Raw genomic sequence first — 60,948 nt, forward strand, 5'->3', positions numbered from 1 at the left:
GATAGGTGATATCAGGGGGTGTGGCATCTGCAAATCAGTTATGCTAATGATGCACTCCTGGTGATGTCAAGGGGTGTGGCATATGCTAATGAGTTGTGCTAATGAGTTCCTCCAGCTCTTTTTCTACGAAACGACCCCTGATGGAGATAATTTTGTACTTACAGAGTCCGGAGGGGGAGAGGGGGATGTAGGCACAAATCCAGACATAGGGGCACACAGTGCACATTTCCATCTGCATCACAATGTTAACGGGAAAGCACCATCCCTTGCACACGTTCTCATTCAGAAGGAGGTTGCATCAGATCATATGCAGCCAACTGTGCATGGCAATTCAGATTCATTATACATTGTATATCATACCCTGCTGAGCTCCCTCCCCTCCACAAACCATGACCTCCCTAGGTTCTATCCCCCAAATTTCCATGAATTTCACAAGCCAGAGTTGGCAACCCTACTTCCAGGGTTGGTGTAAGGATTACAACTACATAACTTATGGGGAATGTTTTGAATTGTTGAAAGCACTGGATGAATGGATATTATTGAAGACCAAAGGACCCTAGGGCTAAGCAGCCAGCAGCCAGCAACTTACATACCTACATCCATGGATTTTAATTAAAACTGAGAGACAGTTATTCAATTTCATCTGCAATTTAACTAGAGAATCTAAAGTCAACAAAACTCATTTAAAACAAAAGAGATCCAGGGCTTTGGTTTTTTTTTTTTAAAAAAGGATGACTCATGGGCACTAATTGCTAGTCTAAAAGTGCTTATTTTGGCAGTGGTTCTTTTCTGTTATCTTGTGTTTGAAATTGTAATTACCTTTCTGTAGGATCTGCTGCCTCCAGGACAACAGTAAAGGACAAAAGAGCAAATATTCTAGAGAAGGAGGTGCTGATACAACCGGGCTCAGTTACTGGGAACTTTGTATCTCCCCAAACCCAGGAAAAGCTTACTCAGCCTTTCCTTCTAGGTGGAGGATCCAAGGAGAGTTTATTGAGGAGGGAAGTGTAAGAGCTGCCTTCCAGGGCTGCCAGCTCTGGGATGGTAAATTCCTAGAGATTTGTGGGCAGCGCCTGTGGAAAGTGGAGTCTGGGGAGGGGAGAGAATTCAGCAAGGGTGAGACTCCATGGAGTCCACTTTCTGAAGCAAACAACTTAATTCATGGGAACTGATCTCTGTAGGCTGGGAATCAGCGGTAATTCCAGGAGAATTCCAGCCCACAACTGGAGGTTGACAAGCCTATGTCACCACATCACTACTTCCCATGCCTTCTTTCTGGCTTCAGCCCTAAGGAGTATTATAACTGTGGGATGGCAATGGTGATGCTGGCGCCTACAGCACTATGCCATCTACTGTTCCCCTTCCCAGCACACAGAAAATGTTTTGCAATTTGGGCCGTTTCCAAAAAACGCAGAAGATAGCGTCTTCTCGTGCGAGTTTTGCACGGCATCATGCAAAACTCGCACAAGAAAACGCTTATCTTCTGAGGTTTTTTCGCAACATTCCGCAGCGTTCCGGATGAATGTAAGTAGTGTGAAAACGGCCTCAATCCCTACGAGCCACTCAATGCCAATGCTGTTGCCCAGGAATATCTGAAGAAAAAATGCACTCATGCGTGCTGCTCACATCCCTCTAATGGAGTTAATGTTAGAAGTTCAATCGCTTCCCTTTGGATCCAATTGGTTGCATCCTTGATGTATGCAGACAGACTTGCCTTTAAGGAAAACAAGATGTTGCCGGATGGCCCCGATTGCCTGGCCTGCTTGTGCGACCTCTACATGGTAAGAACCAAAACAAAACATACAAACTTTCCGGCAGAGTATGTGTGTGTTTTACAGCCTCGTTTCCCAAATTTGTTCTACCATTCTGGTAATCATCATATTGAGCCGAGCCAGCAATTTCTGTGTATATTTTCTGCACACTTTTTTCATTATGCTCACCCTTAATTGTCCCCATTGGTCATACTGGGATTTGGCAGGTGTAGTGTAGAGTTGAGATCTCACCCTCTCTTCAACCAGCAAAACACAATATTTGGATCCAGTAGTAGGGAAAAGAGAACTTGGCAGGAAGGTCCACAAGGCCATGCACAGTCAAGCAAAGCTCTGAGTGCCAGATCTGAGCACCCGTTCCTTAGAGCGTCCAGAAGCTTTTCCATGCAGGTGTGGAACTTACCTGTGGGCCTGCACAGATCAATGAAGAAATACCTTTCTTCAGGGGCTGGGATGATGCACCCTTTACATTCACAGGAAACATCTTTATTATAATAGATGAAAGCTCCTTTGTGGTTTTATAAATCTCATTTTGAAGGTTTCGGTCAATTGTTATATAATTTGTCAGAGAAGAACCGATGCACATATTCTTATTTATTTCATACTGTGGATAGCATTACTTAAGATGCAGTGTATTGCGGTAGTGAGCTATTATTAAAGCATTGTATACGTTTGTTATATAAATTAAATGGTTTTATGAGTGGGAGGTATTTTGGGCTGTTGCGTATGCACCATGGATCCCTGGATTAGACCTCGCCCTTTACATCACTGCTGACCAAACAGGATTTTGAAGCCCGACAGCAACTGGTGCATTGGCAGTAACTCCTTTCCTAGGCTTGATGCGTCATGCTGGCAAAAGCGCCCTTGCTTTTAAAAGTTTGCATCACCCACATAAGCTAATGCAACTATAGAAAACAATTGGCACTGAAGCGGCATCAAACAGAGATCGCTTATTCAACCGTCTCCAGCTGCTGATGAAAGCACCAAGCATCTTTATGGAGATATTTGGCTACATAAAAGAAGTGACAATCTGCAAAACGAGAGAATTCAAAGAACCTGAATTATTTTTTACCTGAAAACAAAAGCTTTAGATGCATTTTTTGTCTTTTACAGTCTGCCTTTCTCACTGAGACTCAAGGATTTTGAATGTATTTTTTTATATTTGACATAGATCATGCAAACTTTTCAACTGTCATGCTCTTAAGGGGATGCTGCCCCTGGGAACAGCTAATAGATATAAAATATACATCTAATAGATACGATTTTTAAATGGTAGGTTTTTACCTCCCAATAGTTTTAGGTCACCATCCTTACAGCTCTGCTCTGTTACAGAGGTCTCCCGTACGACCTGGTTCATGTATGACACCTTGCCTGCCTCCTTTGTTGATTTCTAAAACAAAGGTGCTTTTTCTGAGAGGGTTCATGGAAGCTCATACCTTGGAAATCTGGCTGGTCTTTAACGTGTATCCAGGGACCAGCCCAGACTTGGCGTGGCACCTGGCAGTGACAGTGGCACAGCCCCCAGCTTGCTCTCTCCTAGCGCCGAGGGAGGCCCTCCTTTCCTCCTGAGCCACACAGGGATGATGGGCCCAGCAAGCCAACGTGGACCGCCCAGCATGAACACTGGTTCCCAGAAAGGCAGGTAGCCTTTACTGGGTGACAAGCCTCCCCCTGCTCCATGGCAAGGCCAGAAGCATGTGGAAAGGCCAGGTGGCCGCCGCCACAGCCAACACAACAACCGGGTTGAAGCATTGAGCTGCCACCATGGTAAGCCTTGGGACAGCAGGGAGGGCAGGGCAGGACTGGCGCCAGCCCGAGATGCCACAGGAGAGGAGGAAGCAGGAGAGGCAGGAAATTGGCCAATCCCCAGTCGCTATGGTGCCGGGGAGGGGCTGGAGGATAGACTGGGCCCTACTCCAGTGTCTGGCACTGGCAACTGCCCATGCCCCAGAGTGCCAGAGAGGTGGGGCAGGGGTTAACGAAAAGATGGGAGGATAAAAAGGAACTCCAGAACCTAGCCAGGGAAGAAACAAGAGTATTAGGCCAGAATGCTGAGGAGCCTGGACTCTTAGAAGGTACCAGTTAGGGGGTTTGGGTGGCTTCTTGGTGGTCCTCTGGTCTGAGGCTTGGGATACCCTTTCCTGACAAAGCATGATGGAGGAGGCCAGCCTGGTAACCCTCATGAAGACAGTGCCTCCCAGGGGTCATTTCATAGAAAAAGAGCTGGAGGAACTCATTAGCATAACCTATTAGCATATGCCATGCCCCTTGCCATCACCGGCAGTGTGTCATTAGCATAACTGATTTGCATATGTCACACACCCCTGACATCACCTATCCTGGCTGTTTTTGACCCAATCCTGGCCATTCAGGGCCGAAATTGGGCCCAAAATGGCTGAGTCGGGTGGGCGGGGCCACCTGACATGTGACCTCTTTGGGGAACTGCCAGAACTGCATTCCTGCGCATTCCCCCTCAAAATGAGCCCTGGTGCCTCCCAAGTTCTACTGGACCCAAATCTTGCTTTTGTTCTGTACTTATGGCAATTTCCTTTAGCCTCACTAGACTGAAAGTACATTTGGAAATACAGAGAGCTAAACTATAAGAGATGAATTACACGAGGACGCTCATGTGAAGGGAGTCGCAATGTTAGCTGGGAAGCTGAGTTTTAAAAGACAGATCGGAAGACTCTGTCAATTTCCCCTCTCTACAGAGCTGCTAAGATCACTCCTCAGAGGGTTTGTTAATTTCCTCTTCATCTTCCCAAGACTGTCGTTTCATCTCCCCTTCTAAGAGGCGAAAAGGAAATAAACAAGCCCTCTGAGGAGCGATCTTTGTGGCTTTGTAGAGAGGGGAAACTGACAGAGCCTTCCGATCTGTCTTTTAAAATTCAGCTTCCCAGCTTCTTTAAGCACATTTGCCATGGTGGTGTGTGCCCTGGTAACATCAAGATCAGTCTACTTCAATGCACTCTACATGGGGCTGCCTTTGAAGAGTGTCTAGAAGCTATGACTGGTGCAGAATGCTACAGTCAGAATTCCAGCTGGAACGGGTCATAGGGACCATATCACTCCAGTCTTGTTCCACCTACAGTGGGTGCTAATTTGCTTCTGGCTGCAATTCGAGGTGCTGGTATTGACCTTTAAAGCCCTATACAGTTTGGGGCCAGCATGCCTTAAGGACTGTCCACTCCCACGAGGACCTTCCCATCTAGTAAAGTCACCGTCAGAAGCCTTGTCTTGGAAGCCCGTCCTCTTGAGACTAAATGGGTGGCAATCTCAGAAAGGGCCTTCTCTGTAGTAGCACCAAGGTTATGCCGTTTCCTCCCCAAGTGAGATTTGTCTAGCCCTTTCTATCGTCTTCCCCCAGCGGGTGAGGACTTTCAGTTTTGTTTGGCATCCCTTGACAATTCTCATGGTATATATTTTAATGTGTTCCTACAGTAAATCTTGTTCTGTTTTTATTTGTTGCTGCTTTGGAAATCCTAATTGGGTGGAAAGGAAGCTTAGGATTTTAAATAACCAAAAACATAAATAAGCATAACTCCTTTTAAGGTGCTAGCTCTGGTCTTATTGGGTCAAGCTTTTAATGGCTAGGAAAACTGAGCCTATGTTTGCTTTTCACACATTATTTTGTGGGTGGTGATTCAAAGAGAACAGGTTCATCAACGGCTAAGAGTTGATTTCCACAAATGGAGCTCACGGGGTGATTTGTCTACACGCTCAAAATGTATATCAGGTATTGAAGGGAATTGAGAGAGAACCAAAAAGATCTCCCACAAGATCAAGATCTCCTGCCTCAGCCTTCTTTCAGTACAAGGTAAGTAATAACTGTTTAAATGATCTGTGAATGATGCCGTTCACAGTTCCACAGCAGCAACAACAAAATCAATCTGAGAATGCCCTAAACAACTCACCAGAGGGAATGCTGGTGACTGAAACACACTGGAATTACTTGTTGCGTCTCAAAACGACAGTTCTCAAATGACAGCTTCTGAGTTTCCGGGAATCTCTGCTAGGCTTAATTTGAGGCTGCAGCACAGAAATCCCAAACCAATTTTGAATTCTCGGGCTTAACCATCAAACAATGCCATCCAAACATCCATGAATATCGTTTACTGATGCTCCCCTGCGTACTTCTGAATTCCTTTTGGGCTTGCCATCTAATGAGCCGATTTGCACTGCTCTGTCAACTGCTAAAGAATCACAGCCTTAAAAAAGGGAAGTTGATGATGACAACATATTAAACTTTATTATTATTCTGAAGGCCGCCATGCTGCGATTGTAATACAGTGCTTCTCAGCAACTTCTAAGATCTGTCTTTTGTCTAGTGTTTGGTACAGCCCAGTATTTTTATTACTTTGGAAAGTTTATCTTATTTATACATTGAATTAATCAGAGATGACATTTCACCGACTGGAACATTTCAGGATACTCAAAGCCAGCATATCTCAGCCTTTGAGCTACATTCTGGGAATGCTTACACCAATGGGGGCACAGAACTTGATCGGTTGAGACTTTCCTCTTAGCCTATTAGTTCCTTTGGCACATTTGGGTAGACTGCTCAGTGTGAAATCTGTTAATTTCCTTAGGTAAGTAATGTAAGATGCGGCTGTAATTCAGGTGTAGGCTGAAGATCTTCTGAGGTAAACAGAGTATGACTTCCTTCAAAACAAATGTGGAGGAAAAAACAGAGAATTAAGCCTTCCAGAATCCATCGCAACTACTAGCCTAGGTTCAGCCAGTAGAGAGAGCAAGCAATAACTTGGCTTGGAACTGCTCCAGATGTCTGTACTCTCGAACTGTAACAGAAGACGGTGTGAATTTCTATAACAGATAAAGGAAGGCAGACCTGTCTTCTGGCAATAAACCATGAAAACAAAATTAAACTTCCAGAGACCATATGCCTCTCAAACTAGCGGGGAGGGCTCTTCATCCCCTGCTTCTGGGTTTCCAGGAAGGATCTAGGCCAGTTGGAAAACTGATAGGTTTAATCCAGCAATGCAGCTCACTTTTTAGGAAAACATAGCGCTCCATCCACACCTCACCTTACTTTTCTAACTGGATCAAAAGCCAACGTTTCACAATGGCATTTCCCCCTCCTGGCTAGCTAGCAATTCACAATTATAGGCTTAAAGAGTTTCTTTGCCACAGTCCTTTAATGCTATTCTAGCACCAAGTTTCACCCCAAAGAGAAACACCAGCTGGAACACACCCGTAAATCTAGTTAAGTGGTTGTGAACGGATCAAAATGAGGTCATACACATTCCCAAGAATGCTGGATGGTTCCTCCCAACAGGTTTGCTGCTAAGCACCGATAAAGTAGTTTGGCTGCCTCAGAGACCGCAAACTCTCTTAAGCAAGAGCCCAGGAGCAGTTAACATCTTCACTGCAAGCGTCTAGGAAGATGGCGTGCTGTCTTCCTTGTTAGCACACTGCAAAAATTGTGTTCGATGTTAAGAAAAATAATTTTATATGGAAAACATCATCTGGGAATTCAGAATGTGTTACCTGCGTGCTGATGAGACCTAACTTCTCCTTTTTAGTGGCCAGTTGAGATAGTGAACATTATGCAGTAATTGCTAGGTAAAGGCCAATAAACTTCCCCCTTGAGGTGCTAAGTCAGGTGGAAAGGCAGCATTAAAATGTTCTAAATAAATAAAATTGAAACCCAGTCCAGGTAAGAGTGAGGTGATGTTGGCTCATAATGGTGTTAATTGGAGAAGAGTCAGCCTCTTTTGGATTAGGTTTGTAGCTTTGTATGTTTTGGGGGGGGGGAGGGGGATCTTTTAGAATTGCTGTGGTGTTAATCATGTTTTGGGCAGCTGCATTTGGTCTTTTAGTGACCACCAGCTTCCAAATACTTCGCTCCTTTCCTTCAAAGCCTAGCTGATCTAAAGAAGAAAAAGGCATCCAGGCATTCACAGCAAACAGATACACGTCTCCCCTTGACTGTGACTTGCTTTGCTACAGGGAAGTCCACTGTGAAGGAGTAAGAGGGGGGCGCAAGACAGATGCCTTCTCCCTTCCCATCATGACATGGCCTAGAATGATGGATCTTGCCCTCACCACCCCAGGGAAGAACAGCAGGCACTTCATTATCATGATTTATGATACACTGTGGAGAATGAACAAGATTCAAGTCCAGTAGCACCTTAAAAACTGACTCAATTTCCAGGGTATGAGCTTTTATAGAGTCAAAGCTCCCTTGTCAGATATGACTGGAAAAAGAAAGGAGTCCTTATAATCCAGGCAGAGGGTGGGAGGGGTATTGGTAAATTGTCAGGAAGCTAGCCATATTACGTTTGGTGTGGTGTAGAGACAGTTTGGTGTAGTAGTTAAGAGCGTGGGACTCTAATCTGGAGAACCAGGTTTGATTCCCCACTCCTCCACTTGAAGCTAGGTGGGTGACCTTGGCTTAGTCACAGCTTCTAGGAGCTCTCAGCCCCACCCACCTCACAGGGTGTTTGTTGTGAGGGTAACAACATAACTTTGTAAACCTCTCTGAGCAGGCATTGTCATCCTGAAGGGCAGTATACAAGTCAAATATTATTATGTTGTAATTAGGTAGTTAGAGCATGAGTGTGAAGTACAGAAAATTAGCATCTGTAATGCAAGTTGGTCTTTAAGGCGCTACTGGGCCAAAATCTTGTTCTTCTACTACTGACCAACACAGCTACCCACCTGAAACTGTGAAGAATGAGAAAATACCACCTTGCTAGTCACTAGCCACCTTAACTTGGCTAAGGCTGGTGTGATGGAATGCATTCTCAAAGGTTTCCTAAGTGCAGCAATCAGAGACCTGGAAGGCAGTTAACAATTACCTGGAATGAGAGCTTGATTAACAGACTGCTCCCTCCTCGGCCAATGAGAACCAGCCTTCAGGCTGACGGTTGCTGACAGGATTTTGTTTTCAGAGTGTATGTGAGTCTAACAAGGAAGGTCATACAGGTTCCCCTTTAGATTGAGGAAAAGGAATCTTCTGCCCTAACAGTAACATCATTGTCCTGAAGAATAATTCTAGTTAAGAATTCTTAATATAATTGTCAGCATAAACTGAAGCCCGCTTGACACAGACATCATAGACATCATAGAACTGGAGGCCGGGGGATGTTTTCGGTAAGAGTGATTGGGTAGCAAGGAAGGGTTATATCTTCTTAGGAGATATCTTCTTATATCTTCTTAGGAGAAAATTAATTCCTGCACAATTTCTAAAGGGAGTTTGGCTCTGAGGAGGATCCTGGTTCTGTTGTGAAGGAAAAATAGTTCTGAACTAACTCCAGGAAACCAGAGTTGTCCAAGGAAATGCTGAGAAGAAACATTGTTGCTGTAACTAAAAAATTAAACACCATTCAGTGTTAAGAACCATGAACATAAGAAACTAAACTTCAAGGAAAATATTTTGTCTATTACAGCGTAATCTGTACTACCGAATTCTACCTCGGCACTTTCATTCCCCGACTACACTTATTCCATCCCAGCCTGTTCAATAAAGTTATTTCTTTTGAACATTATATAGTCTCCAGTGCCCTTTCCAACACAAAGAGGGCTCCTGCTTTTCTCCCATCAAGTTTCTAAAAAGCAAAAACTATAACTGCTTATCAGGGTAGGACAAACAGACTTTCAAACCACAAATAGAGACATGCTACTCGGGGCTGCTCAGCCAAAGCAAGCAAACTTGAATGTCGGTGGGGAAATCTGCCTCATGGTGGGGGAGTGGAGGTACATCATAGCTGGTTTCCATTTTTTCATATGGTGACTTAGCCTAGAGCAAGTCTTCAACCACCAATGAGTGGTTACTTCAAGAAAAGTATTTAAGTGAGAAAAACACAGAGCAGGATACACGTTACAAATCCCACTCAAATGACCAGAACTTTAACAAGTGTTCCAGAGGGCTGCTACACACTAGTCTGTAACATTTTTGGTTAGCCATAATAAAAGACATTATCTGTTCTGATAAGACAGCAAACTAAAATCTGATCAAGGCAGTGCTTGCAACTGTATATTCCAAACACTCTCATTCCACAGGGTTCATATCTCTGGCAAAGGACACCTGCAGCTGTTACCACTGAAGTCCCCTTGACAATTCAAAGCTGTAAGCTAAATGCCAGCAGGACAGAAGAGAACCCTCAAAAAACCAACACATATATAACCTGCTTCTGTCACTATGGCCTCTCACAACTTGCCTAAATAAAGGTAATAAGCACTGTCATGTTTTCTGGAGCAGCTGTTTGTTGGGAAAATACATGTGTATTAAGCTTTTCAAAATTTAGGAACTAGTACCATTTTAGGCCACATTCCAGGTAAAACTGTTACTTTTCATTATGTTAAAAGCTGAATTCAGAAGGCATTTTGTATTAATACAGCTGTACATGAACATACTGGTAATAGCTCATTAAACAGTTTTGTGTGTGTCCTATTGCTTCTAAGCTATTATAGGAAGGTGTTGCTGATGCAGCCACAGGTAAATATAACATGCAATGATAAGCAGATCTAGGTAAGAAGCGGAGAAGCAAAAACTGGCCAGGCAGTCAGACAACTGTAGAGCAGCTGGATAATAAAGACGAGAATGATTATGCAGGGAGTGCCAGAAAGCGCTGGAGGTAAAACAGAAAAATTAACACATTCCAGGACTGAGTAATGAAAATGCTATGGGTAAGGGAACGTTTTGGCTCAAATCTAACTATTCCGGTTCTAATAAACATCTGTATTACATATTTGAGAGGCTGTGCGGTACAGTGGCTTGATTTTAATATCAGACTAGTTGGAGAGAGACCCATGTTCAAACTCTTACTGAGCTGGCTCATTCACTGGGTGATCCCAAGCCAATGCCTTTAATCTAACCTACTGCTCACGAGGTCATAGTAAGGGTAAAATATAAAATGGAGGAATTGCAAGTTCCTTGGAGGAAAGGCCGACTGAACATGTACTACGTAATTTTTTAAAATCAATACACAAATATTTTTGGAGAAATCTATTAAAGTAAAGCCCTCATTCAAGTGCTCTAGATCTTTCTCCAGAGACATGCTAACAGGCAATTAAAGGCCACTGTATCTATCTAATAAGAAAAGGCAATGAATTGTATAAGCTTTTAACTGGATTTTCTTTTTAAAGAATCAAAACCATTTATGTTAGCTTTTTAGTACGAAATGTTTTTCTGGACCAGCTTGATGCAGAAGGAGGGAAGCCCTCTTGAGGCTTTGACTTCTTAATTTTGAAGAGTATTAGAATTCAGTGTTCAGGGGAAAAGCATTTGGTGAGGCACAACTACAGTGATATATAACTACATGAACAGTCAAATTAGGGTTATCAATTTACATTTCGTAGCTTTGGTGTTTAATTTTGAATATCAATTCAGAGTAATAGTAAAAGTGAACATTGAGATGCTATTCTTTCATACATTTGTGAATTGTTACAGCAAAGAGATCAACCTAATTTGTTCTTGGCAGAACAAATGGCACTGCTCCAGTTAACCTCTTTCATGATTTCCCAATACAAAAAAAAATATTTCAATTTATTATACCACCATGTGCACCTTTCAACCTTTGAGGAGTCTCAAGCATCACACAGCCTAAGGAACGAGAGAGAGAAGTATTTTGCAATGTGTCACACAAAACATAACTATATCAGTTCATTTCTAAGCATGCCAAGGAATACAGGTAAGTAGTCATTATGAAGTACTTAGAACTACTATGATGCCAAAAAGAATATTAGATTGAGTATTCAGCTTAATGTTACTCAGAACGTTTTACCCACCACATGTGTGCTCTGATAAAAACTCCAGAGGAAGGTCAGGCTCCTACTACTATTAACAAAGATTTTCAGTTCATGCAGCTTCATTTCCTACAACACAGCTCTGCAATATGAGGAATACTCCAGATGTATTATTATACTGGATCCCTGCTTTCTGCTTCTTACACCTTAACCCAACTCCACAACGCATTTGCAAAGTCAAATAATTTTCGTTTTAGCCTCATCCTGTATTGGGTCAGTTTATGACCCCGGTCAGTGTGTGTCCATCAGCCATACTCTAAGAGGACACATTAAGAATTAGACATAACATTTTCCCCCTTCCAGTTCTTGATACTCAATTTGTAGTATATGCCATTGATTGCTACTGTGCCCGAATTATCTCGATGACAGTTAATGGCTAGTCACATCAACATTTGCCCTTTGAACTACTGAATTTCTACTTTCTCATTTAAAGATACTCCTTTGACACTGATGGCGCTATTTTAATATCATGCTGATACTCAAGGTAATTAGCATTATAATTATAATCAAGGTAATCAGTATTATACTTTATAGATTTATTCAATCCGGACATAAATATTAAATACAAAAAACAAGCTTATTGTCATAGTTTTGTATTTTCTTGTTAAAAACAGTGGTAGCAATACAATAGTTTAACATACATTAACAAAATTCACCAAATTTACATGCACAGGCCAATGAACATTACTAAATGGAACCTGATATGGTGTTCTGGAAATCAGAAGTGTTGCAGACAATGACATCGGGCTATATTTTTGCTCTGGTGCTGCATTCCACAAAATGTATGGTAAGTTTAGTGTTCTAGCCCCTCTGTCAAGACAAGTAAAGCTGTTGTCTATGTCCTAGATACTTCTTGTCCATACATCCAGGCAATATATAAATAGGGTGTCCTTGTATCAAATATACTATGTACTAAGGATGTTAAGGCAATTCTGAGAAAGGCATAAAGCAGATCTCTAGCTGAGAAAAGTCTGCAAAGTTTATTTGATACAAGTTGCAGTCAGAATTCTATACTCAGCACTTCTGAAATCAGAAAGCATCGATTCCTGGATGAAGCATGTATTTCTTTGCACTAACAGCAAAGCATACTCCTGGATTCCCTTTCCTTGGCTGAAAAAATATGGCTGGAGGAAGAAAATACAGAAAAGCTGTGTGAAGGCTACAGCACCCCTGCTTCTCTACCCTACACCTTACATTCATCACTTTAGATGTTCAGATTCTCATACCGAGGGCTGCCAAGTAAGAACATAAGCAAAGCCATGTTGGATCAGGCCAGTGGCCCATCCAGTCCAACATTCTGTCACACACAGTGGCTAGAAATCCAGTGCCATCTAAAGGACTGTCAGTGAGGCCAGGACACCAGAAGCCCTCCCACTGCCTTCCTTCCAGCACCAAGACAACAGAGCACCACCTCCCCACAAAGAGAATACCATCTATCTCCTGTGGCTAATAGCCACTGATGGACCTCTGCTCCATATATTTGTCCAGTCCCCTCTTGAAGCTGGCAATGCTTGTAGCTGCCACCACCTCCTGTGGCAACGAATTCCATGTGTTTATCACCCTTTGTGTAAAGTAGTATTTTCTTCTATCTGTTCTAACCCGACTGCTCAATAATTTCATAGAGTGCCCACGAGTTCTTGTATTGTGAGAAAGGGAGAAAAACACATCTTTCTCGACCTTCTCTAACCCGTGCATTATCTTGTAAACCTCTATCATGTCTCCCCTCAGTCGTCTTTTCTCCAGGCTAAAGAGCCCCAAGCGCCTCAATCTTTCCTCATAGGGAAAGTGTTCCAACCCTTTAATCATTTTAGTTGCCCTTCTCTGTACTTTTTCCAGTGCTATGATATCTTTTTTAAGGTGTGGCGACCAGAACTGTACACAGTACTCCAAATGAGGCCTCACCATCGATTTATACAGAGGCATTATGATACCGGCTGATTTGTTTTCAATCCCTTTCCTAATAACCCCTAGCATAGCATTAGCTTTTTTTATGGCAGTCGCACACTGTGCTGACGTTTTTAGTGAGTTATCTATCATGACTCCAAGATCTCTCTCTTGGTCAGTCTCCGCCAGTTCAGACCCCATCAACTTGTATTTATATTTTGTGTCTAGTTTGACCTGAAAAATAAGCCGTTCTCAAATATTGTTAGTTGAGTTATATTCAACTACAAGGCATTCTAATGAAGTGATAGAGGATGGGCATCTTCCAGTTCAAATTACATCTTGGGTAGAAAATGTGTGTAAATTGTTGGCATGAGCAGAAACTAACAAAGCCAGTCTTGGGCTATGAGTTGAGAAACCCAGGTTCAAATCTCTACTCTGCCATGAAACTCACTAGGTTACCTTAGCCCAGTCATTCCCTCAATCTAGCCTGTCTCACAAGATGGTTGTTAGGATAAAAAGGAGGGGAGAAAATCATGTGTGCTACCCTGAACTCCTTGAATGAAGGGTGCGATAAAATTGTATTGAAGTAATTAAAACGTATCATTTTGTCACCAAGATACTTTGCACTTTTGGAGCTGTAGGATTAATGTAACGGAGGTTCACCCGTTTATTATACTTATAATAAATATTGAGATTCTCAGTCCAAAAATTTTAAAATCCCACCCTGCGGAAAAACAGATACTGCTATTGCTAGGCGCTCAATAGGCTTTCAAGTTTTTGACCAGGTGGTGTAGATGTGTGCGTAACAGCAGCTTGACGCTTAGGTCCTAGCAAACACTTCCCATCTCTGTGCTATGAAAATACTCATGTGCTGATTTCTACAGATGAAGAGCAAGCTAGCCCAGCTCTTCTGCTGGTCAACTGGCAACCCTGGGTACCAACAGCAGCTGTACCACTTGCTGGAGTCACAGGGAAAGAACCAAAATTCTGAATCTTAGTTCAGTTACAGCAAAATCAGAATTAACAGTCTAATAGCGATTGTACCCATTCAGAGGTCCCATCAATTTAAGTATGATTTGCTTTGTACATATTGCACCTTAAGTGTGGCAATGCAACATGCTCATGACAGATGCGGAAGAGGATCTGCTGACCACACATTCATAGCTACAAGCAAGCCATGGTTAAATAGTGTAATGACTATTTACACAGTGAAAAACCCAGGATGCCAAACTAAAAGTGTCATACAATATATGAAAAGGGGACTTTGGCTTACTGAAAGAGCTTTGCATGATGGTGGTCTCAGGTTCAATCCCATGCATTTCCGGTTAAAAGAATCAAGTAGAAGGTGATGTGGAAGCCCATGACCCAAGATCCTGAAGAGCTGCTATCTATCTGAGAAGACAATGCGGACCTTTATAGGCCAATTGTCTGACTCAGTGCAAGGCAGCTTCATGCGTTCATATAGTGAAAATACCTACCTTTTTATCACAGCTAGTTATTCAGTCTTGATTATGCAATTTGTTGGTGGTATGTTCAAAAAAGTGATTATTTCAATGCCATATTTGGGTATTCATTAACCATAGCACAGCAGAGATTAAGGTCCTCCACAAAAGTTCCACATAAATGCTACATTGGATATTTATTGAACACTGAATATGACTGTAAACCAATAAGGCAAGAAACCCTTCTGTCCTAACAAATGAGAAGTAGACAAGTTTATTTGTGCGAATTACATTCTGCAAATGAGATCCACTCATCCCAGATGTAGACAGATTTAGACAAAGACATCCAAGACAAACCCAGATTAGCATTTCCCCCCCAGTTAGTAATCAGAAAGTAGGACACCAATGCCATTATTTTGAGTTCCTAAAGCAGGAAACATCCAGAAGCAGGGAACTGAAACTTACTTCACTCCATCAATTCAAGACTTATATTATTCTAATCTCCAACTCTTATACCACATCTAAATCCAAGTCCCTAGCACATTATGCTGGACATTTTCTGCCTTCGCCTTCTCAGTGCACATAATCTTTTACACAATCACAGAATCTCTTCAGCAAACCAGAGGATGTCAGATTCCAACTCTGACTTGAGTTTAGATATAGAAAAAAATCCAGGCAATGCAAATGACTCTTTTCTTTGGAAGGACAGGGAAAGACGGCAGGAAAAATTCTTCAATGGTCACTAAGCATGATTTTCAAAAACCTTATTGTAAAAATAAATTGGGTGAGAGCACTCAAAGGAAACGTAAGTGAGCAAATTTTGCCCATGAGTTGCCAAAGAAGCAAGATGTTTTGCATAGCTTCCCAAATCCAACCACTGGGCAAACTCCAATTTCCCAACTGCCTTGCTTGTACATTACTAAAGGAGATCAAGACTGACAAGTCCCTGATCACTGCTGCCATTTTATTAACATTAGCAATACATTCTGAGCGATGGAATTTTGAGAGAGGCAACGCCTGAAACAGGGACTTATCAGTAAGAAGCTGAATAGTCTCTAAAGCTAGCTAACTGCTTCAGTAAATCATCTAAGCAAAAAGCTATTTCAAGCGATACTTTGTTCACAGATCTCATTTCGGGCACATACTGCACAGCCAGTGGCCCAGGAAAACTCAAAGAAGCAGGAAAGCTAAACCATAACATCCTGGAGCCAGCTCTCACCCCACTTCACTGAAAGTTTGGAATGGAGTGTCTGACAAGTAGCAAGGGCAACCTGTGTCATGCGTTTAAGATTGCTAAGTAAATATGCAAACCCCAAAACCATACAGTACATGAATGGCAGGCAATTAGTGTAGTAGTATCTGTAAAGGATTGCAGCAAAGAGGGAAAACGGTAAATGTCATTTGCCAGTGTAAGCAGAACACACATCAATGGTTTACGTCATAAAGAAAAAAACCCTTATAAAAAGATGTACTAAGACAAAGCCACAATAAGTTAGTGTTTCCATGATACGGCATGCGGTTTTGTTCCCCATTCTATACAACATTACTGTCCACTAAACCCTAAATATTTCGACAGCATAACTGTATAATTGAGGTACATTATTTTACATTTTTATAAGCATTGTAAAAAGGTTAATTTTTCTCTTCCAGTTTTTTTTCTTCATCTCCAAAGAAGAACAATGGAAACATTCCTAAAAGGCAGCCAATGGCCACTCCAATAGCCTTACCCTGAAAAAGAAAGAAAAAAGTGGTCATAGTTGAGTTCTCAATTACAGGTCAATGCAGATGCTGAAGATCTAGTAATGCGTATGTGTGAGAGATGCCTAGTTTCCCAGGTCCTTCAACATACAAGTCAACATGGAAGTAATTTACATTCTTGATAGCCTCTCTTCTAAAAAAATAGACACCGAACATTTCTACAATCATGGAGGTAGATATTCTTGGGAAACTAGAGACAGTATCTGAGAAAGAGTGCTCAGAAATCATCAATATAACTTTCCTTGCCTCAATACCAACTATGTTTTCCTTTCTGCTTCCTTGGAGCTGCCAAAGCTCCTTCCCGCCAAAATGTTGCAAACTATACAAATGTTCAAAGTTCTGCATTTGCAAGCTTTATTTTCTCTACAATTTGATTTGGGTGCAGCGACTCAAGTTTGTAACTTGTGGACAGACCCCACTAAGGCTATTATATCTGCTGAGCAAGCCGGATGGTAAATGGAGAGGTAAGCATGTAAGAGAGAGAACTTGTATTACCTTTGTTTCTTCCAGCAGATTGACAGGCTGGAAGTTTGCTACACCACACTACACTTCACTACTTGGCAGTCTGATGTACCATAGCAACAAGCAGCAGAAAGGACCCACTCACCAAGTGTGCACTGACACGCGTTTGCCACATGTCGGCTTGTTTGGGTGTTAATTCAGGAATGGAGAGGCCCAATCTGGAGGCAAGGGCTTCGACATAGCCTGCAAGGCTGAGAGAGAAAACACACAACTATTTTGAACACAAAAATCTGAACACCAATAAGCGGCTGCAGGCTCAAGGTTTTTTTAGTTGAGAAACAACAGAAAATAAATATGCTGCCTCCTGAAGTCTGCATTGCCTAGCCAGCATTATAGTAAGAATGAATAAATTTATTTGCGGTCAGAGACCATAACAATGGCAATACATCCTTATCAATCAATAAAATAATTAAATCCAGCGTAAAAATGTAAAGGACAAAAAATACATTTAGCATTTAAAATCTTATCTTAAAATGTATATAGTTCTCTGGGAGCCGCAGGAATTCTAATATTTAAAACACTGATGTTAAAATAGTTAAAATCGTAAAAAGAGCAGGACAGACTATGTATGGCTATCCTTTTTATTATGGAATTTAACCAAATAGAGACAGAATTTGGCTATTTGCCTGGAGATGGTTGGATTTTCATCAATTAGGAGTTTCTCCAGGCAGGCCTTATTTGCTTCTGCAATTGGTGTGTCTAAGAGTGGGGAAATAAACTTGTCCCTATAGACTTGATGGAAAGGACAACGAAAGAACATATGAATAAGTGATTCCACTTCACCAATGGAGCAACGGCAGCGTCTGTCCTCATATGGGATCTTTCTATATTTCCCTTCAACGGTCATCCTGAGTGAGATATCTGGCCATACCCGTACCCACTATAGTAAGCATGGAGTCAAAAAGCTATCCTGAATCCTACTATATAAGGAGTTGCTTGGTACAGTTTGCAGGTTTGCAAACTTTGATACTATGTTAAGCAGCAGAACCCTTTTTTAAAAACAGTAATAATTTAAGGATTTTAGCTCTACAATACTGAAGGGTTTTTTTTGTAATTGAGAGGTTCACCTTGACAGATTAGCCAACAATTGTATGATCCTGGCCACTGATGAACAAAAATGTGTGGAACGTCAGCACAGTAGATACCATTCTTCTGCATAACCTGTTTACCAATCAAGGTGAATGTCTGAGCCAATACTGTAACCTTTGCTCTGGAACTTCCTAGAGTGACTCCTTGGGCTAGCTCGTTGGCAAGGGCTCCAGCAAATCCACATGAGAAAATGGTCAATTCTAGATAAGAAATGGAGCAGCAGTGGTTTTCTTCTTGTTTATAGCACAGCAACAACCCATACACAGCTCAGCACAGACCGTAACATGAAAACGTTTTTATTCAGTGGTCGGCAATATGTGAATATTTATTAGAGAATTTGTATGCTGCCTTGGCAAAACCTGCTTGAGGTGGCTCTCAATTAAGGTGCATGCACAGAGAAGCAAGGCACTGCAGACCCTGCCTCTCCACATACATGCTGACAGGAGCAGCAGGCTTGCAAGGTGAAGCTATTCAGCTGCAGAGATTACTCTGTTACCTCTGATATCACTTGCTTGTAGCTCAGTGGGACTCTGCTGCAGCATGGGTTAAAGAAGGGGCCTGGCTCTGGAAAGGCTGAAGATCACTATTCTGTACTACTCTCTTTGGGAGTTGCTTATCTTGATACTCTTAACTGCGTAACAATGGAGTAATGTACTCCAAGGATGTGGTTTCGTCGAGCGCAGATCCGTGCCAACTTTGTATTCAAAGTCCCAGATCTAACAAGTTATTCTAGGCATGCCCAATGGAAACGTTATTATTTTTTTTTTTTAACTTGGAGCAGCAGACCCCTGTACCACATTACAAACTTCTGAGTTTCAAAAGGAGTCTTAACATGGAGGGTGGGAGGAAAAGCAGCTGTTAAATACAAAGGCAAAAATCCCACCGGTCATGTGAAACTAGCGGCATGATTTCTTTAAGATCCAGCCACATTTTTAATTTCTGCACTGCTGCTAATAACTCATCATCTCCCATTATTCTGCGTCCTATCAATATTTAACTTCTACCTGCTCCCACTTTGGTCGGAGGAAGACTGCATTTCTATATTCAAAACAGCATTGAGTACATAAGATGTTAAGTTTTGAATATCAGGCATTATTGTGACAATCTGAGCCCGCATGCAGGGAGAACATAATATAAATTCAATAAAATAAATATTAAGTACCTGTAAGAATCAATGCTACTTACCCCAATCCAGCTAGGTCTGAAACAAGATTTCCCAAGGCAGCAGCTAATAGAGAATGACAATTATATGAAAGACATGTTATTAACAATATATGCTTTTAGAAGTCTAAGTGTATAATACCCCCAAAATGTGCAAAACAAATGTTCAAGAAGACATTTCTGTGAAGGGATTAAAACTAGTAGAATGGAATAGTTTACATATAATGGAACAAATCTGTAGTTTACTGCAACGATAATTGTAGATATCGTCTTAGTTTTATTGCATTGTCTTCTACCCTTTTACTTTCTGCACTGTTTCCAGTACACCTTGCCTTAGGCAGTTTGCTTTATTTTTGAATTCTGCAATTCTAGTCCTATTGCATTGCTCATTGATTGTCTTATGATGTTTGCATCATTTTATATTCTGTAATCTACCCTGCATCTTAGCAAGAAAGACAAGTTATAGAGTAAAAAAATTAAAACTACAATTCTCCCTAGGACTAAAGTCTAAGAGCTACTATGTTGGAGCCTGGGTCAAAATCATTATCTAGCTACCAGTGTTATATTTATATTTCTATGTGTGTATTAATTATGTCGAGGAAACAGTTTTGATCCTTACATTAGGTAAAAATTTATTACTAGTTTGCCTTCAACTTTACAGTCAGCTAGATGAGCTCAAATAAACTGAAGAGAACTACTTAAATGACAGAACTTTTAATTCACATAATTAAAGGCATTATCAGAAATAAACATTTCCTTTTACCATCCAAATCACGTAGATTAAGAGGGAAATTTCTCCTTGACGCTTCTCATATGTTAAACCAGTGAGAGAAATCCAGACTGTTCCACGCATTAATTCAATCATCTGTAAAACTATGCTTGTATAACTTGAATATGGATAGGGGTCCCAGATTAATCCAAGATCACTTGTGTGCACTTCACATACCTTTAACGATGCCTGAAAAGACTGCATTTATATATGTACACACATACATGCTACTTGCCTGCCATAGTAGAGATTCCAAGGACAATTCCTATTGATAATTCTATCTGTGTGCCCTGAAAATAAAAGGAGAGCGCTTCAACAGGAAAGTTTCATTGTGTGCCTATAAACTGACTAAGTTACATGAGTTCTGCTTACATGGGGACTGCAGGTTCCCCTTTCCTCCCCTTGGAAGCCCATGCAGAGTACAGACTTCCTTTTTATCCCAAACAATAGTGTGCTAAGGTAGAAGTGACAACAAAACCGGCTTCACATCTACTTATTGTTTTTAGCGAGTTAAAAATGGAAAGCGACTATAACCTCAGACACCCCCCAAGTCTGATACCAAGAGTAATGTGACTTACCGCAGCAATCATGATTGCGTTATCCAAAAATCCAAACCCTACAAATGGTATTGCATTATGGAAAAACACTAGAAGAGAGAGAAAAGTATGTTTGAGAAATGCCTTCAAAACAAATGCAAGTCATCCAGTCTCTCCTACATATAGAATTGTTTTGAGACATCTACATCCAAAACAGCCCTTGGGAACCTGATCCCAGAAACTAACGGGGCTCAGGCAGTACCTGGGTAGGAATTATTTGGAGAAACAGCCATATGGCTGCGAGTTATGACCATTCCATAGGCCAGATTTCAGGGAGTTATCTTCGTATGATGCCATTTTGAAAGAAATAGATGGCCTCCACTGGCTGCCTGTGCATTTCCTGCTCCAGTTCACGGAGTTCATTTTAACTAATAAAGCACTATAAGGCAACAAAATACCTGAAGGCCTGCTTTGCGCTAACACAGTCCTCTCCAGGCACTGTATTCTCCCACCTATTCTTGCCCGCAAAGACAGGACTTTATCAGTGGTCACACTATCAACATAAATGTATTATGCCTGCTACATTTTAACAGGCATTTGTGGTTGCAGTGCCAGCCCTCTCGAATAGCTTCCTGAAGAAGGTCAGGAGAGTTCCTGTATTGGCCTGGAATGAGGAATCGTAAAGTTTTTCTATTTAAAAAAGGAATCAGATGGACTGATGTATTTTTCTACTGATGGCAGTGTTTCAGGGAATTATATACTTGCAAGATTATTTGCCTGTATTTGATTTTTTTATGACTAGGTTTTGATTATTTTGGGCAATGCTTTGTTAGCAAAACTATCAATGCCTTGAGCCATTCTGAATTCTGGGGAAATAACAGTAATGAGATAATAAAGAAGTCTGCAAATAAGGACTAGTTTGACCTTATTATGGCCTCTAGTCGTGTTCTGTGCAATCTACTTCATTGCCTTCATCTGAATACTAAGCTTTTTAATAAAAATTACCTATATTACCTAAATAACTTCAAGGAAAGAGTTTGATCATCTTAGTTTATTCTGATCATAGCTTGGGGAGGGAAAGAAGCCATTAAGTGAAGTCTTATGTCATCTGATGAAAGTGAATTCATGTGTCCCACTTAAGCTTGCCATCCCTCCACCCCCACTTGCCACCCCCGGCACCACTCACCTGGCCGGTGGAGCGGGGGAGGGGGGGAGAAACACTGGTCACACTGAAGCCTCCAAATGGTTGGTTTTTGGCTTCAATGCATTCCTTAGCTCTTCCTTTGTGCTGGAAAAAGATGTCATTTTCCAACACAAGGGAGGAACCGCCTAGTGCTCTGAAACCAGTTCAGCAGAACGAGGGAGAGCAGGAGGTAAGCACCCTGCTGCCCCTCCCCACCCTCGTCCCCTAGCAACCCTAGTCCCACTGTAGACAATATACTCAACTGAAAGTCTTTTACTGGTCTCCAGCAAAATGCTTTCACAGCAAAGGGTTAGAAGAGATCTCTACACATTTACTATTTTTAAAGTATAGGAATTTACCATGTTTAAGCTGCCCAGTGGATGGTGGCGCAACCTCCAACTTCTCTAGAAAAGTAAAAAAGATAATTAAAAACAAGATAACAAACATATTTGGATTTTTATTCCACTCTACAACAGCATAATTTAAAAGTGAACGGGCTGGATCCCAAACCAAATCTCTCTCTCTCTCTGCCCCTTCCTCCAGTAATCTTGAAATATCCTAGCAGCTAATGCTGGAAGCTGCAAGTCCTATGTTGACAAAAAGCTACATGCTCCAAAGGGCTGCAGTGAAGAGGGGGGAATGGGTAAAGATTGCCTCCATCTTCCTTTTCTGCCAACAGTGCTTTCATTGGCACAAGAAGCTCCCTTGGGTAGAAAAGCAAGGTTAGGGTATTTCACCAAGCTCCCCCTCCTCACTACAGCTCTCCAGGTAATGTGGCTTTTTGTCCATGCAGGTGACAGGACTTCCAGGATCAGCTTTTCAGAGATCTCAGGGGCTGCTGGAAGAAGGTGGGGTGAGAAGGACCTGCTTGCCTTTCCTTGGATCCAACCTGAAATGTAGACGGGCTCATGAAAAGTTTGAAGATCCACTGTTTCCTGTACAATTTAGCCATTTTCATACTGTGGTTTTGACACTAAATTTTCAAGCTGCTGCAAAAACACAACGTTACAGGGTGTTACTGAGCTGCATTATGATGCTTAAATCTAAATCTAGCATTATGACCCTTAAATCTAAGCCTGTTTCGATTATTCAGCTAAAGTATGAAAGTAGAACAATTTAGTGTTGATATACTAACGAAACGCCCTTTTACAAAAAGATTCTTTAGCCATTAGATTATGCTTGATAATTTGTGGCATTGCTGGATGAAGTACTCCAACTATATTGTACTGTGTTTCCCTCTCCTAAATAGAGGTAATAGCCAAGGAAATCTGGCTTCCTCACAATTAATTAATCTTGATTAATCTATCCTTTAATAACGCAGTAAGAAGAGATCTTCAAGATCCCACCATTTAGAGTGTCCCATGCCCTTAAACTCACTTGATTGTAGGAGGGTGTTTAAGAATGACTAAAAGGTGAGTTTCTCGCCCACTTAAGCACAATTAAAATGCATAGGAGATCTTAATATAGCCCATCCTTGGCTAAAAAGGTACAGTTGAGTGCACTGAGGAGCAATTAGGAGCAAAGCTGGAACTCTGAGGACTACTTATCACTAATACCACCATAAGGAAGTTGCGCTGCTTGCAGGAAGAAATCTGTAGACCTCTTAAAAATGCAGCCCCATTCCCTGTTATGCCTTAAAAAATTGCACAAATTTTTACTTAGATTTCTACAGTAACTAAGATTATAGGTTAATTCTACTTACCGAGGAGTAAAATTATATTAAGGGGGTAACCAGTAATTTATTGCTGCAGTTTGAATAAATACAGTATTAAGCCACAGAAAGAAAACTGCAGCCTGAGAGCACATTCCAGCAATTATCCAAAAGCAAAAATTGGCTCCCAACACTAAGTTGGAAATGCAGCTTCAGCTCAACATGTTTATTAGCTCTTCAAGAACTGTTAGACTGGTAAACAATTTTAAGTATTTTTTATAAAGCGTGGTATTTTGTTGAGGTATATAAACACGTTAGGACATGATCTGTACACACAGTATACTTGGTGCAGTGAAATGCTGAGTGTTTGGCTTGACCATGAAGTCCTGGCTTCAGATCCACAGCAAACCATAAAGCTCACAGGATAAACTTGGGTCAGCTGGTGCTACGGTTATCGGCCTCCAGGTGGTGGTTGGAGCTCTCCTGGAACTGCAACTGATCTCCAGGCAACAGAGATTAGTTCCCCTGGAAAAAGTGGCTGCTTTTGGGGGGGGGGGTGATCTCTATAGCATTATGCCTTGGCTAAGGTCCGTCCCTCCCCAACCCTGCCCTCGCCAGGCACCCAACCTGCTTCAGAGTCACAGGGTTTGTTGGAAGGATCCCATGCATGCCAAGCTCTAAGGAAGGGGACAAGAGACACATGTGGCAAAACACACAGTTAAAAACAACAAGTTTCAGTTTTCTAATCTAAAACTACAAAGTAGAAATCATGATGGGGTTGTCTATTTTAAAATAACAGAAAGACAACCCACTAAAACAGTCTACATATACAGACTGAAAGATAAGCTTACCTCAGGTTAATTTCTGTGCCTCAGATCCATCAGTTCAGAACAGAGTATATAGAGTAGTAGTTTCTCTGCCACCTGCCTGTCAAGGCAAAGCCAGCAAATCATTTGCCAAGATACTATCAGGACAGCGAGTGCTTAGACACACTATATGACCAAACATATCCCTGGTTCTGTTAAAAAACAACCTTTATTCAAGAGCCCTTTAAAAATAGAACTACAGGGCCAAAGATGTCTCTGGAATGGTGGATAAGATGCACAGAAACACAACCAAGTTAATGTTCACCTTAATTAGGTAACGGTGATATTCCAAATAGATCAGAAAACTGTCCACGAAGTAAAACTTCAGCTTGTCTCACAAAAATATTCAAGTTTACTTGAAGCACAAATATGTCTGTAATTTAAGCAAAGACAGTCTGCATTTTGCATCTGTGTTGAGTAAATATTGGACTTAAGCAGTTCAGAGTGACAAACTCCAGAAAAAAAAATTGCTTTGTGTTGTACATCATGCAAGGGTATCCATTTCCACACTAGCTAAATCCTGGAAACATGCCTGAGGCACCATTACATAAATAATTTGGATGGAATGTACTGACAGCCGTGTTAGGATATTTCCCATGACATACTAACCCTACAGCAACTTTACTCACTTTTAAGCTCAGGAATTACTGAAATGTTGGAAACAAACTGAGTGAACCTAAAGTTTTATGCAAAAGTAGAACCCTATGGTAATTCATTTATAAACTCTGTAGGCCAATCAAAAGACCCAACGCCAGGATTCGGTTTCGTTTTCTCAGCCATGTCGGACGCTCCTCTCCGCGGGTCCGGGAGGAAGCGCCCGAGCCCCCTGACCGGGCGGCTGATCTGCAAGGATTAGCCCCCAGGACTCCCAGTTAGGGAGGCAGGGTCCGGGACGCTGCGGGAAGAACCCCCCGAAATCTATGCGGGGGTGGGGGGAATTGCCCGTTTGTCCCTATGGAGGCCGGCAGAGGTGCGCGGCGCCTTGAGTGCCGCCGGGCAACGAGAAACGGCAAATAAAAGAAACAGGCGGAAGCCTGCAAACAAGCGAATCCCTTCTGTTCTACAAGCGTTTGTGAAGGAGCGGTGGATCTGAAGAAGACTCGCTCTTCCCCTTCGGTGAGTTTCAGAATTTGGCTGGCGCCCCCCCCCTAAAATGGCTGCAAAGAAGCAAAGTCCCACTCTGGGTAAGTCAATCTCGGCTACCTTGCAGAAGGGAGAGTCGCTCGAAGAATTGGTGCGCAGGGCGGTGGTGGAAGCCATAAAACCCTTTGTTGACAAGCTGAACGAAACTGATCAAAGGGTGGGCTTAATTGAAAGCGAAGTGAAAACCATTAAGGAAGCAGCGGGGGGGGGGGCAGAGAAGTCTGCTCTGGAAAGTGTGTCACTTGTGAAGGCTACGAAAAAAGAGCTGAAGTTGGTGGAGAACCAGCTGATCGGGCTACAGGTGGAACGAACGCAGACAATTTTGCGCCTCCAAAACGTGAAAGAGGAGGAAAATGAGGATCTGTGGGGTTTGGTCTCGGAACTACTGGCGACACCCGCGAGGACAACTAAAGAAGAGGTCGGAAGCGCCATTTTGGAGGTCCGTCGGGCTTCTTCAAAATATGCAATAAAGCGACAGCTGCCTCGCGAGATCATCATTGACTTTTCATTTAAAAAGATTCGGGACACTATCCTATATAACTCATACAATGCGGATTTGGACTTTATGGGCAATAAAGTCAAGATTTTGAAGGACGTTCCATTTCTAGTCCGGAAAAGACGTTTTAAGTACAAAAAGTTCGTAGCTCTTCTGAGGGACCGTGGAATAAAGTACAAATGGTTACTTCCGGAAGGAATATGGTTTGGACATAAAGATCAAGCCTATAAGATATTATCAGAAGATCAACTAAGGGATTTTGAGGAGAAAAACCCGGAATTCCAGTGCACCAAGCAGGAAGAAAGGGAAAAGTCTGAAGGGGGGGGGAGGAGACGAGCACCGCAGTTGCGGCTGCCCAGAGAGAATTGCGTCCGGGACCCAGAAGGGGGAGGAAAGTTTAATTAGAATTTGGAATGTGTATTCTGTATGATTAACCACTCCATCATTATCTTATTGAGCTTTTTTTTTATTATGGCAGTATGAAGGGAAAACATTGAAGTGTAGTGTTGATTGTAGGTTATCCTCCCTTTTTTTTCCTATTCTCCCCGCCCCTTTCCCTTTTCTCCATCTTTTCCCGTCCCTTGTGATAGTCGTGTGTAGTGTTTTGTATACTGAAAAATAAATTTTTTTTTTTTAAAAAAAAGACCCAACGCCAGTACTGTGCAGGCACTCCCTAGTGCTGCTCTGGAAAGATAAGCCAAATTCACACGAGCTACGTAAAAGCACCCTTCTCATACTCGTGGTGTGGGCATGCAAAAAAACCCCAGAAAGGCCATTTTAAATGCACTTATACTGCATTTCTAAGCCAAGTCATGTCATGCAGGAAGACTGGTTTCCCATCACATTTCAACTCTAGTGCTGCAGTGTTCACTTAACTTCTGTCTTTAACTATTGTTAACATGGTGCTACATACAAATTCCTTCACGAGTGTTGCATGCTTTTTATGTACTCCACCACCTAAAAAAATCTTAAGGGACTCAGTGACTAAACTGGAAAAACAGATTTTTCAATATGAAGAAAATTAACTGGCAGTCATTTTTTTTAAAAGTTCACAAATCCATTTTGCCAGCTAGGAAAACATTCAGTTTTATGTCTGTATATCTCGCTGGGTATCAAGACAAGGAGAGCCTAGCCCTTTGCTATCCTCCGCTCCAGCTTTAAAATGTTTTCGCGAGATGGTTCTGGAATGCCCAACTGATACAGTTGATTTCTTTTTGGAGTCTTCTCTTGGATAATATACTCCATGTTGACCACATTTTATGGCCTAGAACAAGTCTTTGGATACTGAGATTGCTTTTGAGTATCAAGTGCTTTTATTTTCTAATAAACTTATCTACAGATTGGGCCCTATCACTGTTCTGCAAAAAGCAGAGCCTTGCTAACTCTGCCATTAGTGCAATAGCACTGTGGGATCCAAAGCTATGACATTAATATATCTATGGATCTGAACCTACTGGCATTTAAACATTCTGCTGTGCTATATATTACAGGTAAACAGATATTTTTGTTTTAATGAGAAACTGGGGTCACTTCTAGTATTTAGAGGGAAGAAATATTGTTTAGGCACTTTTAATTACATTGTTCAGTGCATATATTTAGGGATGTGAAAACCCAAAGGGGAAAAAAAAGATTTGGTTAAAAAAAAAGTCTGTTCTATCTTTTAATCTCACTTTACTACATATATTATACTGTTTTAGTGTCCTGTTTTCTAACTTCGTGGTGCAGTTTTATTACATTGTTTTTAATTGTGTAATTTATTTGGGATTGAAACATCCACTTGGGATTGGAACAGAATAGTTATTTGTGGATCGGGGAACCAGCTGGAGCATAAATGTGTAAGAACAGCAAAAACCCTTAAATGGTTCTAGTTTCCAACATATGCTATATATAAATTCCAGCAAAATAAGCTTCAAATAATGGGTCAGAAATATGCAAGACCGGTTGTTCAAGACTCTTGACTTTGGCATTATCAGTAAACAATTTTTAAACAAATGAAAATTAAATTTCCCCTGAAGCCTTTGGCTTAACATTAAGTTTCCAACTGATCCAAACGGACTTTTATATTCACTCGTCCCATAATACCATTGCCCTCCCCTTCTCCTCATTACATAACCTCATACATTCACAGATTTTTAAATCATGACATACTTGGAGATATGAGCTTTGAGGTGTTATTTTGAGTGGCACGGACACTGATAGCGCTACGTAAACAGCAGAAGGTAAGCTGGGTGGGTGGAGCAGCACTGCATCTAACGAGAAATCACCAACCCTGCATTTCAATTCGAAACAAGACACTGAAAGCAAAGACTATGTATACGGATTTTAACATGGAGGACACGATTATGGCTGTTGCCACACAGCGACAACTCCCCTGTTATGGACGCACCACTGCAGCAAATGCAACAGCAGTGGAACTTCCACATGGAGCTATTCTCCATTTTCCTTCCCGCCCCCTCAGGACCCCCATTCCCTTCCTCCACACTACTGGAAGGCTCCTTGTCCTGCTTTCCTGGCCTTCTCCCTCCCTAGATGCTGCTTGTGGTAAGGAGCGAAGAGGGTCTCTTGCCTACTGTGACAAGCCACTGTGTTTCTGCCTTATCTTCCATTTGACTGATCCAGTCATATACCCACAGTTTAATTGCATATGAAAAGCCTGCTGCTGCCAGTCAGAGTGCCAAGCCCTTTCTTCTAAAACTAATCTGGGCATCCTTCAGTCTGTGGCACTCTGAGTGCTCTGGCAAGTCGTCTCTACCATGCACTAAGATGCCTCCCTGATACTTCAAGCGTGGGAAAATATAAAGCACTTCCTCAGCCAGGCGCACTCTCCACAGGCTCTGCCCTTCCCTATACATCACCGAGGTGCCTTCTGTAATGTGGGAGGATGTAAAAGCAGCAGAAAAGAAACTACCTGGCATGGAGAGGGGATGTACACCCCACTCAAAGTGGGGGAAAAGTGAAGCCAACAAAGGAAAACCTGGAGACAAAGACAACCAAAAGTGGAAGCAGAGCAAGGCTTGTGCCAAATTAGGAAGCTTGGCAGAGCACAGCTCCCTGCCAGTCCTGCTCCCACTCCTGATCCAGGTAGAGAACTGAGGGGGGGGGGGGTCCTTTCCATTAGGAGAAGAGCTGAAGAATTGGTCTCCATTCAGATCCCGATGGGATGGATCACTCTGACACCAACATTAAACCTGGATGCAGTGTTTACTATTTTTATTGTTCAAAACAGAAGCAGCCAGCTATTCATATATAGGCCACTCTGTATCTTCCTTTGACTTTTATCTAAATTTTGGGGTTTATGACAGGACACACTGATTGCCATAGCACCACCATAAGGAATTATTGTTTTGCTGAACAGAATACAAAATTCTTAGGTAAAATAAATAGCTTTGAGTACTTCAGAGATTCTTATTCTTGGAATATCACGTGAAAACCAGTATTAGGACTCCATAGAGACTGCTACAACAATTAAGACAATCAGTGTCTCCAATTAGCTAAAGTTCAGTTCTAAAAATCTGCATGAAACAATGGCAAACAGGTTAAAACCGTTACATGTGAGTGTTACTCATGTTAAATTTCAAGTGGCAAAATTATTGAACAGAAAAATATTCATTGTAAAATACTCAAATGCCTTGTCCTTAAAGGTTGTTGTTCTAACAGCATTTTTATAAGGTCTCCTGTTTCTAAAAAGTGAACTGGAAAAAGCAATACAAAACAAATATTTCTATAGTAAACTGCTACTCTTAGTTGGTCAAGTGGTTCCAAACTTCCTTTTGAGGCTTGACCAAAAAGTCAAAGAGTCATAATGTATTTCATTAATTTAAACCATTTTAATGCAACCTTTTCAACTAATTCAGGGTTTCCAAGGTGGCAAACAGTCAAAAACATTAAAACAGCTTTCAATACACATGCATGTACATATACATTTATAACAAAACACATAAATGGAATGGTGAAAGGGAACAGTGAAGGAATGCCAAACAAATAAAAAATCTTCATCCACTGGTAGAAGACAAGAACAGCTCAAATGAAGATCCAAGTAGGTTGCCTCATGACGGCCTCTGGTTCCATTATGGTCCAGAGGGACCAGAATTCTGCTATTTTCTGGACAGAGTAATCACTTTGACATCCCCCATAGGAAATTACTCCACTGCATCCCATACAGTGGAGAAATTTTTAGGGGTGTGGGGCTCAGAATGCCACCAGAAAAGCTAAAAGTCAGCATTCCAACATGCATACACCCAACTTCTCACCATGTCCTGGAGCAGGGTTAGTGCAAAAAGTTGTGGAGTTGACAGAAAGCTGCTTTGCCCGCACCTCCCTCACCCAGCCTCATGTGGGGGGCTAATGGGCCACATGCACACTACTGGCTGCATATTGTGCACCCATAATATTAATATAGATATAGATTTGAGTTCTGGCTGTTCATGGCCTTGGTCCATCATACCTACAGGACCGCCTCCCTATGCTCCTCCATGGCAGCTTCGCTCTTCTGAATAGGGTCTCCTGCAGGTGCCACCCTGCACATGGGTGAAGTCGACAGCAGCCCATACACAGGCTTTCTCTGAGGCGGCCCCCATTCTGGGGAGTGGTCTGCCTGAGGAAGTCAGGAGAGCCCCCATTCCCCTGGCTTTCCACAAACAATGCAAAACTGAATTATTCAAAAAGGCTTTTTACTCAGATAGGACAGCTGTATTGTAGAGAGGGGATCTCAGATGATCCACTAATGAGTTAGGAACCATAGACCTCACCATTATGTTACATTGGATTCCGACTAATGCTATGTCTTTGTGAACCTGTATCTATTTACCCTATGGCATTGTTTATGGAAATGTTCCTGATACTGACTGTACTAATATTTATTTATTTATTTCAGCTTATATTCTTGCTCTTCCCGCAAACAGGCTCAGGGCAGCTTCCAACAAGAATATACAATTAAAACATACAATCTGTGTAATTTGCCTTGAGTCTCAGTGAGTAAAGCATACTATAAATGACATAAATAAATAAATCATTGGGCCAACCTGGCTACTTAGATCTTCTCTTCTATAACTCCCAGTCGCAATTTGGAAGTTGTTCCTGGTTTGCATTGTTTTATGTGTTGGGGTTCACTGGGTGTCTCCTTTTACCCTCTGGAAAGCTCTAGCTGAAAATGGCTAATAACCAGTCTATCAAATTAATGCCCCTCTGCTCAAATTACTCTGTTATTGGTTGCCCTAACTGTCTTATTGGCTCTATGGCTAATAATCTGACCAAAAAGAGAAAAGTTATCTCACAGCCCATTTTATATTTAAGGAATACACTGACCAAGATACAAAAAGAAAATAAAGTTAAAATTGAAACTGCATTCAATACTTATAGAGCTTAAAGCTTTCTCTATATGAAGGAAGGCTACGCTTGATTCATGGGCCCACCTTCCAAGCAAGGCTGCTGGATCTACCAGTTGAACTATCATATTAATCTATTTTAAATTATCTTGAATATACCAGGGACTGGTATCTCTCTATCATACATGTCCATTCCTTCCTTGATGAATTTCTTGTTCGATGATAATTTTAACTGGATATGAGCAGCATTCTCTTCTCCCCACCTAAGCCCTCAGCCATAAGACTCCAGTGATAGAAATGGAGAGGGGCAAAGTGCTCCACCCTCCTATTCTGCAACACCGACAGTGCTAGATTTGGAGAGGTGAATACGGAGCACTTAACAGATGCAATGAGCTGCTCTATCCAGACACAGCTAAGAGGAAGCCAAGAGATCTAACCTGGCAGGTTCCCATATATAAATGAGAAAGGGAAGCCATTCCAGTGGATGAGCCGAGAGACGTACCCTACAATCTTCTTGTTGAAGGAACCTAGAACACAACGCAGCTAAAATGCTGCAGTGGTTTTTTTTTATTCACCATGTATGAACCACTGTAACTTAGCCTCTGCTATAGTAGTAACTACCAGCATTGTTCGAACAGTGTTCTAGTACTGGACAACAACCCAACTTTGCAAAAACTATCTTGAAATTAAGTTGTACAAGGACAATAGGATCAAACTATAACTATTTTTATCAGCAGCATAGAAGAATGCATTTCTGATCCTCGTAAATCTATAACACTGCCATCATGTTTTCACTATAAAATCTTGATGAGAATAAAGGTGCCCTCATTTCTAACAAGTGCATGACAGGGCAAGGAGCCCTTTTGAGATCTGAAGAAAAAATGTCATAATCAAAAGAAAAACCTCTTTAACCAGTGCTTATGGGCAGTTAAGACACCAAAGTAACTTAGCTTCCCAATTCAAATTCTGTTCATTGCCTCAGAAAACTCACAAGTAGTTAAATACTGTCAATCTGTGTATCTTAGTTTGTGAAGCATGCAACTCCCGAATTTGATCCATTTGAGGTCTTTAATTATTATTATTTATGTAATTTATATTCTGCAGCTGATAGCGGTTAGCAACGTATGAATTTCCCATTAATAGAAGACACATTTCATATAAAGCTGCACATTGGAGGCTGTTCTTTAATTTCAAAAGTGACAGTAATGAAGCAGTAAAAAACGTAAGCGTCTCTCTGCTATCTTACCCAAAAATACTGCATTAGAGTTTGGATCAAATACCCATGCATTTCAAAATTGTGCATACAAGGCTGCTGCTTTTGAACAGACTAGAAAAAGGTTACCTTGAAGTAAGAAACTTGGTAACAAACAATATAAGCACCAAAATCAGTGATGGATGCTGCAGTCATATACTGGAAACTGTACAACCATTTCGCACGTAGTGTATCCTGTCTGCATTGTTTAACATACTAAACACAAGGTTTTTCACCGTGTGTATCAGAACTGAATCTCACCAGTTCATGTTACACTTCACTCTATGTTATGAAGTTATTTGCTCGGGGTGGTTAAATTGTTCATAATCATATTTCAGCTGCATAAAACAGGTATAGCTTAACTTGGCAATAAAAGTACATTTTTTACCCTTTAAACCCACACACGAACAAACATATTGTCTTCCAAGCCCATCATTTCACAAAGCAGTTTTTCAGTTCAACGGTTCTAAAATATGATGCTCTTTTTCACAAAGAAAAAAAGTTTCTCAAAATATTTAACATTAATCTCTAAATTTTGATCTGAAAAGATGAGTTTAATCCCAACAGCCACATTTTTAGAGACTAGCGTGTTTTAGAAACCTGGGCACAAGTGTCACTCGTTAACACAAAAGTAACAAACACATAATTTTGACAAGGTAGCATAAAAGAATCCAGTTGAGAAAATACAAGCTACACCAGCCAAGAGAACTGGCAAGCAGTAATAAACACCAGTATGGCCAGATGCTCTTGGAACTGAGCAAATTAAGCATAGTTCGACACTATTTAGCCAGCTAAGTGCTCACATACTGGAGAGAGCACTGAAAAAATCATCAATACAGTCTGAATTAAAGCTCACAGAAAAGTATGCTTCATCGGGTGTTTGCTCTGAACATCTGTTAAAGCATTTAGAGGATGAGAATTAGAGTTCAAAAAATAAAAAGCATAACTAGGCAAAGAAAAATCAAGGCCAGTCTAATTATGAAGTTTGTTAGAACATGTCACTACTCCAGACACTCATTATGCTGAAGTGCAAGATGTTTCTGAGGTCACTACCACAAAGATGCAAAACAGAAATTTGCTTTATACAAATACTGATTCCTTATACAAATACTGATTCTTTAACCTAGGGCCATCTTTACCATTTTGCGTGAAGGTTACAGCCCTTTCTGAAAGTTTTTTTTAAAATAAGGCTACAAAGGAAGGCTTTTTTCATACTTCAGTGCCGGCTAAATCAGAAATTTGGCAGCAACAAAAATGTTGTGGTTACTGAAGACATGTACAAATCCCATTTCTCAGTACTATTTCTATTTCTAAACAGGCAGTGCATTGGTTTTATCTAAATCAACAATTACATTAATCACTTCCCTCATGCCTCCAGAAATGACAGGTAAGAGTAAGTTCACCCTCCAAGTAATTCTGCTTCAGACAGCACACCGACCCTATGAGTGACAGGGAACACCTTATATCCTTGTCTGGAACTGGCAGTGTCTCAGTTTCCAGCATTCTTGTTATACTATAGCATACAGTTTGGCACACACAGGTGCCATGCATGAGGCAAAACCCTACATTTAATCTAGGATTTCATCCTCTTAGTTGGAATCTATATACACCAAACTAGACAATAATCCAACACACATCTGTTGGTGCCAGAAACATGGCCAGCACAGTGGGTAGGTAGGGAGATTATGGCACCTCCCCCTTCCTGCTCCATACCATGTTCAAAGTTATTATACCACCCAAAATGGGCAGACGTATTTAAAGTCAGGTAATTAAACTCAGCGTTTCAGTTTTCCGAAAAAAATTTTCTGAAAAACATTATCCAGCACAAGAAAAGTTATTGTATTATACAGGGGACATAAATTTGAAGGTAACAAGCCAAAATTGTTCTTTAGCACAGCTGTGTAACTAACCTAAACTGAAAAATTAGCATTCAGATATGAGGCAAAGTTGTTAATTTTCTAGCATCTCACAGGCCCTGTTGCAGTTTGAGGGAGTGGCGGGTGAGGGGGCGAGAGGAGCACGTCAATAGACAATGGAAGTGACAGCATTTCATCCTAATTTAACAAAACAAAATGCATCTAGAAATGTGTTTCTTATCCAATGGAAATAAGAACAGAATACTGAATTTGTGCAGTAACAAAAATGAACAAAATAATTAAATGAAATAAGCATAATTATAACACAAATAAAATGTGTTCTATACCATTACTCTGCTGTTCTTACTCAGAATTTTCATGCTTTTAATACAGCAATACCTCCTTTAACAGTTTTTTTCTGAAAACAGACTGCTAAGAGAAGTAGCTCTACAAGAGGTATTGATAACACTGATTCTAATAGGGATGTGTTTATTACCTATGAGGCAGAAATTGGAGGTGGCAGTCAACAGCTGACTGCCTCTATTAAAATAAAAAAAAGTCCAGTAGCACGTTTAAGACTAACCAACTTTATCATAGCATAAGCTTTCGAGAATCACAGTTCTCTTTGTCAGATGCATCTGACGAAGAGAACTGTGATTCTCGAAAGTTTATGCTACAATAAAGTTGGTTAGTCTTAAAGGTGCTACTGGACTCTTTTTGATTTTGCTACTACAGAGTAACACGGCTAACTCTGCCTCTGGATCTGCCTCTATTAGACTCCTCTTCTGAAACATCCTGGGAAGCCTCTTCAAGTCTTCCTCTATGTAGGGGCTTTCTCCCATCTTCTCTGACAGGACCACTGAGGCCTCAATCATAGCTCTGTAATAGGTTTTCAATGTAGTTGGAAGGTGGCCATTTCACCCACAGAGGTACCACATTACTTCCAGCCTAGCCGTATTTACTATTGGCTGGACCAATCATGCCACAGAGCCACAGATCTGTCCCCTTCCCAGCATTTTATTTTAAAAAGTACACCCAGAATAAAGAGTGCTATGATGAGATAGTTTTGTAGGAGGTATTACTGTATGTGTACAGTTTCACAAACCAACGGTATTAGTATCCACACTCCTAAACCGGCATACAATCCCTTCTGATTAAGGTGGGATTCACCTATTTTAAAATACAAGTATATGTTCTGCTTAAGAGCTTCATGAATTGAAGACTTAGGAACATGCACACAGACTTAAAGTTCCAGCCAAGTATGCCTTACTACATTTATAAGGGTACATGTACGTAGTCTTTTACAAGATCATCTAATAACAAGCCCCAAATTATGGTCCTATACTGATGAAAACAAAGTGACCACTTGAATTCCTACTAACAAAACATGCCAAGGTTGTTGTGGATTTTCCAGGCTGTATCGCTGTGGTCTTGGCATTGTAGTTCCTGACGTTTCGCCAGCAGCTGTGACTGGCATCAGAAGCGTAGCACCGAAAGACAGATCTCTTAGTGTCAACCTGTTTGACACTGAGAGATCTCTGTCTTTTGGTGCTACACCTCTGAAGATGCCGGTCACAGCTGCTGGCGAAACGTCAGGAACTACAATGCCAAGACCATGGCGATACAGCCCGGAAAATCCACAACAACCATCGTTCTCCGGCTGCGAAAGCCTTCAACAATATACAGAACATGCCAAGTTACTCACAAGCAAAAGAAAAGATTTACTATACCCCAGGTGCTCGGTGGCTCTGGTGGTGCTACCTGCTTCATTGGCATCTCAAATGGTACCAGTGGCTTAGGAAACCGGGACGCTGAAGTTTTCCAAACAAAAAAAATCAATCACACTAGCTTGCCTTTTTAGCACAATCCACTTTTATCTATAGGTCTAATAAACGAAGGAAAGTTCATCAACATGCAATTCACATATTTCACCAGAGTAACAGACATTTTAAGATAGCAAAATCTTAGGGGCAAATAAAACCTGAAGGTTTGCAAAAATGTTCAGACCCTGAGTTCAATACAATTCTAAACATGTTTACATGGAAGTAATTCCCAAAGAGTTTAAAGGAACTTTCTCCCAAGTAAGCAATGCAGTTTTAAGTTTACTTTTCACCTATCAATAGGAAAAATGAGCAGACCAGTTGGGACTTCAAATGAAAACACTTGATAATCATTAGAAAGTTTATCTGTGTATGAGAACTAATCATGTACATTTTGTTTATGGTGTAATTTGCATAAGATTATATATAAACTGTCCTAATTTTGGTCTGCTCATTTTTCCTATTGCCAGTTCTATTGGTGAGCAGCATCATAATAGCCCTTTCTTATATCATATACTTTTCACCTATGTCAATGGTTAGATTTACTTTGTGAAATAACTTTAAAATGAAATGAACATTAACTTTATTTTTCCCATTCTCCCCACTTTATTTTCTCCCAACTGCTGCTTTCATTCAATGTTCTGTCCTGCCATAGGTAACCAGACTCAAGCTCCAGTGCCTTGGTTGCTAGGTCACACAACACACTGCAGATTGATCTTTCAGGACTGCAGCCAACATTAGACTTTTGGGGGGCATTTTAACCTTCTCCTCCAATGTTTTCAAAACTTTAATTTTTCTGCAAACCTGAAGGACTTGAAAGACTGTTTACTCCCTTATGAACCTACCTGACCACTGCGGTCATTCTCCGAGGTTCTACTTTGAATGCCCATGCCTCCTGAGATTAGGTGGGTGGCAACCAAAGAGAGCAAGATTTGGGCCTAGTAGCACCTTAGAGACCAACTAGATCTCCAGGGTGTGAGTTTTCAACAGTCTCGTCTGACGTGAATCTTGCTCTTCTACAATAGACCAACATGGCTACCCACCTGAAACCCAAGAGAGGGCCTGAGAAGCAGCACTGAAACTCCAGAAGTCTCTCCTCAAGGAGATTTGCTTGTCCCCTTCTGCTGCCATCTTCTTTTGTTTGGCATTCCCTCAATGATCCCCTCCTTCCTGTCCAATGTTTTGGTTTTTAGCTTTAATTGTTTAAATGATGTGTTTGTTGGTTTTAATGGTTTTTAAGATGAGGTTTTAATTTGTATGTTTTGATTTGCTAGTAACCTTGATGACATTTATGAGGGTGGAAAGGAAGAGTAAAATTTTTGTACAATAATTAGACGTATTGATAGTTGAGACACATCTGTTGGGGAAATGACAGAATAGAGCTTTGATAGCACAGAAGCTGAAGACTAGGAAGTTAGTAAGTTGTACTATTAAAGATAGGGAAGCGCAGAAACAGTTACAGTTAACAGTTTAGAATAAGAGTATTGTGCGCTGATGTAATATATATATATATATATATATATATATATATATATATATATATATATATATATATATATATATATATATATATATCTTTCTCAGCCATCTAGATTATGCCACCTTGGATTCACAGGAAGAAAGGCGAGACAAATAATTTAAATATACTCGTTGGTATGTTAATTTCTAAAAATCAATCTATTTTCTCATGCGACTGAAACAGATTTTAATAATAAGTCTGAATAGTCTGCTAGACTTCATAATAAATTTTCTTTTTCAGGAAGCTAACTAGAAATATGTTAACATACCAGGAATAAGTCAGGCAATGATTTGTCTCTAAAATGGATCTTAATAAGCATGAGTGACGTTCTTATTGCATAACGGTAACAGCAGACAATCTTATGGGAAAAGGGTAGGGGTCTGTGAAACACTCTACCAGGATCCACATAACAGGGAAACTAGGCAGTAACTGAGCGAGGTACTACTCACACATTTCTCCATGGAAATCTACCTATAGCTTTTTTTAGCATGACAGCTCACAGATACTTTGTCAATCAGATGTGATCATTTACAGAAAAATCTTTAAAAGTGTCTCTGTCTGGTATCTGGAGGTGATTTTCACACTAGGCTTTTAAACAGCTGCTTCCATGTCACAAGATATTAATTTCAATCTTGTCCTGTTGTTTTTGCTCCTTTGTTCTTCAGCGGGGCTCAAACCCCTCACTACTCCCATACCATTTTTATAGCAGGGTGGTCATCCTTACATCTGGAAAGAGGCACCTGTGATGGACAGGACCAGTTCTCGCTCTGCCTTTCCTAAGAAACCAACTAATGAGAGGGGGCAGAATGCTGAGCAAGGGACAGCTGGATTCTGTTGGAAAGGGTGAGAGGCAAAGAAAAGGGTTTTAGACTCTGCTGAGAGGCGGCAGCGGAGATATTTGCAAACCTGTTCTATTATATTGAAACATTCCCTGTTTATGAGTTTAAAACCATTCACTCCTAAGTTCCATCTTGCACATAGTTTCTTTTTGTTTTGTTTAACCCTAGATGGCTTGAAGTCGTTGCCTGAGGGAAAATATTACAAGCAGACCTCAAATGCTCTGCTCACAATAAATGGGCCAAGTTTAAGTAAATGTTGGTAGCATTTATAGGGAAAATAGCCCTGGGCAGTAGCTGGATGAGGGGAGGTAAATACAGGAAATGGGCTGCCTGTCCGGTGGAGCCTCTAGAAGAGGACAGAGGGAACGCTGTGAAGATTTGGATCAGGGCTCTCTGACTGCTAAATTGGAGGCTAGATAGGTGAAATGTGGTGACCAGCCCTTACCTACCTGGGAAGCCCCAAACCTGTGAAGGGAAGCTTAGGGACAGGGGAGCAGGGTGTATGAAAAGAAGGCAGGGATCTGACATAATACCCATATGACCTTGGACCCATATTTAGAAAGCGCCAATAATAATGCTCTACAACAACACACACACACACACACAATGTCCAGTTTGCTTGAGCCTCCTGGCTTCAGAATTGTTGCTGAGAGCTCTGGAAGAGAGCCCAGCTATGCTGAGGCTGAGATCTAGTAGATGGCAGCAGAAGGCTAAAAGTTAGAGGGGGAAGAAACTGGACTGCAACTGCAGAAGTCCTGGAAAGACACCTGTTTCCAGAAAGTTCTAGAAAACCAGCACAGCCTTTTTTTCAGCTATGAAAACAGCTTAGGCAAGAATTGTGCAGCAGAAGAGGCCGCTGATGTCTCTACTTCTCTGGATTCTATATGTTTGAGAACTTGTTGGTCCCAAATCAAAACCAGCTAGTTCCAAAATTCTACAGAAGAAAATGTGGTCTCAAAAGCTCATACGCTGGAAACCTAGTTGGTCTTTTAAGGTGCTGGAGTTGGGTCTTGCTCTTCGACAGCAGACTAACACACCTACCGACGTGAAATTACAACAATGGATATAAACTTTTCTTTATTTTGTTTGTATTACTCTATGCACGGTTTATCACTTTTCTGTTTATCATCCATAACAATGTAAAATTGTGCATAGTTTACTATCTTTAAGGTTACTATAATACTGTCCACTCTCTGTTCTTTTTAAATATTTTTTTTAAAAGACTCTTCATTAGATTCTGGAAGACATTACAGCATTAATTGCTGTCTACTTCCTGATCCTTCACATACATTGCTCCAGGTTACAGAACAGTGCGTCAATTTAAGTTTGAATTACTAAACTAAGATTCTGCTTTGGAAAGAAAACAAAGCTATTTTCGGCCTATCTAAAATGTGCATAGTGCTGAAAAATGATCTTTCAATGATAACTGGAATTGTAACTGGTTGTCTGAATTACTACCATATACACAGGGTCACAAATGGAGTTGCTAGGAGGCCATTAAACTGGAGGGAGGGGATCTACTTGCACCTGGATGCACAACTCAAGGGTGCCACCACTCCCTAAAGCTGTTTACCCATCATGGTAAACTGTGAGGGGGAGGGTCTCACCTCATGACAGATGGGAAAGAATTCCTACCTCCTCTATGTTCCTAGCATGGCAGAAGGGGTAAGTTTCACTTTGTGCCAGGCTTTGGAGATATACTAAGCTGGCAAGAATTTCTTGCTGCTTCTAAGTATCCAAAGCCTGGTAGGAAATGAAAAGCTAATCCTGCTTCACCAGAAATCCTTAGTATGTGCCAAAGAGCTTAGCTGATGAGGAAGGACAGCGGGCGGAGGGGGGTCCACAACTAAGGGCTGGCTACACCACACAGACAGTTTGAAGGCTACTACATATGTGTATAGACTGCATTTTGCAACTCTGCATAAGCTTGAAGCAAATGCTGCAGTTTCCTCACATCTGCTGTATTACTAAAAGGGTGTTTCCTGGCAAAGTTTTGAACGCAGCTTCCAAATGAAGACAATACACCATTTCAAAATTAACAGCAGTTTTGTTACTTGCATAATCCAAAGTCTTGTTCTGAGCTGTTGCCATCAGGCCACATTTAACAAGCTATTTTTGCAGAATCAAAGTAGATCTCATTCCCCACATCCCACACCTATCATAAGATTAGTGCAATGGTTCATTTTTAGGTAATCTAAATTAGAAATCGTTATATTGTGCAATCTTTTAATCCAATGCAGTCATACTACTTTTTAGTCACTGAGAGGAAAATGATTTTCTAGAAAAAAAAACAGTTGTAAAGCTTTACCCATGTTAACTAGGTAGTAATTATACCCAGTTTTCATCCCTCTGTGCAAACACAGTCACAGAAATACATATGGTGCATTAAATTAAAGCACTTAGTCAAAAAGGTTAACTGCCAGATAGACTGAGAAACTGGGCACACAACATCCAAGGAAAATGGATACTTGGCAGCCTTTACTAGCAATTGGCTGAAGAACTATGAGGTCATGAAGATGGGAGGCACAGCAGCCAGAACTCTGGCTTCACTTCATTCAAATCAGCAAAATGATCCGTAAACATGTCCATGTGAAACAAAAAGAGAACCTGCAAGCCAGGGACAGTGCAGAATTGATATGGAATGCAGACAGAAGCTTCCAATAGAAGGAAACAGTCCATGGTGGCCAACCAGGGTCCAGTTAGAGCTCAACTATGTGTTATAGTTCTAAGCATTCCCTGTTTTGCAAATTTTGCCACAAGGACTGCACATCAGTGATGAGAATGGTGTGGGACATCCCTTTTCCTCCATGGGGAGTAAGCACAACTTGGGGGTACATCTTCCAACAAGAAAACAGATGGGCAGAAAGGGGTTAAATTTCCCACCTCACCACACCATTCTCCTTCTTAATAAAACAACCCTGGCAAACAGCCTTGGAAAAAGAAAGATGGCTTAAACACAGAAGAAATTATAGCATAGCCCCTAAGAGACCTTACAGTGGTTATTCGGAAATAATTTTACTTGGGTTGTTCTATGGAATGTGAAGCAGTAAAAAAGGAGATTATTCAGAAATGTGACTGTGTCACAAAGCCTGAACCACGATTATGGTTGCTTCCCTCACTACAAGAGTCATTTTCCAGCCCTGATTTCTCTATGCATAATCATTATTGATGAATGATCTATTACTTGTTAATGCATAAACATTCCACCAACTGCCCTAGCAAACAGCTCCTAGTTTTAGCATCTGATGAGACAGGGAAAAAATGCAGTTAGACTAAAAGATAGAACTGAATTTGCTTTGGAATGGTCTAAAATAGGCTGTGAAGGCACTTCACCCAACAGAGTAGGGAAGAAAAGGAGGAACTCAAAACTATACTGCTAATTTCCCAGTGTGAAGTAAGTCTGATAAAGGTCTCACCCTCTGATACTATCAGAAACTGAATAACCACTGACTAGAGATATTTTAGTCAGATTGAATAAATGAGAAAGAATGCATGGAGGGGAGCTGAAGAGAATCTGCCATGCTAGTTAATGTCTCTTTTAAAAAAAAGACGTTTGAGGATCTATTCTCATAAAAATTTAACATGCAGCAGGGGAAGCACTGAAGAGTTTGAGTGCCAGTGTATAATACAGTTTAAAAGCATTGGACTACAAGATGGGATATCTGAGTTCAATCTCCACTTTGTCATGAAACTGACCTTGGGTCAGTTGTCTTATCTCAGTCTAACCTACCTCACAGCTTTGGTGTGAGTATAAAAAAAATGAAAATTATGTACACTGCCATAAATTCTTTGGGGAAAAGGTGGGATAAAAATATTACACAGCTCACATCCTAATATGCTGTAAGTCCTGTGTATGTATGTACTGCCATGTGCAAGAATGAACTTTCAGTACATCTTACCAAATGCTGGTAAAGCGACATTGCAATAGCAAACTATAAGCCATTCCTACACAGGGCATCATTAGAACATATTAAACTGCCTTAGCAGACAGACCCTTGTTCTATCAAGGTCAGCGTTTTCTCCTCTGACTAGCAGTGAAGCAGCTTTCCAGAGTACCAGGCAAAGCTTGTTCATGTCACCTGACCCTTCTGAACAGAGAAACTGGGAACTGAACCTGGTGCCTTCTGCATGCAAAGCAGATGTTCTACCACTGAGCAACGCCTTCCCCCCACAACACACAGTTACCATGAACTAGGAACCCACACTTACAGGATATTCCATATTGAGTGTAAACCTAAGACTGTAATGTGTCTAGGCTTTTAGGCTCCTATCTGGACACCATACCTTTGGATGTAGCACTTCTGCTCTCCATGAATGAAAGAAAAATGCTCTTCTACACGCGCAAAGATGCGTTATTACTTCATATAACCCTACTGCATGGCTTTAGCCATAGTGAGTATGAGAAACCTGCATACACAGAGGCAGAAACCTCTGAAAACCAGTGCTAGGAGGCAGCTTAAAGAAGGCAGCCTTAGTTTCTGTGTCCTGTTCGTTGACCTGCCTGGGCAACTGGACTGACCACTGTGTAAAACAGTATGCTGGCCTAAAAAGTCTACTGGTTTGATCCTGCAGGGATCTTCTTAGGTTTATATATTTCCATTTCCCTTTTTAATGTATTGTACGGAAAGAAAAGTACCAGACCTCAAGACAGTTTGACAGCCATACCTTATGAACTGACAGCTTATCCTTTCTAAAGACACTGAAGCTGGTAACAGTTACTCAGTGCCCAGGAAAAGCAATACTGCCTGAGTTCAGAGACACAATTACTCAGTACGCTTCAAAGACAGCATCCTGGCACTGATAGAAAAAGAGGAAAAGAATTCCAGGACCAGGCGCCAATTTCAGTGAAAGCTGAAGTATAGCCATAAACTAAAGTGCACTTAGCTTGGAGTTTAGCTTGATTGAACTCATAGCCAGAGAGAAGGCTGCTCTCTTTGACTCTGATGACTAAACTACACATGACACTGGAGTCCCGTGACTGGAACTCTTTATCTATAATTTGGTCCTTGTTAAAGAGAAAAGGAAAAGAAACAACTCAGGCTTAAAAAAAAATCTCCCTGCCACGCACACCTCATTTCCCAATGTAAAAGTTCCCCAAAGGACATTTAAACCTATCCTATGCTAATTCCAAAAGGGAAGCAGCATTACTCTACAGCAGAGAAACAAAAGAGGAGTCCAGGGGCACCTTAACTGAATCACAAGCTGGAATACTGTACTATCATCCTGTCCAAACCTCTGCTGAGCTACGTTTTTTAAAAATCCACAATCCAAGAGAAGGACACCACTGAACTCCCGTTATTTGTTTTTGAGTCCAGTGGCACCTTGGAGACCAACAAGATTTTTTCAAGGGTGTAAGCTTTGCAGAGTCAAAGCTTCCTTCTTCAGATACAGGGAGGAGTGGATCTCTACTCCCCTCTATATCTGAAGAAGGAAGCTTCGACTCTGCAAAGCATATACCCTTGGGAGAAAAAAATCTTTAAAGACTCAAGAGATCTCCACTCCTCCCTGCATATGAAGAAGGGAGCTTCAACTCTCTAAAGCATATACCTTTGGGGGGGGATCTTAAAGGCTCACAGATCTCCTCACCTCCAAGTATCTGACAAAGACAGCTTTGACTCTCCAAACCTTATACCCTTGAACAAATCTTGTGCATCTCCAAGGTGGCACTGGATTCCAGTCCTGCTGTCCTCCTGCAGCCCAACACGACTACCTACCTAAAACATTACTTAGATACTCCAAAGAAAGAATGCTCCAAGTGCGGTACGAGGGAAGGCGACACAAAAGATCCAAAGAGAGGCTGGTTGGGTGGGTGGTCTCTTCTGTCCCCCAGATCTCCGGCCTTACCTTGGGCGATGGCGATGGACTCGAAGCGGTGCAGCTCCCTCAGCAGGCAGCTGCGCTCGGTGGAGTGGAGGCTGTAGATGAAGTCGCGGGCCCCCTGCGCCGTGTTGAGCGCCTCCATGGGCTCCTTCTTGGGGTGGGTGCCCAGCGCCCGGGAGAACCCCGCGAACAGTCCTTCCTGCCCGGGCCGGAGGAGGGGACGGCGGCGCCGGAGGAGGCGGCAGCAACAGCCGCTGCTGAGGGGCTGCGGCGAGAGCCCGAGGCGGGCGGCCCAAGCCGACGAGCCCCCCTGCCCCAAGAGGAGCGGCAGGCGGCAGCTCAGCCACGTCGACATGCCGCCGCTCAGCGCCGGGAAGACAAAGGGCGGCGGTGCCCTGGCGAGGAGGAGGCGCAGCGCATGGAGCGTCCCGGTCTCCTCAGCGGCCGCTCCCTGGTTTCGCTGCTCCTGCGGCGGGGACGGGACGAGCCAGCCAGTCAGAGCCGCCTCAAGGAGGCTCCGGGCAGCCGCGGCATCCTCCTCCCTCACGGGCTGGGCGGGCTCCCAGACCGGCTCCCCATTCCCGCCTCGCTGAAGGAACGCGGCGAAAACGCCTCACACAGCCGCGGCGTCTTTCGCCAAACAGGGTGGTGGTAGCGGCGACACCGCGCAGGCGCGCCGCTCGGGGAGACCCTGCCTCCTGTCGCTCCTTTCCACCTATCGGAAGAGCGAGAATAAGTAGCCTAAACCCACGCCCCCCTCCCTCCTTCGTGAGTGACAGACGGTTGGCCACGCCCAACTCCTGTAAAGCCTGCACCCCACTCCCCTCTTACTTGGAGAGGAGGATAATGGCTAACCGGCACCTGGCCGACTCTGACAGATTTTTAGGAGACAAGCCAACCAATCAGGGGAAAGGGACCAGCGGAGAATCCCCGGCCCGTTCATCTCCTCACAGCCCCTCAAGAATTTCTCCTTGTCTCCTGATTGCCTTCTTGGTTCTAGTGGAAGTTATTGTGTGGGTTGTGTGTCAGGCTTCTTTTAAAAACTAGGATTTGCATCCAGTGGCACCTCAAGAGACCAACAAGATTTTCAGAGTATGAGCTTTCGAGAGTCAATACTTAGTATCTGAAGAAAGGAGCTCTGATTCTCCAGAGCTCATACCATGAAGGTCTTGTTGGTCTCTGAGGTGCCACTGGACTCCAATCCTTCTGTTCTACTGCAGACCAACATGGGTACCTATCTGAAACTTTAAAAACTAGGGCTCCTGGAAATAGTTACAAAGGGAGCCAGCCTAGAACTTGTGAAGTATTAATGACAAAAAGGAGAAGTTTCTTTGAGCATGTGCAGAGTCCCTTTCCTATTTCCACAGAGCTATCTACACTGCCCTCTGGCACTGTTTTGCATCAAGAAGCAGGGACTGAAATACTGTGCAGAACCCCCTAAAGTAACAAAAAAACCCTATTGTTTGTTTTAAAACAGCAGAGTTTGAGTCCAGTGGCACCTTAGAGACCAACGAGGTTTTCAGGGTATAAGCTTTCGAGAGCCAAAACTCCTTTATTTATTTATAGACAGTTTATACACAGATCTCTGTGTGTGTTTGTGTGTGTATACACACATTTATAAACAGTTCAGAAGAAGGGAGCTTTGAATTTCAAAAACGTATACTCTGAAAATCTTGTCGGTCTCTAAGGTGCCACTGGACTCAAATCCTGCTGTTCTACTGCAGACCAACACTGCTGCCTACCTGAAACTGTTTGTTTTAAAAGAATGTCAAATCTGAAAGATGAATTAGTACATAGCAATACATTTTGCATCAAATACACCAGTCTTCCTAAACACAATCACTCATCTACTAAAACCAATGCATTATCATTTTCTGCCTGGAACATTTTTTGTAAGCCTACAGGGGGCTGTAATTCTGAATTAAGCTCTGAATGATTTGCTGTTCCAAGAGGAATTGCTTCATCTGAGGACTGTATTAGTTCTCTCTGATCAAGGCTATCCTAGAGCTAAGCTACAAGTGACGCCTGACACGGGTTGGACACTTGTCAGCTTCCCTCAAGTTTTGATGGGAAACGTAGGCGTCCTGGCTCTCCATTTAATTGAAGTTTACAGAAATTTGCAGTCTATGGGAGGGAGAACATGCAGTCGGGAGGGGAGTGCAGGCGTCGGGCTCTCACCGGGCACCCCCCTTCACCTCCACTGGGTGTGTGTGTGTGTGGTGGTGGGGTTCTGTAAACTTTAATTAAATGGAGAGCCAAGCTGTAAGACCAGGACACCTACATTTCCCATCAAAACTTGAGGGAAGCTGACAAGTGTCCAACCTGCGTCAGGTGTCACTTGTAGCTTGGCTCTGAGAATGAATCCAGGACGGCCTATGGATATGACAGCTTCTTGAGGTTACGTTGCTTGCTATTTGTTAGTTACTGTTTCATGCCTGATAATTGTTAGCTACAAAGTCATAAGAGCCTGAACAATGTTTTAAGAGGCCAGTGGGAAGTAATTTATATACAAATATAAATAGATCAAGATGGAATCAGGATCAGATATACATAGTGCAGCCAAAATCGAGAAGAATGAAGGAAGCAAACAGCCTAGAAAATGGGATGGGGAAAACAGGGGTCAACCATCAAGGGGAAAGAAAAACTAGATCTGCAGATCTGGATCCTAGAGAACAAGGGCCAGGGAATGAAGATGGAAAGGAAACAGATTTGAAGAAAAGGTCAGATGAAACATCTAAGGGGGTCAATGAAGCTTGCAACCTGAGAAAGGAAGATTAGTAGAAGTAGGGTTGCCAACTCCAGGTTGGGAAATTCCTAGAGATTGGGGTTGAAGTCTGGGGAGGTCATAGTTTCAGGAGGGAGGAACCTCAGCAAGGTATAATAAAACCATAGAGTCCATCCATCCAAAGCAGACATTTTCTCCAGGGGAAGTGATGTCTGTCATTTGGATATCAGTAATAATACTGGGAGATCTCCAGGCCTTATGTGGAAGTTAGCAACCCTGAGTGGAAGCCAGACTAGGCAGATAACCATGTCGAAACAGGGAACAATCATTAGTTGTTCTTCACATGGCTGCATTTCTAACATTTGGCGGGCATTCTGTTAATTACTTTTCAAGGATTTGTTAGAAATGTACTGACAATGTACATTAAAAAAAGAAAGAAAGAATCCCCCGGTTTGAAAGAATTACACATTGCTGTCAGTGTGAGTTAAGCAGCAGAGATAAACCTGCACAAATACAACGTCAAAAAAGAGGTGCAGCAGAATTAGGTTTAGACACGTACTCTTCCCAAGCTGATAGTGCTTGGCAAGTATGACTCATTAAGGTTTTCACACAAGGATTAGGGTTGTCAGGTCCAGGTCGGGAAATTCCTGAAATTTGGGGAATGGAGCCTAGAGAGGGCGGGGTTTGGGGAGGGGAGGAGCCTCAGTGAGTAGCCATTTTCTCCAGGGGAACTGGTCTCTGTTGCCTGGAGATCAGTTGTAATTCTGGGAGATCTCCAGCTACCACCTGGAGGCTGGCAACCCTAACAAGGATTGTTAGGAAATTCTTAAAACTTAATTGTCAGTCTGTCATAATACTGTTTACTAGCCTAGATCCCAATGATCAAAACACACCCTAGTCCTAAATGAATTTACTTGAAACCACCTTCAATGACACTTGTAAGGCATGTGAGAGCCCAGCTCACTCCTTATGTTCATTTCAATAGAAGGAAGCCCCGCTGAGATCAATGATGCTTACTCCAAAATAAATGGACTTGCAACCTTACCTATCAGTGTATGTAGGACAGCAGAGTTTGTGCTTCTTTTCACTGCGTATGCCAGGAAGCCATAGACAATTCCAGCTCCTTGACACATGTATGTATCTATATTAAAGTTGTCAACCTCCAAGTGGGTCCTGGAAAACTCTTGAAATTACAACTGGTTTTCAGGCTACAGAGGTTAACTTCTCTACAACAAATGGCTGCTTTAGAGGGTGGACCCTATGGCATTATACCCCACTAAGGTCCCTCCCCTTCCCAAACTCCACCCTCCAGAGACTCCACCCCCTCCCCAGTCTCAAGGGACTTATATAGTACTTGAATTTGTTTTAAATGTATGTGAAGTTGCCTTGGATGTATTCACGAACTGTTACCTACGTCATGTCCCGTAGGATTGGTCTGCAATTGTGTTCTTAATTGTGTTCTTAATTTGCAGATGTATTTGTAGACCTACATGATTGAATCCCTCCTACCTTACTTGAATTGAACGTTAACCTCACTGTATAGTATAAAACTTCAGCACCTATGTTTTTTATTTTCCAAGTTTATATAGGAATTAAGAATCAATTTTTACATAAACAGGCAACTGTTTAAAATGGTATTTTAAATCCAGTGTAATGCTCTTCTCATCTTTCTGACTCTTATGGGGTTGTTTTATTTGCAAAGAAATATCAAGGTATGCAATGTGTCTTGCTGATTTCAATAGCACTTACTCCGTCCTGGGTATGTGTGCAACCATGTACTTCAGGCTGTAGTCCCTTATTTATTTCCGAGTCCCACTGACCTCATTGGGGTATACTTCCAAGTGAATATGCATAGGACCAGGCTGCAGGATCTAGGCCAGTCTGCACACTTATTTGGAAGCAAGGCCCATTGAATTCAGTGAGATTTATATCTGAGAAAACATGCTTAAATTTTACTATTTGAGAGCAAGCCTAAGCACGTCTACTCAGAGTTAAGTCCCAGTAAAAAAAGTCTTTTTACTGACAATTGTTTATTTCAGAGCTATGCTTATGAATAAAATCTTTGGTGGAATTTTACTACTTGTAAATATATTGAATTCACCACCACCCCTTTTAAAATAGCAGTATAGACTGTAAATACTCTCTAGGGTGTAGAACCAGCAAATATATTCCACTCTTCTGCTGACAGAAAATAATTACTGTGCCAGTAACTTTTTTATGTCTTTTCAGATTTAACACATACAGGCCTCCTTCTGGAGATGTACAGAGATGGAAAAGACCACACCTGTTGGATTTCTGCAAGTCATACAGCTTCTCTGAGCCTTGTTTAGGAAAACCAATGGAAATCCAATTGCAAGCTGCACCCGTTCTCTGCTATGTTCTCTCAGCATCTGGACAAAATTTATTTAGACGTCGCCATATTTATTTTATTTCAGAATTCTTTCTCCTAGAAAGGAAACAGGCTCTTAGAAGAGCACGGGCCAACCAGATGGCTTCATCTGCAAAGCGTTGTGTGCTGCCTTTGTGCTGATAGTGCGTGTATTACATCTCTGCTTATTCCAGTCGGTGGGGAGATTAGAAGTCCCAACCTTAAATGTCACCATAGCAATTTTGTTCAAGTACAACCGCAGTTGTGAATTAATACCAAGCAATTTTAAGCAACTGGTGCTTGTAATGATTGAACACTTCAGACTAAGAGGGGAAAGGTAGGTGTTGCCCTCTACAAATTCTAGTTCAAACAAGTTTTGTCAGGCACTTAACTGAAGGCAGGTAGAAACAACAACCATTTATCTATACTGCTGTAATCTGATTCTCAGTTTATAGAATGCAAGCATTTGATGCTATGTTGTAGCTCTGTAATACCTTCAACTACCTGACTTTGCTGTATAGAAATGCTCTTGGAGGCTGTGGTCAGTTGTCACTTGTGTGTATGCCAGTGAATGTGACAGACTGACACACCTATTGCCCACATAAATGTGCTTTTTGTCAGTTCATAATATTTGAAGTGGCCCTGAGAGTGCTGGAAGATAGAATACCGTTTCTGCTTATTAGCGTGCTGGTTTTGAAATTCCATTGTCCTATTTCTGTCATGGAGATGCAGCGATGGCAAAGATGGAATATCAAGTTTCTGGCTGCTAAGCAGAGGAAATGCCTTGACATGGCTGGCCGAAGCTTGCCCAATCTTGTCAGATCTTGGAAGCTAAACAGGGTGGGAGTGTACCAAAGTCCAGGATTGCGATGCAGAGGCAGGCAATGGCAAACCACCTCTGAGCATCTCTTGCCTTGAAAACTCTACAGGGTTGCTATAAATAGGCTGTGACTTAATGGCAAAAAAGACGGGTGAAATGGTGTATTATTATTTACATAGCAGCAGATTACGACAGATGGGATCACCTTGATAGGCCACAGTCTGTGTAGACCTGGCTTTTACCCTTAAATGGTCCAAGCTACCAAGGCTGTAATCCTACCTTCCTGGGAGTAAGTCCCATTGACTAAAATGGGTCTTATATCCAAGTAGACCTGCTTAGTCATGCTCTCCAGACCTACTGTAGCCTCTGCACCTTCTGTCCTATTCCTCCATTGGTCATTTAAGCCACTGTTCTCCATTTCTATGGGCCAAAATGGTTTGCATAAATTACATTTAAATATATTTGTGTGTTTATTGGGCTCTAAGCCAATTGCCAGGAAAGTCTCTATGAAAGCAACATCTGAACTGGCATAGCCATAGACTGGGATAATATAACACCTTCCACTTTTAGAGTTACCAACTCCTGAGAAAAAATGACCTGCCACTTTTAAGAGAGTCTTAGTGTGTGTAAATTGGCAGTTGAAGCTTTGGGCAGCAAGAGGTAAATCTAAACACCTGGTTTTAAAAAACCCTCCAGTCTCTATTAAGAGGAGAGGACACTTTTTTCTCCAAGGTACCCTATTCACTTTCCATGGACTTGAAGATGCAGGAAGTAAATCTGGAAGTGACCTTGGGTCTCTGTTGCCCAGAAGAAATCCTGCTACCTTTAAAAGAATCCACTTCTTTTCGAAGGTTTGTTCTGACACAATTACTGCTACACATTAACCTTAGTTTCACATAAATGTTAACTTATATCTGCAAAGGGCACACAGTTGGGAACTGATTTAGCTGAATTACTGGGCTGAATTGACCTCTTTAGTTTATAGATCAATAAAAGTATACGCAGAATGCGAGCATTAACCTTCAACAGTCCTCATGGTTGTCTTTGTGAGATTCTTGTGCTCTTCCACAAGCCTGGTTTGGTAAATTCGTATCCCAGCCCCTGAGGACTCTTTAAATCATACACATCATTACACATCACAGGAACAAATTGTTCTGGGATCCAGTGTTGGGATGTGCCTCGATATCTCTTTTTAATCTGGAGTGGGGAGCAAAAGGATAATCTGGGTTGACTTTCATAAAAAGAGTGGTAACTGGTAAATATGCTACATAAACATGAGGAGGGATTATGGCTAATCTGCTTCCAATGAGAAGTTTCAAGAATACCTCTAGCAAAACTGTGTCCTTGATTGTACGGAAAATGCTGGCTATTGCACTGAGCGGGACTCATGTTTAACGGCTGTGATATTCACAAGCAGGTTTTAAAATTCTGTTGCTGGCTGTCAACATTCACAGTGTGACTAATTTAGGAAGCAAGTGTTGTTTCCATTTTTACTCCTTAAGGAAGGTTTTATTTGTAGTCAAAGATGAAAGAATGACAATGGAGAGTATGGAGTTTAGGTACGTCTTGAAATAATCTCCTTTTCATAAAAAATCCTGTGTTGCAGCCAGGAAAGGAGAAGGAGAAGGAGAAGTTTCTCTTATTATATGATCTGTTTTTAAACTTGCTACATTGATGGTTGTTGTGGATTTTCCGGGCTGTATAGCAGTAGTTCCTGACGTTTCGCCAGCAGCTGTGACTGGCATCTTCAGAGGTGTAGGTGCTACACTTCTGAAGATGCCAGTCACAGCTGCTGGCGAAACATCAGGAACTACAATGCCAAGACCACGGCGATACAGCCCTGAAAATCCACAACAACCATCGTTCTCCGGCCATGAAAGCCTTTGACAATATATTGTTACATTGATGCCCGACCCTTCCTCCAAGGAACAGTATGGCAAGTTTAGAAGGTTGATCCTCACGTTACATTTTCATACATGAAGGTCCATATTTTTGAATGATACTGGAACATGAAAATGGCTGCATCAGTGTATTTAAGCACAGCCACTTCCATATTACAAAATGTGCTCATCCTCATATATGTGTCGTTAAACTAGTTTGCAGGAGCAGGCCTACTCATAAGTAAGCCCTATGGGTTTACTTCAATGGGGTTTACTCCCAGGAAAGAATTCTTAGGATTACAGCATGTTAGAACTAAGGAGGCCTACATACATTGCTTGAATAGTGACTAAAGCCTCTCTTCTTATTGCAAACTCAGTAAGGTCATAGTCATAGTATTATGGGAAACACGTTTATCCTAAGATAAGAGTTGCCTGTAGAAAAAATGTCCTAGAGGCTTGATGTGTGGAAATGGGCAGCTAAAGCTTTTTCATGGCATGGATGTAAATAGCATCACCTGGTAAATAATAACCTATTAAAACTCTTAAGTGGACAAGACATTTTTTTCTCTAAGCAATAACACTATCCTATGGTGATAATAAAGTTCCAATTCAGTGTCAGGGCATCTTCCAAAGTTAAATTCTTGCATAAGCATATGGAGAGCGGAGGTAGAAAACACCATATGGATTTAACCTGGTTGTTCTTTAACACCTCAGGAAAATCAACAGCACAGTTAAACATTGCTCTGCTGTCCTGCTCTCCCAATCTAAAAATATGCAGTCTTTTAACAGAAGCAGCAATGAAAGACATACAATGTAGCAGAAATTTAGAGGACTGAGATATTCTGAGGATTAAGAACCTGGTTTTTCAAGCAGCTCCTTTCCGCTCCTGGATATGTCCTATACTGTCCACCCATTAGGATGTTCTCCGTCCATTTCTAGGCTGATTCTGCAAACGTTGGATAATGAACTTTCAATGCACTTTATCAATTGTTTGAGGTGGATTTTTTGTTCCGCACACAAAAAAATCTGTTCCAAATGATCTATAAAGAGGATTGGAAGTGCATTATCCGACGTGTGTGGAATCACTCAATGTCTTTATCCAGCAAAATCTCTTTTCTTTCCTACAGTAAGTCATGCTAAGCAACTGCTTATGAGGAATTTTTGTCAATCTGCATCTCCACTACTTGTTGTGACTACCATAATGAACTTAGCCTGCCAAATATTTTGTGCTCGGAACCACAAAAACAAGGACATTGTCAGGCACCTGGCGATTTACAAAACATATATTCATGTTGGTGGATAGCCAGTCTGGTCTGTGCTGTAAATGTTCCAAGGCACCAAGTCATGCTGCTACTATTGCATCTCCTGCCCCTCATCCAGAGGACCTTTAGCTCACCTTTTTCTCTGCCTGTTCTAGGGCCAAACAATGATTATTCACATGAATAGCATTTTAAAAGGTCTTATAAGGGAGGCTCCTGTCATGATAATCAAAAACACAGCATCCCTGTTTTAAACCTCTGAATATAAGACGTTTGGGATGACAACAAGCGGGGCTTTTTTTCAGCTGGAACGTGGTGGAATGGTATTCCGGCAGCTCTTGAAAATGGTCACATGGCTGGTGGCCCCGCCCCCTGATCTCCAGATAGAGGAGAGTTTAGGGGGCGATCTAAACTTCCCTCTGTCTGGAGATTAGGGGCTGGGGCCACCAGCCATGTGACCATTTTTGCTGAGGGTGATTGAAATTTAACTCTTCCCCTTGTTCCAGATGACCTAACGTGACGTCATTGCATGGTCCCAAAAGCGTGTGTGCATTTTGCGCGTGCGCATGTGGTATCAGGGGCACCACCTACTACCATGAGTTCCCCCCTGTGCTGGCAACCGAGTTCCACCACCTCTTTTTCCAGAAAAAAAGCCCTGACAACAAGCATTGGATATCACCACCACATCTGTTTCTGAGCCTCTGGATTGTGAAAATGATGGAGTTAGCTGAGATGGCTAAACTTAAAGCTTTGATCAGAGATAAAACATTGTCTACATTCATAACAAATTGGAAACCCCTTACTGATGTTCTGCGTGAAATGGGAAAAGATGAACTGATGATTTGTGGATTTGATTTCTAAGAAGAATAAATTTGGGAAGATTAAATAAAAGTGGGGGGGGGGGGAATTTACAGAAATTAAATAAAAGGGGGGGAACTTACAGAAAATGTAAGTTTTTGAGGTATTAAGACTACAGGTATAATGTTTATAAAGATATAGGTGTAGAGAAAATTGAAAATCATTTTTATATATGTATCATTTTTCTCTATTCTTTAGTTTCTGTTCAACTTTTTTCTTTTTCTTTCTGTTTTTTCTTCTCTTTTTTCTTTTCCCCCTTTTAATGGGATTTTATTTATTTACTTATGTTATTTATTGTCCACCTTTCTCACTGAGACTCAAGGTGGATGTGTGAGATTAGTACAGTCAGTATCAAGGACAATTTCATAAACAATTTAAATGTATCAATAAAATAAAAGTTTTAATAGAATTCTTAGTTGGACAAAGCAGTAATCTGGCTGTCGTTCCTCCAGCCCCATTCCTCCAGAGGTTCCTTTGACCAACCTTCTGTTTTATCTGCTGTGGCACGAATTTTGCTTCACCGAGCTCATTGTGGTCTATGGTGATGATTGGCAGTTGCTCTTCAAGGTTTTTCCCAGTCCTGCTCTCTGAGATCTTGTTTTTTTAATGGAGGTGCCAGAGACTGAACCGGGAACTATTTTGCATTCAGACTGTATACCATTCCCCCTCCTTTTTTGAAGATACTTACGTTCATCAGTTCTTCAGAGGAAAAAAAAGCACTCGTGATGCTGTTAAAGATTCTTTTTTCGTGTCTAGTCATTCCTGTATCATTTTATGATCACTATTTGTCACCTCCAGCCACTGGAAGGCAATGTCTTCTGCTGATGGCAATTCTGTATTTCTTCATTGCTTTGATGAGCTCTGATAGTGCAAACAGGCTCTGGAACTGATCTCATAACTCAGAGAGGTACACATATTAGCATATATTTACAATGCAAATTAATTCTAATGGTTACTATCTTCTGCTTTGGATGCTGAATCTCGGTGGTGATTGAATACCATCTTTTCATAAGGAGGAAAAAGAGTACTGCTGATTAATAGGTAACAACAATGTTTTGTTCACATGTGTTAAACCTAGAATTTACAAATAGTTGGGGGCGGGGGGCTGATTCAGTCTAATTCCCCAGCAGGATTTTCTCAAATTTGTCCAGCCATTCCCGGCATTTAAATCTACTGGGCAAAGGCAAGAAAGGAGAAGTAGGTAAGGCTCGGCACCTAAGGAGTTCCATGTGCAGGGGCAGCGTGGGGGACCCATCATGAGGATGAATTCATGGCTCTCTCAATGCATCAGGCTCAAAAAGCAATCCTAAACAGACTTGTTTCCTTCTAAACCCATTGAAAACAAAGGACATAGAAGGGTGTGACTCTGTTTAGGATTGTACCATCAAAGATGCATGATTTGTCAAACAGTCACAAGATGCAAAATAAGTTCATGTGACGGACCTCAGGATCTGAAAAGAGATGGTCTCTAATATTTCTGGGCACAGATAACCCAGAAATGTTGCTATATTACTGCTGTTGCCACATTACCCTCAAAGTGGTGGCAGAAGAACTTTTTTTTTTAACAGCCATTGATGCAATGGTGTGCCATCATCAGAAGTGGTATCAAGCCTCTCTTGGAACTATTTTCCATAGATTTTTCTGGGAATTCCAGACAGGTGAGATGTCACTTCCGAGTTTCCCAAGAAGTGACATCAGTCCTCACCCTCTTTCCCCTGCTGGTTGCCATGCATAGCGACCCTACCATGGCCTTAACCCACCAACCTCAAGAAACCAAAAAGAAGAAATGGCTGGACCATGGCCTCTATAGTGAAGATTTAGGAAATTCCTCATGCCTTTATGGTCTACCATAGAGATTAGGGGAAATTCCTGGAGCACTGTTCCCAGGCACCACCCTCAAAATCTCCCAACATTTGCCAAGGCAGTGTGGGCAACCCTATATGCATGCCAAAGAGACATACACTGTAATCCTAAAAACACTTTCCTGGGAGGAAATCCCATTGAAAAACACAGGAACAAAGCTGTTTAGAATTGCTCCCACTCACACAAACCAAACAGATGATAGCCCTGTCTTATTATTGTTATAGCTGCTGAGTTATAAGAAGGCAGATTATAACAGTGGTCTTTTTTGCTGTTGAGCCTTTAATGTACCTAAGAAAGGATGTTTGCCCTATCCCCCCCCCCCAATAGTAATTGAGCACTGAACAGGGAAATTACCTTGTCAACACCAGAAACCACATTGACCATTTTAAAAACTGGGAGAAGGAACATTCATCTTTGCCCTAAATCTTATATTTATTTATTTATTTATTTTTTCGATTTATATACCGCCCATCCCCAGGGGCTCTGGGCGGTGAACAGTTAAAATCGATAAAAACAAAAACTAGATCATGGCCCTCTGTGAAATCATTTCCAAAAAATCAAAAGTCCACAACTTCTTTGAGTAAGTTTTTTTCCAGTTATTTTCCAAAAGTTATACGTATTTGGGCACGGTCCCATAAAGCAGGAGGTCCTGATGAGTGTAATATTGGTGATTATCCAATTTCTTGATAACATCTTCCTCGCTACCTCTAATGTTGAACCAGCAGCAACATAGTTTCCACATTTAGTTTACATGTTGATCACAACCTAGTAAACTTACCATCAGGGCTCATTTTGAGGGGGAACACACCAGAACGCAGTTCCGGCAGTTCTCCCATGAGGTCATGTGTCAGGTGGCCCTGCCCACCTGATTTTCAGCCATTTTGGGCCCGTTTCGGCCTGGATTGGGGCCAAAATGGCCTGGATTGGACCTCTGACAGGTGGTGGATCACTCTCCCGCTCAGCAGCAGCCCGATCTTGACCATTTTGGGCCCCTTTTTGGCCATTTTCAGCCCCTTTTTGCCTTTTTAGGCCCAATTTCGGCCCTGAATGGCCAGGATTGGGTTCAAAACAGCCAGGATAGGTGTGGCATATGCTAATGAGTTATGCTAAAGAGTTCCTGCAGCTCTTTTTCTGTGAAATGACCCCTGCTTACCATAGAAGAGATGTCCCTGTCATGAATATAAATATTTACGTATATGATGAACATGACAGCTGAGACACATTCATATTCTAAATGACCAGATGATCATATGACAGTTGCAAACATTGTGGTTTTATGAAACCACCGATAATGATGCATTAACGATATTTTGGAATACCGTCTCTGAGGTCCTACCGTTCCTAAAGTTCAACGGCAATCTCATGTAAGGAAGAATCTAGAAAGCAGTTTTGGTGTGCATGTTTTCACAAGGCTGATTTCATTTTGAAAGGGCTGGATCTCTGACTCATTCCTTCTGTTATACATTCACAACTTCCACAAATGTGATTTGCCAACTGAAGAAGAAAAATTCCATTTGTTGTCTGTTCTATTTTTAAACGGGGTGGTGGTGGCATGTCGAAATGCTGATAAATTGAGTCAGTCCTGCCAGAAACTTTTACCAGGTACATTTTAAATTAATAGGTTATAAGAAGTGGAAAGCATTGCCTTAATAATGGCTGCTTAGGATGCCAAACAATTGCTGATGACTGCCTGTTAGTAGAAACTGTCCACAGAGAGCCCAATATGGTTACTATACCATATTTTTCGTCATTATTTTTTGCTTCACGTGGGACTTGTGTAGTTCAGTTAGTGTTAGGAAGACATCTGATTAATTGCTGGCTCATTTAATCTCAAAGGGATTAGGGGCTTTTGCTTGCCTGTTTGTTTTGCTTCTCTGTCCCAGTAGCTTTCTGAGAACTGTTTTGCACCCAGTGCCATCTAAACCAATTAAGTCTGCACCACATTTAGGGCTGCCAACTCTAGCTTAGGAAATTTCTGAAGATAATGGGGGTGAAGTTTGGGGAGGGAGCTCTGCAGGCATGCAATGTCATGGAGTCTGCCATCCAAAGCCACCATTCACCCCAGAGGTATTGGTCTCTGTAGTCAGGAGATCAGCTGAAATTCCAGGAAAACTCCAGGCCCTACCTGGAGGCTGGCAACCCAGCCGACAACAGCCAGCCTAGATTATAATTCCCACCTCACACATAAACATGTTAGAGCCCCATGGCACAGAGTGGTAAGATGCAGTACTGCAGCCCAAGCTCTGCTCACGACCTGAGTTCGATCCTGGCAGAAGCCAGGTTCAAGTTGCCAGCTCAAGGTTGACTCAGCCTTCCATCCTTCTGAGGTCGGTAAAATGAGTACCCAGTTTTCTGGGGGTAAAGTGTAGATGACTGGAGAAGGCAAGTAGGAAAAGTCAGTTATTAAAAGGCAAGTAGTACAATGTCAGGTCTATCTGTAGCCCCCAGATATGACAATGTGTCTGTGAAAAAATACCAGAAATCTATAGAAAGAGTACGCAAAGGAAGAGTGGGCCTAAGAGAGTGACGGGGTGTTGTTTCTATTCCCAGTCAAATCACACAAAAGGGGAGGAAGCTGTCTGTGTGGGGAGAACAAGTGACTCACAACCATCAAGAAAATGAGACTTACGTCTGACAGATTACAGTAAATATGGGAGCAAAGGGATGACTGTAACGTGAACTGGTATTCACAAAACATATGCCCAATTATAGTCTACCAGGGAAAATATTGCGAGTGCAGTTTGTGCCTGTCTTGTTCCCTTGCTTGTAGTTATAAAACCCTTTCGAGATTTACAACTCAAGTACAGTGTTACCAGAACTGCTATTTTATGGGGAAATTAGCACACAGTCTGGGTTAAGTTAGTGCGGATCTTAACCAACTATACCAGAGTCCGTCTTCCAGATTACTCGTGCAATAAAGAGGCAATGGCTAATAAGTATAAAACGTGTTTACTAGAAATGTTGCGTATGCCTACAATAGCACATACAAGCAAGGTACATACACGAGCGAAGAAATAAAGAGTAGGAAAAATAGAGCCGTTTGCGTTAGCAAGGAACCCACTTGAGATCGGAGAAGTGGGGCGATACGTACCTGGTCACGGCGAGAAGCAGAGAAGCAGCAGAGAAGCGGGGCGGTATCTAATGCCTGCACTAGACGTGCAGAGTGACGATCGGGGTTCAACAGAGGAATGATGCATGCCTCATGGCAGGGGAAGCCTGCTTAAGTACCCAAAAATGTACCCTGAGGCGAGGGCCTTCCATATGGTTCTCAGGAGGGGAAACAAAGGCTTAATGGGTCTACAACTGTTGCTAATGGGCCACTTTAGTGTCTGAATATATGATTGTGACACCTCAGGAAAGAGGGGACAAAGGAGGGGAGGGGAGTGCCGGGCGGGTTGATTGAATCTGTGAGGAAGCTGGAGTTGTCTTGATGGCATCTGCTCTGGAATGTGGTGGATGTATTGAAATACGTCCATTAGGTGTTCTGGACAGCCGGCACGTAGCTTCCATTCTGGGGTGGCTTCCAGAAATATGCATAGCAGGGCGAGGCTGGGCTCCGTGGACGTGACAGGAGCCGGGTCTTGACATGGCAGCCTCAGAGTCCTTTGCTGCCTGGGAACATGGCTTCTTCCTTGGCATGTCTGGTGGGCTGGCTAGCAGGCTGCCCAGTGGCAAGGGCAGACCCAGTGACTGTCCTGCAAGGGGGCTCTCCACGGGAACTGACCAGGGGGCGCCTGTTCAGGGTCATGGAGGGTCCCTCCGGCTGGCACTGTGCTGCTAGTGGCACGGCTCTGGGCCCAGGTGAGGTAGGTGTCCAAGGAGGCAGGAAACAGGCATAGGTGACATGGTCCATAACAGCAGAGAGAATAGGAAACAGGCACGGGCAATGCTGCCCTTAACAGAGTCCTTGGTGGAGCCTCAAAACAGCAAAGTGGGAAGTTAGCATAGTCCAGAGTGGGCTCCATAACAAACCGGGGGGTGGGGGTGGTCCCTGGCAACAATTGTTTGTCAGGCTTCATGTTTACAACTTTCTTCTTGCCTGTAGCATAGAATATATTGGAACATAGGGCACCATAATGGAACAGTCTTTGTAACAATAATAAAAACGGTGCACTTGTACCAATTCAGTTGCTGATTTTAATAATGAGGGACGCAGAAAGTGCATTAGGAAGACATTAACATGGTCCTCTGAATTATCTAGTAGCAAATCCTCCATTATGCAGGACAACCTATCCAAACTGAATTATTTAGAAAAGCAGCTCAGAAATGTGTATGTGTGTTGGGGGGGCTGACTTGTTTTTTTTTCTTTCGTTCTATAACAATCTACACAGGAAGAGATTATTTATTTACCACTGAAACAAGACAAAGGTCCATGACGTGATATATCCAAAGTTGCAAAAGTAGGGCTGCGTCTAGTTGATGAAAGGAAGGAAGACCTCCCAGCAATAGGGTTGCCAATTCTGGATTCAGAAATTCGTGGAGATTTCGGCTGCTTCCACATGTTAGATAATGTACTTTCGATGATCATTAATGATGGTTTGCAACTGGATTTTCCTGTTTCACACTGGAAAATCCCGTTGCAAACCATCACTAATGTGCATCGAAAGTGCATTATCCTTGGTGGTGGTGCATGGGGAGGGGAGGGTTTGGGGAGCAGAGGGACCTCAATGGGATATAATGCCACAGAGTCTACCTTCCAAAGCAG

General features: G+C 41.9%; 1 protein-coding gene across 2 annotated transcripts; it reads right to left on the bottom strand.

The window, feature by feature from the left end:
• Positions 1-15,124: 15,124 nt before the first annotated feature.
• TMEM65 (transmembrane protein 65) lies at positions 15,125-45,106 on the bottom strand. Of its 2 annotated transcripts, XM_054985429.1 has the most exons (8): positions 44,495-45,106; positions 36,203-36,283; positions 22,244-22,288; positions 20,744-20,811; positions 20,401-20,455; positions 19,421-19,463; positions 17,232-17,337; positions 15,125-16,594 (listed from the first exon to the last, which is right to left on the bottom strand). In XM_054985429.1, the coding sequence occupies exons 1-8, from the start codon at positions 44,823-44,825 to the stop codon at positions 16,499-16,501; spliced, it is 825 nt and encodes a 274-aa protein (XP_054841404.1). In that variant the 5' UTR covers positions 44,826-45,106; the 3' UTR covers positions 15,125-16,498. The 2 variants fall into 2 exon arrangements, with proteins under 2 accessions (XP_054841404.1, XP_054841406.1); XM_054985431.1 differs by lacking the exon at positions 36,203-36,283.
• Positions 45,107-60,948: the final 15,842 nt, after the last annotated feature.

This window comes from Eublepharis macularius, chromosome 7 (genome assembly GCF_028583425.1).
Source record: "Eublepharis macularius isolate TG4126 chromosome 7, MPM_Emac_v1.0, whole genome shotgun sequence".
Taxonomy (NCBI): Eukaryota; Metazoa; Chordata; class Lepidosauria; order Squamata; family Eublepharidae; genus Eublepharis; species Eublepharis macularius.

Coding starts and splice junctions, on each gene's coding strand:
- TMEM65 (XM_054985429.1), bottom strand. CDS start 44,825: ATGTCGACGTGGCTGAGCTGCCGCCTGCCGCTCCTCTTGGGGCAGGGG. Junction 36,284..44,494: donor GTCCATCGCCATCGCCCAAG/GTAAGGCCGGAG, acceptor GGAAAACTTCAG/CGTCCCGGTTTCCTAAGCCA. Junction 16,595..17,231: donor CGCGTGTCAGTGCACACTTG/GTGAGTGGGTCC, acceptor TTTCTTTTTCAG/GGTAAGGCTATTGGAGTGGC.